Source organism: Rhinolophus ferrumequinum, chromosome 13 (genome assembly GCF_004115265.2).
Source record: "Rhinolophus ferrumequinum isolate MPI-CBG mRhiFer1 chromosome 13, mRhiFer1_v1.p, whole genome shotgun sequence".
Lineage (NCBI taxonomy): Eukaryota > Metazoa > Chordata > Mammalia > Chiroptera > Rhinolophidae > Rhinolophus > Rhinolophus ferrumequinum.
The window spans coordinates 56230374-56302243 of record NC_046296.1 but is presented as its reverse complement, the minus strand read 5'-3'; the positions used below and the strand labels follow the sequence as shown (position 1 = coordinate 56302243).

At 46.7% G+C, this 71870-nt stretch overlaps 2 protein-coding genes across 2 annotated transcripts; both read left to right on the top strand.

Moving 5' to 3' along the window:
• Positions 1–65357: 65357 nt before the first annotated feature.
• Positions 65358–66820, top strand: LOC117032817 (basic proline-rich protein-like). Its single transcript, XM_033124442.1, has 3 exons — positions 65358–65486; positions 65637–66302; positions 66482–66820. The coding sequence occupies exons 1-3, from the start codon at positions 65358–65360 to the stop codon at positions 66818–66820; spliced, it is 1134 nt and encodes a 377-aa protein (XP_032980333.1).
• Positions 66631–68701, top strand: LOC117033019 (uncharacterized). Its single transcript, XM_033124874.1, has 2 exons — positions 66631–67806; positions 67922–68701. Exon 1 carries the CDS (start codon positions 66844–66846, stop codon positions 67801–67803), a length of 960 nt encoding a protein of 319 aa, XP_032980765.1. The 5' UTR covers positions 66631–66843; the 3' UTR covers positions 67804–67806; positions 67922–68701.
• The last annotated feature ends 3169 nt before the right edge of the window (positions 68702–71870 follow it).

The following is a 71870-nucleotide window of genomic DNA, read 5'->3' as shown; positions in this document are numbered from 1 at the left end:
GCTCCAGAACTGTGAGAAAATAAAGTTCGGTTGTTTAAGCCACCCAGTCTGTGGTACTTTGTAATGGCAGCCTTAGCACACTAATACGGTCAGCTTCTCTTGAAAAGAGCACTCTGGAGGCAGCTGGAGGCTGTTGCAAGAGTTCAGACATAAGGTCATCTTGGTCTGATGCAAGGCAGAGGCTGTAAGAATGGATGTAAGGGAATTAGAAGGTAATATAGACCAGCCTTGGCCACTGGTTGCACGCAGGGATGAAGAAGATAGAGCTTGGGTGCCTTGAATCTGAGGAAAAAGGACCCCAGGGAAGCAGGCTACCATTTTAGTTCCTAGGGGTGACCTACTCCGCAGACACCTGGTGCCCTCTACCTGCCCTTTCGCAACCCCCAGTCTCTATGCAGCAGGAGACTCGTCCTGGGGGAACCAGTCATTAAGGGATTCTCGAAAGCAAAGTGTCTGTCTCGTCATTCAGTCACTGGGGATTCTGGACTCTGCAATCGCTCAATTCTGAGAATATCAGCTGCAATCATTGATGACTTCAAAGCCCAGACACCACAGCTTGTGCTGGAAGAGGGGAGTCAGGAAAATACTGTGACCCCTTGAGAGGAGGTGGCACCCAGGGACATCCCACCACTCCTGAGACACCTAAGGAACTTGGGCTAACAGCAGCATGTGCTCACTCTGCGCAAGCACTAAGGGCCTTTCATACATCAACGTGTTTTGTTCTCCAAACAACCCCATGGTGTGCAAATTGTACCACCAACACAAGACCACTATGCACCCACCAGAAGGGCTACAATGAAAACGAAAATCTCAAGTGTTGATGCAGACATGGGGCAGCTGAAAGTCTCCTTCACTGTTGGCTGTACAACCACTGTGGAGAACTGTCCAGCATATCCACTAAAGCTGGACATATATATACATGATGACCCAGCCATTCCACCCCTCAGTATATGCCCAACAGTGCTATGTGCATATGTGCTCTGAAAGACTCGTGCCATAGCAGCATGGTGCACCAGAACTTGTTCAAATTAAATGGGAAGGAATAACTAGAATTACACACAACGGTGTGGAAGAATTTCACAAACATGAGGCTAGGGAACAGGAACTCAACACAAAAGGCCACCTATTGTGGGATTCTGTGGAAAACTCACAAATAGGCACAACTAATTAAGCTGCAGGGTTAGAAGTGAGGATACTGGTCACCCTTGGGGTGGGGGTGGAGATTGTGTACCCTCTCCTGCACCAACGTGGCGGAGGTTTGTGTGGTGCTGGTGACATTCTTGGTGCTGGTTTTATGGGGTTCCCACTGTGAAAATTCAATCTGCTATACACTTATATTTTACACTTTTCTGTATGTATATTTCAGGTAAGAGTTTTTAAGAATTATAACCCCATATGCTAGGAAAGTGACTCTTTGCATTGAGGAAAGCAAGGCACACAGGACTTAAGTAACTTTCCCAAAGTCAGATGGCCAGCACAAGTCACAGCCAGGACTTGAACCCAAGTGGTCTGGCTCTTAAGTCCAGCCCCTCAGCCACTATTCTTTGCCACCTCTTAGGAGAAGAGGGGGTATTAGCACATGTCCTGCATTGAGTGTCTTGTGCTAACCCTGTAGAACCCTAAGCACAGTGCTTGGTACTTAACAGATGTCCAGTATATATCTAATGTCGAATAACAGAAAGTGGTTTCTAGTGATCACATGATTTCCACAAGCCACAGCATGGCCATGCTATAAGAACCACACCAGAAGGGCAGATGGCTAAAGATAACTTTATATCACGGATGTTAGAAATGATTCTTTAGACCTAGAAGCCATTTCTCACCCCACCCCTCCTAAAGACCTCATAGAACAGACGAGCCCAGCCTCTGGGTGGAGCACTTTTGTCAACAATTGATGATGGACTCTCCTTCCCGGGGCCTTTTGGAAAACCTGTTTCATCCTGGCATTTAAAAAGATATCTTCATGCCTTAGGAACCAACTCACAGGTCAGGAGGCTGCTGGAAGGATGTAGAACGTAAGATATGAGATATGAAACCAGTGGAGATCAAATTGGACAATATTTTTTCATGAGAAGGGCTGGCACCTGACTTCAGTCCATTCATTCACACACCCATTCATTCAATGAGCTAGTGACATCATGGCCCCGTATGTAAACGGCAACAGAGACAGTCCCTGTAGACAATGAGCTCCCCGTGTGGTAGAGGATCAGGACCGAAAAACAGCAAACTTAACCTCCATAAGCCTCAGAAAGTTCCAACCTCACAACATTGCTGAGAGCTACATGAGATCATGCAGGAAGAGAGAGATTGTCATATGATAAGCACTTTATCGTTGCTAGCTGTGGTTATTATTTGAAGTTACACACTGCAGAAGTATTGGTGGGTTTCAGTGAGGATTCAAAGGAGAAAGTGGTCAACTGAATTGGAGCAGGGTGATCAGGGAAAACTTTGTAGACGTGCTGCTCCAGCAGGCTACTTCTCAGTGAGCATTTCAAAGGCATCAGGGGGCTTTCGTGCCCGAAGACTTTCCCCTCCCCTATTCCCACCTGCTCCAGGCCTCACACTTGCTCATTCCACAGAAAACATGGGAAACTGGGCCCAAGCATCTTCAGGACCTCTCTGTGCAGAGGGCAGAGGTTCCAGCCTCAACACACTGTTCTTCAGTGAGCTCAGTACCCCCTGACCTCACTGCTCTCTGCCAACTTGTTCATCTCAGCTCTCCAAGCAGAGCCTGCCTCTGCCATTTCCCACTCAGCTCACAAATTTCCTCTCCTTCCATGACTAGTGTGACTTTGCAGAATCAGACTTGGATTTTCTCTGAGAGGCTGATGCTGACCACCCCACGGCCCCTGAGAACCCAGCTCTGCCTCCACTCACTCCCTTCTCAGCCCCCACAGGAGCACAGTCTTTATTCCTGGGGTTGCCCAAGGTCTGGGGACGGCTTCTCAGAAGCTTCCCATGGCCCAGCAAGGCTTTGCACATGGACACAGACTCAAGCATAAGCAGAGCATCTGGGGAGCCCATCTCCCCACTCCCGATATCCCAGCGTGGAAAAAAATAGTGCCTGTCAGAAATGTGATAGAACTGTCAAAAGTACATCGAAACAGCTACATAAATTGTGATCTTTATGTCATAGTTCCATTTGTTCTGTGACAGTGTAAAAAGAACAAAATTTCCATCAAGATGGAAAATAAAACAAGAAACCACTTCAATGGTATTTGAAAACAATGTCTAATCAGAAGTCCCCTTTTTTCCACCCTAGCCATCTCTCAGTGGTCGCCACCATTCCTTTACATCTCTCTTCCTCCCATTCTCCATCGCAGCACACTTTTTCATCTCATTCCCTTCTTTCTTTTCGACCTGGAACTTTTTCCTACACCTGGCTCAGACAGGGGTCAAGAGATGGCAATCAACCAAGTCTGGGGACAGGTCCAGACAGCACCCCAGAGTTGCCCTCAGCTCAGCTCTGCCAGTAAAATTCATAACACACCAAACCACGAAGACACCTAGACCCTCCAACCATAGGATTTTCATGTTTAAATTGCTCTGAATGAAGACCAGGGATAGGGCTACTCTTCTAAAACCCGCGAAGAGAAAATTCCCCAGAGCTGGTTGCTCCATTCACTGTGCTCGTACCTGTTACAGCATTGATCATCCCAGATTGTCTGTTCTCCCATTAAGCCTCAAACTATATAAAGGCAAGGGACCGTGATCTTTCACCTCTGCATCCCCACATTCAGCTCGATTTCTGCCCCCGAGGAGGAAGGAGCTGAAGAAATCGTTATCAAATGACAGAACAAATGAATAAAGGCTGGCATGAATGCACGAATAAATGACTACCTAGATCACATGGAAACAGCAATAATAATATTTTTAACTAATGCTTATTTGTATCAAAGGAATACATGCACATGGTCGACATAAAACTCACACAGAACTAACACTTAAAAGAGAGACAGCAACCTCCTCTGCACCTCCCTCCATCCACCAGTCCTGCTCTCATGAGACCACACTCCCATCTCTTTCACCTGTTTCTTCTGAGATGTATTTTCATATAACAGTCTGGTAGAGTGGAGGGTAAAAACACCATGGCATGTTTACATCAAGCTCTAAGAGGAGAATCCCAGCATAGTCCCCTGGAGTTCCGGAGCGAGGCCATGCCATCTGCAGCAGCGAACTATAAACCCCTCAAAAAGTAGTTCCTGGCATGATACTAGGCTCTGGAAGAGACAGAGAATCTGCTCCTGGGGATCCAGGAGACCATGTGGGCAGAACCACCCACCGTAACTGGGTTCTGTCACACCCACCACAGCATGAGGTCAGGTGGGCCCAGCAGCAATCTCTAGTAAGATCAAAGTTGTACATCTGGGATAGGGCACAAACAGAGCCAGAGGGCACAAGTAAGCTACATGAGCAGATGGCTCAAACTGCTGGCATGCCTTGAAATTGCACTGACACCACTCCTTCAGTCCCCACCTATGGCTACAGGACGGGTCCCTTATGACCTGCTGACAGGAGCCGAACAACACTGAGCTGTTTACAGATGGGTGGTTATTAGGTGGGTGCCGACCACAGAGGGACTCCCGTGTCTCACTCAGGGTCATGTTTTCCCAGAACCCACCTCTCTCTGGTTCCACAGCTGTTTAGATGGTAAAATATAAGGGCAATATATATATGTAATATATATAATATATTATATATGTAATACATATATATGTAATACATATATATAATACATATACATATATATATTAGTTGTAGTAAAATACATAGAACATAAAATTTACAATTTTAACTATTTTCAAGTATACAGTTTCATGGCACTAAGTACATTTGTGTCTTTGTGGAATCATCATCACCATCCATCTCCAGAACATTTGTCATCTTGCCAAACTGAAACCCTGTATCCATTAAACACTGACTCCCCGTTGCCCTCCTCCCGTCACCTGGCAACCACGATTCTACTTCACGTTCCTTTTCCAGGAGAGTTTTGCTTAAGAAGGTAAAAGTACTTCAGGAACTTTCTGAAAACCAGGAACTTTCTGAAAAACTCATCAACTCTTAAATAGAAAGCACCAAATGGCAGTTTATACCCAAGACCCTTTGACCTCCTCTCCTCAAGCTCCTCACCTTGTGTGTTTTCCAATCCTAAACTACTAAGTCATGATTCTTACCTAGCTTTTTCGCTGAAAGATCCACCTTAAACCAGACTGGACAGAGTAAACATTCCAACTTTCTTCTTGCCCCAGTGAGACGCAGCCAGACTGCCCAGGTGGTGCCCTCCTCACAGTAAGCAATAAAACTCAGCTTTGCTGACCTATAGGTTGTTGTGGTGTTATTTTGGGACCTAGCATGTGGCATCCAATACATATGTACATTCTGGTCCTGCTTCTCTAAGACACCGGGTATCTTAGGGCAAGTGTCCTAACTTCTCCGATGGCTCACAGTAAATCTGGAGATGGTAAATAAACACATGCCCCTAGTTATTTGAGACAACACTAAACTGACCTACTGTCGCCTGAAGGAAAGAAAAAAAATAATAATCCATCCACAACACAGGCATTTGCATTCTTGAGCTAATCGCTAAATCCTTTGAGGATTCCTGTAAACATCATTACAAAACAGACACAGGCATTTACTCTGGGCAATTAGGAAACAACAGCCATTTAAACAGAAAAAGTCAAAATTGGGAAGAGGTTTGGAGCAAAGGAAACAAAAAATTAAGATTTATATTAGGATGAGAAATCTAGAATATTAGAACTAGAGTGAAAGAGTTTTTCCAATGGTTTTATAAACTGAGCAATCATTTTTTCTTCCCCATGGCCAATACATTGAAGTTAATGGTAAAAGCATTAATTTATCATGAGACTTTAAAGATCTCTCTTGTCAGTAATGAAATAAACACGTGATAGGTTAGCCAGACAGTTATTGTTTATAGGGAGGTTATTACAATAATTAAGATTAATAGCAAATACTTGTTGTGTTTGTGGATTTTTTTTTCCTTGGGAAATAACTGTAGCCATATTAAATAACTAATTAACCCACCTCCACATCGGGCTATGAACACACGGATTCACAAGGCACCCCCTTATTCTCCAGTGCCTCATAACCAAATAAATAAACAAGCACTGCACAAAACTAGCTCACATTTTGAAAGGAAACTTAAAGTTAAACCAGTCGCTGGATTGGTGACAGGGCCTAAAATGAAAATCAAGGCTTTCTCCTATTCACATTCTTTAGGACATTGTCGAGCCCTCTGATGGCCAATGAACTGGAGATTCTGGAGCTCCCTGTCTCCTTATGTCTGTGTCGGTACATAAATAAATACATATCTTAAGTATTATATATTTTACATAATAACTTGAATAATTTTATTGTCATGCATAATGGGATTTTTCACTCTTCGGTCACAGCACTTATAAGAGAAACCTTAAAGCCTTAAGTAGTAAAGCCTTAAAGCTATTTTTATTGAACGTCTTCCAGAGCAGCATGAAAATGGACAGGAATGTTTCCACACATTAGACCGGTGTTTTTTAAGGGAGGAAGGAGCGACAAAGCACTCACTTCTCCTCACCCAGAAATGCAGGTGGTCACTGCCAGGAAACACGTGAGGTCGTGTACTGTGTGTCTCCATGCAGGACACAAGGAGAGGGCAGGGCCACGCATGAGACGGTCACCCGCCTAGAGCCTGGCACTGAACAGAAGCAAAACATGTTTGGAAATGAAGAAGTATTTGGCAGAAATGGGGAGAGGAAGCGCCCGCTCCCTCCCCACTTAACCCTTCTTCCCAACTGAAGCCCCACAGCCCAACTGAAGGATCACAGGCCAGAAAAGCAGACCCTGGCCAAGTGCTGGACCATGTCTGAAGGACGGAGATGGTGAAGGTCGTTATTGTCCCGAATGGGCTCTGCCCCTCCACACCTGCTCATTAAACTCTGCCCAAGGCACCTCCTTTCTACTCTCCCTCCTCTTCACACACCAACACACACACACACACACAGCCGTCAACTGAAAAAGTAATAGACTTCCATTTTTTCCTGAACACTCATTTTCAAACTGGCACATTATATGCTTTCCACAATAAATGTGTGTTTATGTAGATGGGAGAAGGAGCGGAGGGAGGAAAATGAAAGGTATTTATGGAGCCTGCTCTGAGAGAAGCCCATGCTCGAGCTCCAGCCCATCAGTGGGCAAAGACACAGCTCCTGATCTTCAAGAAGCCCAGACCACTTCTTCTGTAAGGAAAGCGCCTTCTTAGTAAAAGAACACCTCACACTTTGTAAGTTCTGCTCTAAGAAAGGGATCTTGGGAGAGGGCTGGTGTAAGAGGCCTGGACTGCCTGCCGACTCTGCCTTCCTCTGGGATCCCTCCCTCGGGACACACACCATACAGCCCCCAGAAGCTCCTGGTGTCCCCAGAGCAGCAAGGGCTCCCCATGGCTTCTGTGAGCCCCACTGAAAAAGGCTGAGTTCACAGAGTCTCTGCTGCATGCTGACAGTACAAAGAAGGAAAAATACAGAGGGAGAGAATGGCAAGTCTAAGACCCTGAAGTTCACACACCCCAGGAATTGGACCCACCCTGGTCACCTCCCTTCCAAGGCACGGAAACTCTGAGCCACTCCAGCTGTCTATCCTCCAGCCAACACACCTAAATGCAAGGCTCCGTCTCAGTTCCTCACTTCCCAGGTCGTGGCCAGCCCCCTCGTGGCAAGGACCATCTTCCTTTGTACCCTCTTAACTTTCTTGGGTCTATCGACCCCAAGGCTAGAGCAACCGTCACTCTGTGAGCCACCTGGGGTCCCATTTGCTTCGAGGGTCTTGCCTCATAGAATCATGATGGGCAGGAGATCTGACCTCCACTTAGGATGAAGCTCACCCCTGTGAATATTCAGAGTGTGTCCTGGTCTCTTGAAGGGCCACAGTCGTAGAGCCTTAACAAACATCCTCCTGGAGAAATGAGATAGGCAGGGAGGCAGAGTTCATTTACAGTCACGTCCCTGGCCCCCCAACTGAAACAAAGCAAACGAAAGGCCACGCAGATCACGGAAGGAATCACTTTTGGGAGGAGCTGACATCTGAACCTGTTTGGGGCCCACAAAGGATTTCTATCTACAGGCAGAGATGGAATAGAAGGATGGCACATAAGGGAGAGACGGAGAGTATGAACAGAGGGATGGTGATAGAAATTCAAGAGACGTTAACAAGATTCAGGATCAAAACAAGGTGGGGGGAAATTCAAGCATGCTGGATAGAACATAGGAGGAACAAAGATGGGGCATCTTCTAAAACCAGAGTAAGATTGCCATAAAGTTAAGTTCTGAGCCCTCCAGGCTGTTCACCTCCAGGGCTGTTCGCATGGATACTGTACCCTGTCGGCCAGGATCCACAGGCGGTGGGCCAGGTAGGTACGCAGTTGGGTACCGAGAACTGGTGCGCTCATGCAGAGTCTGGGCAGGAGATGGGGTGTGGCCTGTCAACAGCACAGAGATGGTTGTGGTGGCTGTGACAGGGCGGAGCTGCCAGGGAGCGTGCGCACAGCAGGCTTGATATTAGCCTGAGGACAGAACCATGGGGAACAGTAATTTCTAAGGGGCAGGCTGAGCAGCTGCAGGACAAGGAGTCTGCGTGATAGAGGTGGGAGGAAAACCAGCAGATGGAGGGGCTCAGCGACTAAGGAAGGAGAGAGCTCCAGACCAGAATCTCACCTGCACATAGCTAGTGCCCGTGTCACCCTTCCATCCATTCTCCAGTCCACTGTCACATTAATCCTCGGAAAGTGCAATAGTGACCATGACATCTGCTTGCTCAGAATGCCTCAAAAGACTTTACACCATCTTCAACAGGCACAAAGGTTCTCTGTGAACTGGGTCTCACAGAACTTTCCACCCTCCCCCTGTAATTGCTCCCACAGAGACACCTTGCTCTAGCTAAATCTCTCCCCTCCTTCCTTCTCACCATTCTTTTATTCATGCTGTTTCACCTTCTAGAATGCCTTTCCTGCCTTGACTACCTTGCCTACTAGAGAAGTCAGTGAGCATGCTCCCTAAGGCTGTCTTGTAACTCCATCACTTTGAAGTCACCCAGAAGCTAACATGTGTATACATTGAACCATGCTGCGTGAGGCACAGCTGGATGACCTAGTCTCCTCTCTGACCCCCGTGGGAGATACTGGCCAGACAATGGTCAACAGCCACCGTGAGCAATCGCACAGCCACCTGGACACACAGGAATGTGTGGGTGTGAGCTCATGGCCCACGACCACGGGAACCGTGGGCTCCCTATGGCCCCCGAACAATGGTGCTCAAGCCGCTATCAACAAGGCTGTTGGCTTCTCTCTGGGTCTCCGTTGTCCTTCTGAGTAGGAAAAAAAAACGATTTGCCATTTTCCGTAGCTGGCTCCTGGCTCCTCTGCTCTCGCCTGGAGAAATCAGAGCGTTCCTACAGAACGCTTGGAGATCTCCCAAGGCGAGGCCCAGTATCAAAATTAATAAAAAGCAAGTACGATGGTGCTGCTCTCGGCTCTGACACAGTTCGGGAATCCTTATCAAACACACACCAGCGTGGGAGGAGAGGTCACTGTGGATATTCCAGCGCTAACATTCAAACGTTAATAACTTGACTGCGTAGATTAATTTTAAATGTCAGACCACATTGCTGTGTAAAGCGAAGGGGGTGGGGGTGGGGAAACGTACTTTTTTAGGCTTCCTGACAGCACCAGCACATTCCGTGTTTGATCCCTAGTGGGGGTGGGCAGGATCAGAGAAAAAGGTATTTCTTTAACAGTCGCTGCCCCTGCCATGCAAACATGACGAAAAAACAGCATCTGAACGCATCGGCCGCCTGGCTTCTCCACCAGCAAAATGACCAAACTGACAGTAATGAGATTTTACATGGAACCACAAGGCTGTGCGAGGGCCGAGACCTAGTCCAGGATGTCAGGTTCCAAGTCCAAACAAATGTGTGTAACTTGGTTAAGAGCCCCTGGAAAATAGCATTTGTAATGGAAACAGTGGTAATGCAGCCGCTGACCTGGCCCTGGGGCAACAGGCAGAGCTGGGAGGCTGCCTGGGAAGCTCTGCTTTGCATGAGGAGGACAAGGGGGCGCAGCCCCAGCCCGGAAAAAGGCTTGAAAGGAAAAGGGATGCCAGGCAGAGACTGCAGGAGGCGCATGGAGGAAGGAACAGCTGCTGCACACAAAACCCACCCAGCGCTGCCAGGATTGCAATTAAAAATTCACATATTTTGGACGGAAATTCTCATATTTTAAGAGAACTTGGGCAAACCCCTCCTCCCACCAATATTAGCAATGCAAAACCAGCAGTCAAGACAGACCCAAATTATCATTCATTTTGCAAAAAGGATGAAAATTGTATATCACGAAGTCCAAAATTCGGAGGAGCGAAAACAATCATTAGTGTGCACCTGGCAGGCCTTGGTCCTGCCCCCCCAGGCTCTGGGGACCCAGGACAAAGTGCCTGTCCTCTCCCCGCAAAGCCCTGGGCTGTCACGGTGCTTACCAGTTGCCGGGGGCTCACGGGATTCTCTTTCAATTAAAGAGGCCACCCTTATTGGATAAATGTGCAGGCTGAATTCAAGAGGCACTAAACCTATAGTAGGATAAAGCGAAAGGGCAAACAGCTTGCCAGGAATCCCAACACAAACATGGCCCCAGGCCTGATGCACCTGGATTGGACTCTGCTGTTTAAGCTGACAAATGGGGTGGGAAAGGGAAAGAGAGGGCCAGGACTGAAAACGGCAGGCTCCTCAAATCCAAAGGAAAGTGAAATCCTCAATGAGCGGGGTTCGGCATGGAGCTGAGCACATGACAGCCAATAAGTCTCTGGCTAAAATCTTTGAGGTTCTACCTCCAAAATGAATCTCAAATACATCTCCCCACCTTCTTCCCCACCCTCACTCTCCCTATTCTACCCTGCTTCCCCACTGCCTGCAGAGTGATCTTCTATAAATACCCATCTTACTATGTCCAGTGGCCACCACTGCAGACAGGACCCATTTTCAGCTCCAGCGAGGCTCTCTGGGGGCTGCTGCAAGGTGGTAGCCCCCACTGGACAGGCTAGTCACAAAAGGTAGGAAGGCAAGAAGCATGATGAGGGGGAACTAGTCCTATCAAATCATAAAAACATGTTTATACATATAAAAATGCTATGGATGAATAGACTACAAATATAAATACAATATAAATGTAAATGGATTCTGAATTCCAGCAGCACACTGCCAGGGCGAGCTGGAGTCTTTTCATTACAAGCCCCAAGACGAATGGACCTTGGCAATTGTTCGTAGACCTGGTGCACAGAGCAGGAGCTGCTGGGATAGCACCAAGATTAGCAGCCAGCGCAGTCCCTCTTACCAGCTTAGCAGACTCCCCTAGAGCGGCTAACGAGGAAGGAGAATGGAAGAATGGCTCTAAACTCAGACATATTCGATTCAAACCTGCCTATGGGTTCCCAGCAGTAAGAACTCAGGTCAGTTGCATAACGTCTCTGAGCCTCAGTTTCCTCACCTTGCCATACTAATAGTAAGTACCTACTTCATAGGTTTGTGGGGGAGATTTCAATGAGATAAATTCACATACTGCAATTATCCCACTGCCCCACAGTTCACTAAATGTTCTTTATTGTTTTTAGAATTAGGAGACCAAGACCAAAAAGGAGGAAAATCTCTCCCAAGGTCACAAGCAGAGCTAGAACCACAGCTCTGGTCTCCAGATTCCCCATTCTGGCTCCTTCCCCGCAGCCTCCTTTGCTAGAGTCTGCGGCAGAAACATTACATCAGGAGCCAGAAGGTAATAAACCTAATTGGGCCATTAGGACCAGTCACTTCCCTCTACATCGAGCCTTTGGGGGATGTTACGGGTGATCAATATAATAAATAACGTTGCATAGTCTGGAGCACATCTCAAGGGAGCATCTTGGAAACCAAGGAGAGAACAGGACTGAGATCATAACAAGAGATTCAGAGACAAAGCAAGATCTCTGAGCATGACTGAGTTTCGACCTTACCTACCTCACTTTGCTCTGTGTCAGACACGGGGGTGGAGGGGGAGGGCACGGACAGGTAGCCCAGGTGCTTCAGGTTGGGTGGTTCGGGGTTTTTGGTTACCCCAAGCATTCCTCCCAGTCATGTGACCAGTGCACAGGGTCACAGGGAATAGTGGTAAGGCTTCGGTGATCTAGGCCATGAGCAAAGGCTTCCTTCTCTCTAAGCGAACCTTAAACGCATGAGAAAACCTCACAGAGACAAGGCACGGCTATAGTGGTGGCCTTGACCCCAAGAACATTCACTGGCTCACTGACATTCGAATCATGTAGAAACATCTGTCCTGAATAAATGCTTCTCTAGTTCCCTAGAATAGCTCTGGGTTCAAAGGGCATTATTGGGATTTACAGAACCCGTTTGGAGGGAGAAAAGTGTCCTCTGGGAATCTCTAGGCAAATCAAGGAGCTGACCAATGTACCAGTAAATCAGACATCTCCACACGTTTGCCGGGATTTCACTACAAGTCACGGCCATGACCTACGGGCATAAAATGGAGCTTCTGAGAAGCTGGCACCACAGATCCACAGGTAACCCCAGTGGATGCGCAGCCCAGGTGATACTGGAAGTGGAATGATTGAACCAGAAATCTTTGAGCGCTTCATGCTAATGAAGATATTCAGTGGTGTACACAGGAATGACTACAATGGCCGCGTCTGCCAGCGGATGAATACGCTGTGAGCTTGGACTTCAGTCAATAGCTCATTCAAGCAGAGACATTCATCCAGTAAACACAGAGCCTGCAGGTGTGAAACGCTGTGATATCAAGCCAAGAGGCAGAGAAGCCATTGTCCCGTACCAAAGAAGGCTAGCGCAGTCATGTGCAGAGGGGACGCAAGGATATACAGCTCCTCAGCAATAAAACGACCAAGATTTAGTCCATAAAGGACCTCTAAGCAAGCGCAGAATCAGGAACACAAAATTTTCTCCAGGTCAAAATTCTAAAGCCCAGAGCTGATAAGATCAGAATAGCACAAGATACCCAGGAGAAATGAAGAATTGCAACTGGAACAGAGCAGAGATTATTATCTAAGTGAGAAGGAATTAGAAATTACTAACAACACCCATTATGTCATCACTTAACGCATTAAGCATGCTTTTATTCCCTGTCTGGTAACCATTTCTAGAACTTTCTCATTACAGTCTCCTCAATTACCCTCTACTAACATCCTCACTGGAAGTCCTCCTCCACACACTGCTGTTGACAAACATGTGGCTTGGGTGAGTCCTCACATCACTTCAGGACATTGCTGCCAAACCTGGCAAAGCCAGGCATGGGGTCTCCTTGGAGAAAGCCACTTGAGCACAGTGGCTTCCGCCTGACAGCTCTCCACCATCCACTCACCAGGAGCCTGCTCACACACGTAGAATCACGCTCCACAGCAATGATACCCACAGATGCAAATCCTGCCCCCGGCTCATCTTGGCCCCTGCCACTCCCAGAGAATGCCTGCCACCTTGGGTCTCTGAAATCTCCATGCCATACCTATTGGAGTAAACATGTTGGCCTCCTGGGAGAAAGTGAAGCCAGGGAGTAAGGAACAAGCGGTGGACCTTCACGCACTGGTTTGGGTTTCCATTGTTATTCCCCAGAATACAAAAAGGCCATCCCTCGGAAATACCATCTCCCGAAAGCATCAGGCCGGGAGGGTCTAGAGCAGTTTGGTTTCTGTGTCTGAGACCGTGCCTGTGTGTGTCCGCGTTTGAGGCTTTGTGTGCGTTGTTCTGCCATGACTGTGGGTGGGACCTGTCTATGTGTATGTGCCCTATCTGCGTCTCTCTGCTTCACGTCTCTGAGTCTGAGCCTGTGCCTCTGAGCTAGCATTGTCCAAGACTCACCATGTCTGTGATTCTTCCCATGACTTCCCACGTCCAGAGCTATACAATTATGTCTGTGCATAATGATTGCCTGTTATATGATTGTTTGTTTAGACCTGTGGTTGTTTCTGACTGTAACTGTCTTGGCGAAAGTTTCCTGCCATTGTGATTATATCTGACTATGAGGGTGACATTCACAACATTTAACTACTGGTCCAGCACCAACCAATCAGAACAGATGCCCACCATGAACAACTGGTACGGCTATCCCGAGGCATTCAGCTGGTCCATACAGTTTATTGAACAGTCTCAATTCGGTGATGTCTAATCAGAAAGTGCTTTATTTTTTCCATCACTGCCTTCAAACATGCTCTGTCAAAACCCTTCCCTGTCATGTAATGACATCTTGAAGAGATCCCACTGGTCTCCAGTCATGCCTGTTACTGGAAGTCTGGTCCAGCCCACAGAGTCTATCTGATTTGAACCCAGAGCAGAGGGGCTTCTAGACTGAGAGAGGATGGAGCAACTGGCTTCTCCCTCACTCTTCCTCTCACCTCTCTTCTAGAAACAGAAGTCGGGGTGGGGGAGATGGCTGGTGTCCTCTCTCATGATTGGTCACCCGTGGCAGTGGGCAGATGTCTCTGATTTTGCCCTGGCTCCATCTGGTTCATAAGCCACTGGTGTGGCTGTAATATGTATCCGGTAGATGGTGCCTGTGGCTCTCTCGGGGCTGTGCCCAGTGTCACCACAACTCACTCCATCCCTAAGGACACTTCCCTCTGGCCCCTTCAGCAGTCGCCAGCCTAGCTCCCCCTCAGAGGGCATCACTGTGCCTGGACAGCCCCATGGCCCCTGAGTCCTACTCTCCAGGCTCCTTCTCAGGGAGCCATAGGAGCCACTGAGGCCTCCTTTCCTATCCTCAAAAGACAACAGCCCCCTGCTCTCACTCTCTTTCTTCAAAGCCTCTCCCAGTTCCCTTCCTTACACCCCCTGGCGACATCTCCAGGGGACAAGCAGGCATGAACCCCTAAGGTCAGGTAGACTCTGAAACTCCAAGAGTCAGGGGTCAAGTTCTCCCCAGATCTCTCTTACTCCCTCTACAATCCTGACCACTGAAGTCAGGCCACTGTACGGAGACCTTTCGCACATGGCTTGGGGAGCACAGGGAAAGTCTTCTTGCCACAAAGCTCACACTGCTGTCAACTTGAACAAGGGTACCTCTCTCGCTACCTGTCTTCTTTTATAGAAAAGGAAGCTGGAGGTGTAGGGTCAGGTGAGAGCGCTGATGCTGGGGTCAGTGTTCGAGGATACGTCTGTTCCCCGTTGTCAGCAAACTCCATCTTTAGAATGTGGGGTGCTCAGCACCCCCTCCTGAGCTTTGGAGAAAGCTAACAATTCAAAAGCAACTGGGAAAACCCCATTCCCCACCCAGCTCCCAGCTGTCTTTTTCCCTGACCTGCACCACTTCTTGTTGTCTCATGTTGCCTATTGTCGGTTCCAAGCTCTCTCTGTGATCATGCTCCTGGAACTCTGTCTGTCTTTATGCCACATGTCTATGACCATGTCTGCCTGTCTGTGTGATCCTGAGGGACTCTTCTTCTGGAACAACAGCCTGCTCCCTCCCATCCCAGGAGTGGCTAGATGACCCCAGCTGGGCAGTAATAGCTTCCCATACCCCAGCCATGTAACTGGTTCAGGCATGGGCACGTGCCTCAAACTGGGCCAGGCAGAGACCTTCTCTGAGAGATTTCTCTAAGTGGATGTGGTGGAGAAAATCCATCTCTTCTCTGTGCTTGGGGGCTGGAAGGATCTAAGCCTAACGCTACCTATATCATTGGTTCCACCTCATAGAACCAGCTACCATGTTTCCCTGAAAATAAGACCTAGCCAGACAATCAGCTCTAATGTGTTGTTTGGAGCAAAAATTAATATAAGACCCGGTATTTATTATATTATATTATATTATATTATATTATATTATATTATATTATATAAAACCTGGTCTTATATTATAGTAAAATAAGACCAGGTCTTATATTAATTTTTGCTCCAAAAAATGCATTAGAGCTGATTGTCCACCTAAGTCTTATTTTGGAGGAAACATGGTATCTTAAGAGAATGAAGCTCTCACACAGAAAGAAGCAGAGAAAGGAGAGGGGGTAAAGAGTAGGGAGTTTTGAGGCTGGCTTAACTCCTGCCTACCGTCTTTCCCCAAATATAAGACTGGGTCTTATATTAATTTTTGCTCCAAAAGGCATATTATGGCTTATGTTCAGGGGATGTCATCCTGAAAAATCATGCTAGGGCTTATTTTCCGGCTAGGTCTTATTTTGAGGGAAACATAGTACTCTGATTTCATTCATTATATCCCCTCTTTTACTTAAGCAATTGATCTGGGGTTCTGTCACATACAACTAAGAATCCTGATATATTGTCTCACCCTCCTGATCCATTCTTGTCTCACTCTACCCCCGACCTACACTCTTCATACCTCTTAAGTCAACCCCAAGTTAGTGCAATTGAGCAAGTATTTACCAAGTGTCAAGTTCATATAGGACTTGAAGTACCGAAAGGAAGGGAAAACAGTCCCTGCAGACAAAGGGCACTTGACATGAGCCTTCAAGAATGGGTGAGATCTTCTGGCAGACAAAGACGAGGAAGAGCAGAGGAAACAGCGTGAGTGATTCTGAACAGGAGAGTTGTAGCTGGAGAATCCAGCTTGGTTGGAGACTGCAGCAGTGACAGGCAAGAGGCGCAGAGCCGTTGTACAGAGGCCCTGGTCTGCCCTGGGCAAATGCTTGCACTCAACTCCAGAGGTTATGGGGAGTCATTAAAGAGGTTAAGCAAATGCAAGATCCTTCAGAACGCACGCCTCAAAGAGCTGCTTGAAGGTTGATGGAAGCAGGGAGACCAGGCAAGAGATCATGATGGTCTGAACCAGAGCAGTGGCGGGAAATCTGAGGGAGAAATGAGAACCCAAATCCCAGCACAGAGCCATACCCCCTATTCTGGACGGATGGTCTGCCCTCAAGGACCAGTCTCGTTCTCACCTACCTCTGCTCTTCTCCCTTGCATGCCCCTCACCCGGAATGTCCTTTCTTCTTTCCTGCCTTCATTTAAGCCCTCCTTATCTTTAAGGCTGACTTCAGGAGCAGCATTTTCTGACTCCAGTTCTGGCCACCCTTCTTCTCAGAACCCAGACCTTTAGACTACAAAAATTTAGACCCCAAAGATGTCCTAGTTTCTCATCTCGACCCAGGATTCCATAGTTGTTCTGTGTGTGGATGTATGGACATGGATGGATGCATATGGACGTATAGAGGTACATGTCTATTGTGTGGCCTTCCCACACACTCTGGGTGGGCAGGGGTCCTGTCAGTGGTCCCTTGGCACCCACTGTGCGTGCACACCCTGAAGGTGCTCTGTCAATACTTGTGTATGTAGGATCCAAGATGACTCTGTACCAGTGGCCCTGATCAGTTCTGGCCTTTTCTCAGGAACAGGTCATGTGGACACAGAAAGGGACAGAAATAGGCTGCAGGTCACACAGCGCATCAGTGACCAGGCCAGGAAAGGGGTCAAGGCGGCCCTCTGACACCCCAGCAGAGGAGGTGCTTCTGTCCCACTTAACTGCAGTCTCTAACTGCATGGACCAAAGGAAAAGCTTTAGAAAAATCAGCTCAGTAAGGAGATGTCCTCTCCTTTTCACTGCTCTTTTATTTTTTTAAGAACAGGTAATATGGCTTTTCTCTCTTCCTTTAGTTTACAAAGATTTTATTCCTAAATGAATTATGAATAATTAAAACTCCACTCCATTTGTTCTATATTGTTGTTAATTGAAAAAATTAAAAGATGCATGTGCTACAACCTCCAGGAGGCCCTGAGAGAAGCTGGCGGACGCTGGTGGAGAAACACTGGCACCTCCCAAACCTACTGCCAACACTACCTCTGAGTCGGGCATCTGGTCAACCACTGTAAGCACCCCTCTTGCCCCATCCTCACTGCTTCCCACCAAGCATGCTGAGAGAATGATGTCATTTCTTTCCTTAATGCACCTTTCTCTTTGCCCATGCAAAAGCCAGGAGGTGAAAGGAGTATATTTATCATTTAAAAAATGGGGAAGGATGTACTCATGTCTCTCGAGTGGCTTCTCAGGGTAATTTGAGACCCAGGTGCCAGGGTGACCTGCTGGGTATGGATGTCATGTCTTCCAAGGACACCACATAAAATCTGAAGTCTGATGGTCAGACTAATCCCACTGCCCAGCCCTTACCACCCACAGCTGACAGCACAGACCTGGAGCTGAGCAAAGCAAGGTCAGTATCTTCTCCCTGGAACCTGGGCCCAGTGCATGCTCGCCCAACTTGGTGAGACTTCCCTTCCATCCTTGGGACCTTCCCCTTATCCCTGAAGTTCTTTCTGTCACTGTCTCCTTAGAGCATCAGGCTGCCCCCACTGCCTGTGTGGCACACAGTTGGTGCTCAAAAAATGTTTGCTGAATGAAGGAGTCACGTCCATGGGCTGGGCTAACACTCCATGAAGTCAGAAGCAGAGTTAAGCATGTATTAGGCAGGATACGCTAACTATTATAACAAGCAACCCCAAATCCCAGTGGCTTAATTAACACGATCATAAACATTCATTTCTCATTGACCCCTCATGCAATAGTCCATTGCTCTCTTAAGGGGGCTCTCCTCAAGCAGCAACTCGGAGTCCCAGGGCCCTTTCTTCTTGCAGCCTATCCCACTCCCTGCAAGCTCCTTGAAGAGCTCTGCACTCGGTGGTGGAGAAGGAAAGAAAATGGACGCTCCCCCTGCCATGCTTTGCCATCCCTGCTATCCTCGCCTCCTGGTGCAAAGCTCCCCGTCAAGACTCCAGAGACTCTTCCTTCCAGGTCTTCCCCACCTGGTCCCTGCAGCGTGAGCTCCTGTAATGAGAATGATCTCATTGCTTCAGGCACACTCTGAGGACAGCCTCTCCACATGTTCCATCTTAATAAGTTTCCCTAGACATGAGATGAGCTATTGGGGTTGAAACAATACCCCCGGCTACAAGGAGAAAAACTGGCTGGGGTGTCGGTCCTCTTGGCTGCTGCCCTGTACTTGGTGGGCAGAATGGGCCCCCAGCCTAATGCCACAAAGGCCAGGCTGAAGTGTCACTGCCTAGATGAGCGACTGCTTCCCGGGCAGCATGTAACCAGTGAGGCTGAAGAACATGGCTGCTCCCCCAGGACCCTGGTCCAATTTGAGTTTTGCTTCTCTTTTCCCTTTAGGCAGTCTTGTGAGAGGAGTTGAGACTTTACATCCAGGAATCCAGGGAGAGCCGCATTCTAGTGAGCTCCTTTTCTACTTGGTTTGTGAGCAGTGGTTGCTCGAAGTTGTGCCTTGCTATGACTTCTGCTTTCTGCATCTCGCTCCCCCACCTTTAATGTTCCCCTGATCCAATTTCCTTTGCAGTAAATAAATAAATAAAATGTTTTCCGTTGAATACAAACCCACTCACTGCAAGAGGCCTGGGTGACACACAAGCTCAGAAAGATCCGTTCTCTTCGTTAAAGCAGCCAGTCCTTAATCTCCACACTTTCTTCTTCCCCACAGACTGCCTTGATCACATGGAAGTAAAACCACAGCCTCCTCTCCCTGGGGGAGCTCACTCTCAGAGGTTCAGATACTAATAAACCTCAGCGTCGGAGGATCACACAGGCATCGCAAGCGTTAGAGCCAGCCCAGGGCCTGGAGGAAACACAGGCGGCAGGAGACCAAAGGGACAGGAGCCGTGGTCCAGGCAGCCTCCCTCTGGAGTTTGCTTTTGGTGTGCCTATGCAGCTCAGGAAGGCACCTTTGAGATGCTCCACAGTGAGCATGGCGCTGGAAGCAGCACCCTCTAAGCATTGGACTTGATCAGGCCAAGGCGGGGGGTGCAGGTGTTCCCTGCACCTGCTTCCCACGAGAGCCATGTGACCTGGTGATTCTGCCGTGAGCAAAGCTCTATACCCACCCTGCCCGGTGTCACCGCCACGTATCTCCCGGGACCTCCCAATCCCATTCCAGGGAAGCGCTGGCTGCATCCCAAGGTCCTCACGGGCTCTCAGACTGGCAGTGCCATCACCCACGGCCAGGCTGGCTCATGTATAGATGCCACAGCTTTTCAGAAGAGCACTGGGAGTGTCCCTGCCTCACTCAGTGGACTGCGCCGCACCTTTGTATCTTTTCAAGGCCAGGAGAGAGAAGGGATGGTTTGAAGAATAATCACTGTCCCGTGTGGTACAAACCCACCAGGACTGGTTAATCAACCTTGACTCTAAACTATCGGCAAGTTGTATTTATTTCAAATATGCATGGAACAAGTGTTTTCGTATTGGTTTGAGTCAATCCACCACCCATTGGCAAGTACAGTATCTATGGGAATGAGTGCACCCATCCCTTCTAAGGAACACTGGGGTAAAGATGAAGCTATCTCCCTACTCTCCAAGAGCTCCATCTAGTTGAGTGGATCAGATACACACCTGAAAAAGGAGACAAGAGCAATTTAAGGCCAAACGAGACTTCTAAGGAAGGCAGAAAGCAAAATTATAATAAGAGCTACTATTCCCAGAACTCACGCCCACTCTGTGCCTCAAAGATCTTTAATCTTCACAGTAACCTACTGAAATAGGTATTATTATTAACATTGTCCCTCTTTTGCAATAAAAAAAACTCATGCTTAGAGAGGTTAAGTGATTTTCCTGAGGACACACAGCCAGTATGTGAGAGAGCTGAAATGTAAACTCTACTCTAATGACTCCAAGGCCTATGCTTCTACCCACTGTGCAATCCCAGAGGACACGTGCCAGTGGAGAGAAGACTCAGAAGCAGATCTCAACACACAGAAGGTAGAACTAATAGCCCAGGTTCCCAGAGATGGAATAGGTTTTATCAAGTAAATGAGCCACTCCCCACCCCGTCCCCCGACCCCTACCCAGGGAGAGGTTCAGAGGAGCCCCTAGCAAGTTAAAGAATCCAGGCCTGAAAGGAGGTCTGATAACTGCATCTCCATATGGGAGACATTAGGGAAGTCCATTTGGAAGGCCTAGAATTTGATTAAGTAGAAAGGTCAGGAAGGTGGCAAATATGTTGGCCAAGACGCAGAGGCAGGAATCACAGGTGTGTCTGGGCTTGTAAGTGAAGCTGATTTGCGGAAGCAAAGATGCAGTGTTGGCCAACTCTCCCCTTGCAATGGGCAAGGCCAAGCAAGGGGCTGGGTTGGGTGAAAGGGACTGATTATGAGAAGCAGCCAGGAAGATCTGCAGAGGTGGGAAGGCTGGGGAGAAATGAGTGCCACATTCCGGGGAGAGCCATGGTGCAAACTTAGAAAACACAGTCTCTCCCTTCAAGAGCAAGGAGCCAGCCATCTGCATCCAGAAACAAGAGGTCTGGCCCCTACGGGGACAGAAACAGGGGAGCAAGAGCCAGGCTGGGGGTCCTTGGAAGTGCTTCTGGCTACAGCGTCAGTGTCGCAAGTGTCTTTCCTGCAGCCACATGAGTTAAACACACAGGGGGCTGGGGGCAAACAGTGGTGAGAGTGGTGGGCTCAGACACCCCAGAGGCGCCCCCTTTCCACCTCTCCCTCCCCCCCCCCCCCACAGCACAGCGACGCTCTCAGAGGATGAACAGAGAATCACACCCTGAGACCAGAATGCCCAGCCCCGGCCAGAGCAGGGTAACATGGCGCCTGTCCCAGAACGTCCATCTGGCAGAGACGAGGAAATTGCAGGCCTGAATCTGCTCTTTGCCATTTTCTAGAAATGGCTTCACTGGTTCACTTGTTAAAAAGAAAGAAAGGAAGGAATATGGGCCAATTCTGAAGCCTAATTGCCTTTGCTCTCCACTAGAGCCCATGCTTTTTCCGGCAAACATGCTCTCCTGTCACTGTGCCGCCAGACACACTCTCCGCTTCCAATCAGCCCTGAAAATAGCCCTTGATAGAGATAATAGGAAGAACAAAGAGAAATTTAGAGGAGCAGAAAGAAAGAAAAGCCATGCCTAAATGGAAGCACAGTTGTTTTCATAAAGAAGCCTTCAGTTAGTCCCTGATTTGTCTCCAAATAGCAAGGTGTTAAATAAATCCCAAGAAATAGGCTTGGACTGCAACCAAGCATTCTTTGATTTTTTTGGGTCATAGACTCCTTCAAGAATCTGCACAAGCATGGACCCTCGCTCTCACCAGGAAAACGCACATAAACATATTCCATATATTAATTCAGGGGCTCATAGACTTCCCCAAAAGCCCTGAACACAGAACCTAGTTAAGAACCCATGATACAGGCAATCTCTCTTAAAGGCTTTCCTGCTTGTTTCTCTCTCTCTCTCTCTTTCTCTCTCTCTCTCTCTCTCTCTCTCTCTCTCTCTCTCTCTCTCTCTCTCTCAGTGTGTTTACAAGGGAAAGGTTGAGCTGCATTTCTTAAGACGTAATCAAAGGGATTTTTTTTTTAAATTGTTCAACTTGAAATCTTGGAAGCCTTTCTGCAAATAAATAAGCATGAGGGTTTGTAATGCAGGGACTCAGCTCCCGCTCCCCGCACAAGAACACAGGATATGGTGAGGCCAAAAAGGAACAACAACGGCCGTAGATAGGAGAGTCATATCACTATATTCTCGCTGGTGGCTGGTCAAGACACAAACGCAAACATCCTCCAGTACCCCAGCGAGGAGTCTTCCTGCACCCCAGTCTCACGACTCAGTGAGACACAGGAAGTAGGATAAACACAATCCACAATCCACTTGCTAACCATACTTGCTGGCTGCAATCCACAGTTCACTTTTCTACCAACCCACCAACCGCCTAGCGTAGCCACGGCAGTTATATTAGTGGCTAATGGCTAACCGGTAACAGCTGATGGCCACCCAGCCACAGCGGATGGCCATCTGATTACAGCTGATGGCTATCTAACAACCGAGCCAGCACCTTTCCACGTGAGGCCAAGAGCCTGGAAACTGCTCTCTGGGACTCTGTCCCAGGGTTCAAAAAGGGGGTTAGTTCCATGTGAGCCATTCTCAGCAAAACAAACACCAAGAGAGTCAACACTCAGCCCTGGTAGTCTCAGAAGAGCTGGAGCAGTGAGTCCCTCACATGCAGGTCTCAGAAGAAAAACCATACCACCTAAAAGGCCAATTAATTGCCACGGGCTATGGAGGCGCTGTGGGAGTCCTGAGACTCACACCTGGGAGGACAGTCTCTGACAGAACTTCCCAGACTTTACTGCAGATCCAAATCACCTGGGGTTTGTTAAAATGCAGATTCTGACTCAGTATGCCTGGGATAAGAACAGAGTTCCTGCATTTTTAACAGTATCAAGTGACACTGATGCCACTTTGAGTACAAGAGTCTGTGCAATTACCTGTTCCTGGCTGAAGCCCTAGCAAATCCCTGATGTGTGCTCTCCAAGATGAAGCACTGTCAACAGAAAGCCCCGCGATATAAACCTCTGAACTGAGTGTGATGCCACCAAAGTCTCAATGACAAGAGTGCCCACATTACCAAGGGCTGGACCTTCCTCCCAGGCCAGCCAGGGATGGCAGGTTGGGGGGATGGCGCCTCTTCCATCTCTACATCCTCACCCCAACAAGCCCAGAGCCATGTACACAGTAGGCACCCTTTAAGTGAGTGAGTGATTGAGGGCCCCATAAACTGGCACAATCAGCTCTCTAGCAGGATGGGAGGTGTTCTCTACAGCCCTGGATCTCTGGGAGGCGGAAGGTAAGGCTGAGGGACCATCTGTGCTCAGAGGGCTGGGTTGTAGCACATAATGCCAGCCAGCGGGCACTTCTCAAGCGTGAACTGTGTGATGGATTCCATGCTGGGTTCTGGGAGGAGGGGCAGGAGAGGGAACAGACTATCAAAGAGAGGAGACCTCTTGTTAACCTTAGAGCCAAATCCTCCCATTTTACAGCTGGAGGTGTTGAGGCCCAGAAAGACTTGATCAAGACCAAACAGCTGGTTGACAGCAGGGCCAGGAACAGAATGCAGGTCTTCTGACCCCCTGCCCAGCTCCCTCTTGTCCTGGGATCTGGGGATGGTGTACACAGTGGTACTTAATGGAAGCTGACAGACAGCTTGAGCAGAGCGAGTCTAAGGTACCTAGGAACCCGCAGTCCAATGCTCAAGGTCGAACACGCTCCGCCCAGCCCCACGCAGGTGGGGCTGCAGCTGAAAGAGCTCAGCTGCCGCCTGATACAGCAGAAGTACTTCCACTTACCAGAGAGGCCCCTGCTTGGGATCAGTCAGCCGTGGCCAGGCAGGCTTCCTCCAGAGAGGATTCGCGGTCATTGAGGGCAATCCTGTGCCTCGTCCTGCCCTCCAGGCAGCCCCCACGCAGCATGGCACAGGCCCCAGCACTTGCAGGTGTCAGGGAGCATCTGTGATACGGCCCAGGAGGGCAGAGACAGGCCTGCCTGGGAGCAGCGCTAAGTCAGGACCTCTCCCAACACACTACAGAGTGTCAGCCTAATACACCCGCTCTGAGTGCCTGGGGGAAAGTCAGTTCCAATCAGGCCGCGATGTGTGGCCGGCAGACAAACCCAGGGCGAAGGCAGATCTGGCCTCTGAAGGAAGCCAGCCTGGCCCTCCTGCTCTCTCAAACAAGCTCACTCCTTGAGAAGGGGGAAAATGAAGACTGGGTTTTCCCCATGGCCAGCAAAGGGGCCCCTCTTTCTTGGTTTTGCTCAAAAACACCATTAAGACACTGCAAGTCTGGTTTCCTGAAGACCCTGAGCTGCAGACACTCAGAGCACCAGCAAAACTTTACCCAGTGTGGCCCAGCCTCAAACTCCTGGTCTGTCCCCAGGGCCCAGGGCCCTCAGATCTATGGTCACAGCCCCTGAGTAAATCACACAGGTCCCTTCTGAAGACAGAATCCATTCCCCTACCGATCACAGATCCCAGACACCCATTTCAAAGAATATTCTAAGGTACCCTGAATGCCACTCCGTGACTGAGACCATCAGAGCGGCTGCCTCCCTCAGGAACATACGCATGGGAGCAGGCGTCCATCTCTAAGCCGTGACTCAAATTAATTCCCCAAATAACTAAGCACCTACTATACGCTGCTCTGCGTTCTTCGCAGTTTCAGGGCTGAGGCAGCTTGCCTGAGCTGGTCTTCTCTCACATTGACTGAAACCAAAGGTCCTTGGTCCCACTTTCTACACCCAAAACACACTGCACGGACGGGGGATGATGTGGCTAGATTTAAAAGCAAGTGCTAGATGGGGGGGGTGGGGGGGAGGGTGAGGGGATTGGAGGGCAGTCGGTGACCACAGGATGGCCACGGGGTATGAAAATTAATCTGGGGAACGTAATTTAGTGGTTACCAGAGGGTAAGGGGGTTGGGGGGTGGGAGATGAGGGTGAGGGGGATCAAATGTATGGTGATGGAAGGAGAACTGTCTCTGGGTGGTGAACACACAATGTAATTTATAGATGATGTGATACAGAATTGCACACCTGAAATCTATGTAATTTTACTAACAATTGTCACCCCAATAAATTTAAATAAAAAAAAAGAATAACTACACGTTAAAAAAATAAATAAATAAATAAATATAATAATAAAAGCAAGTGCCTTCATCAGCCTTTCAAAAACTACGCAAGAACCATATGGAACCCTTCAGTGTGCCTTCCTCCCCCTGGAAACCATCCTTACTATCTCCACTCACTCCCAACTCTGTGACCATGAAAGAAATCAGCATCCAGCCCAAAGTTCACAGAATCGGACCTCTCTGCTCCCTCCCCTGATATGCACAAGGAGTGACCAATCCCACTCCAAGTCCTCAGGAAGCCTCACTTTCCTCTGATGTTACTGCCTAGGATTGGTGTGAAAACCACAGGAGATCATTCGGATAAAGTACTCAGCTCAGGGCTGGCACATAGTAGGCCCTCAATAAATGGCAGCTGTCATGGCCATGGTCCTGACGCAAGGAGTACGAGGTAGACTCAGGTGCCCTATTTCGCCTACCTGAGTCCTCTCTGCTCCTAGCCTCACCAGGCACGGGAGATGGTTTTAGTCAACCTGGAATTGGAGACCCACGGTTCCCTCTGTTCTGTGCTGAACCAACCGCCACCTCTGTGCCTGGACTATACCATCCTAAAAACGGCCCACTGAGACAGGATATATCAATGGACCACCCCAGGGTAGAGGCCTTGAGACAGTCTGAGTGATGTCATCGGGCTGCAAAGGCTGCTGGTGTATATGATGTGCTCCAACTGAGTAAAGCACAACAGAAAGGTACCCTGTCAATCACCTCCAAGGGAAGAGCACCTGGTCAAACCTTAAGACCTTCCTTGGTGCTGCCATGGAGCCTTGTGTTATGTACAGACTATTTTTAGCTCATATGTTATACACTCTGTTATATTGTCAAAACTGATAGCTGAGTATCCTCATGGCACCTACAGACCACTCATTCAACTGAGAAAATGTTGGAAAATGTTAAAGGAGTTTCTTCCAACATGGCCTGAAAAGCGGCTACGTACGATATGTCATGGCCTCTGATTTTCATGACAGGTGCCTCTGTCCTCTGACCTCCATCAAGGATGTCCTAGCCTCTGAACTCTGCTGCTGGGATTCAAACTCTGAATTCCGCGGCAGCTGACAGCTTAGTCAAAGACTCAGCCGGAGGCAGCTGAGTCCAGGGAGTCCAGTTTGGCAAAGCATTTGCAAAAACATGTACTACAGGGTAAGAGGTGACGGGATGAGAACTCCATACGCATTGGGGGCCTGGAAAACCAATTGTGACTTCCCATTATCCAATCCCACGACTATGGCGCCCTCCTTGGTCTCACCCCTTGGGAGCCACTGCTTGGGGCCAGCGAGGGGACAAGACACCGAGGGTGTCTATCAAACTTGAGGACCCAGATCAGCCCATTTCTCGGATTTTCCTGAGATTAAGGTGTTCTTAGTTTGCTTAGTTGGTTTCACATTTTTGTTTGGTATCCTCCTTCACCCACTATGTTCCTCTAACTATACACCTGCGTTCTAGCGCCCAGCATGCTCTATTCCGCCCAGAAGGCTTCTTCCCCTCTCTCTCATCACCCAGCTTCTTCTACTCACTCCTTAGAGCTGCTGTGCAGGAATGGCACTGGCACAGCCAGGCTGTCTCAGGCCACTCAGCTTAGGATAGGCCTTTCTCTTCTTCGCTCTCAGAGCGCCCTGCACTTTCCCTACGCATCATGATAACAGTTTGCATTTATTGCTTGTTTGTCTCCCTCATTAGCTTGCAAATTCCCTGAGATCTGGACATGCCTGTTCTGTTCACCACTGTTTACCAGCACCTGACAAGGCCAGGCACAGAGTCCAGACAGAGCAGGAATTCATTAAGTGATACTCTCTGAGTCAAGTGAATGAATGAGTGAATACTAAGAGGGGCCCAAGAAGAGTCTAGGCTGAAAGCCTCCATAATTCTTTGCATTCCTTAATCCTATCCATTAAAGAGGAGGACCTTTTAGGAAGACCCTAAAACAGGTGTATCGCAAGCCTCTATGCAAAAATAAAAATGAAAAAAACTGAGCAAATGCAAATGTCTGCCCTTTGAGATGACTGAGGAAGAACCAGGGTAGGGGACAACCCAAAAATGTCTTTTCAGACACTGAGAGGAATCCAAGCAGATCCACGCAAGGCCACTTTAAGTCTTGCCACCCCAAAGAAGCAGATATATAATCAAATTCCAGGACTTCCGGTCTGCTACTGACAAATGCTGAAAGCTTGGTGGGCCCGGCACAAGCCTCCCCGCCCTCGCAAGCCTCTCCTAACTGACCTCTCTCTTCTGCACTCCGTTCACCCCTCATTGTGTCACCGTGGGGTCCTGTGTCATCACGGTTCACCCTAAGAGGTGAGCTCTGAGCTCTACCCAGCGTGACCATAACCAGAGCCACAGTTGGGCACGCTCTGTCAAGGCTAGTTGCTTTATTGCTTGATTGTGATTATAGGAATAGTGTTTTTCAGCAGGAAGGGAAGATTAAGAAAGGTGCTATAACATGACACAGTTAGCAGAATAAAATGTAGGGTAAAAATAGAGAAGATAGTAGTGAGGCCAGTGCCAGCTGCCTACTACAAGAATGGCTTTGAATCTGGTCCCATTTCATTTGTTCTCCTGAGCCACTGTGCACTCCCAGTGGGTGCCTGGCACAGTGGGGGGTTCTGGGTGGTGAAGGGGGAGAACTCAGTGGGGGGTGCACAGAATAAGCAGGCAGAGGCTCCCAGTCTGGTCGACACTAAAGGCAGGCACTCATGTTACTGCAACCGGGGGCCAGTCGTGAAGAGACCAGGGAGGGCTGTGAACCGGCCTCACACTTGACAAGCTTCTCCAGCGAGTCTGCCCTCAGTGCCAGCATTCTGAAATCTTCTTCTCTCCCTGAGGTTAGGAAAATTACAAACGAGAGGTGTAGCCAGGCATGCAGGCAAGGGGACCATCAAGGACAGGGTTAGAAGAAAGAGACAAGGCACCGGGCCACACCTACAGGAGAAAGGAGAGGAAAGCAACACAGTAGGAGGGGAGGAGTCAGGCCCAGAAGCCTTAACAGGAACTGCTTCTTATAGAGCTGAGGACATCAGAGCCATAAGAGTCATCCTCAGGCAAAGGAGGGAGAGAAGAACCCCAGGTAGCTCCCAAGGCCCAGAGGTGCAGGGAAAGGAGGGAGGGAAGGAGAGAGGGAGAGAGGGAGAGGGAGAGGGGGAGAGAGAGAGAGAGAGAGAGAGAGATCTCACTGAGAGAAAGTTGCTGCCCAGATTGTCATCAGGCACGACACTGACCTCCTACAAGTGGACACAGCCTTGCCCCAGCCCTGGACAGTCACTAGTCTCCTTCTGTGAGGAGCTCACTATCAGGATCTGTGGAGGATCCCAGATTTATCCGACTTGGAAGCTAACAAGTTGCCACAGTATTATGGATGCAGGTACCCGTAGAAGAGAAGATACTCCTGGGTCAGAAACAAAGCTATTATTCCTCAAGGTCCAGCAAGCAGCATGCGTATGGCATCTGTATTCCTCTTGCCCACCCAAGGCCCATGAGGGCAACATGGAGGGGCCCAGGCGAATGCTGCACACACAGTAGGTTTGCTGCACAGCTGAGGGACTCCAAGCTTAGGAAACCCCAACCTTTGAAAATGGGCATGAGCCGGCCTGACTTTTGTCCTGCAGGGAGACATTAGCCTTACTACACTATACAGTGAAAATACCTGCTAACTGCTCTTACCCTCAAAGGGAGACACTGCATCTTCCCAGGCTGTTGGCTAAACAAATATCCGAGAAGACGATTCTAGAACAAAGGCTGTCAGTGCCTCTGCTCACCAGCCGTGCAGAAATGCAAGAGACCCACGGAGAATTGTCTTGCAGCACTCACAAACTATGACAGAGAGCCCTCTCTTCCCCTGCCTTATCCCTGGGAGAGCACAGGATGGAGTAGGCATGGGCGCATCGTGAGGAGAAATCCACATGCCTGATCTTGGCAAAGACTACCTCCCATTCTGGGGAGGCTCATTCTGAGGAATGCCTCCTCTAAAACGTGGGTGGACCAGGGTACAGAGAAGCAAGGAACCACGCTGAGCAAACAAAACTCCCCCTGCCCTCAAGGAAAAGCTACTCCAGGAATTTTTTAGGATTGCCTAGAATCTGAATCACGTTCGAGGCGCCTCTTTACAGACCCCAAGCTCTTTGTACTCTGTCTGTGCCACACCCCATGCCTAGCCCCCAGGAATGGCATTCCTCAAAGTGATCCAAACAAAGCCTCAAGGATCCTACGTCCCAGGTTCATGCTCTAAATAACCAGATGGGGAAAGGTGCCTGCAAAGGTGGCCCTCTCGTCACAGCAAGCAAGCAGTGAGAAGGTGGGAAATGGGGCGTCTGGCTTATCTTCTATGTTCATTAAGGAGATTATTAATTCACAAAACTTGCACTTAGAAGACAAGTCAGAAGGCCATTTCAGTGGCTCCTCCAATCATTTTGCCTTTTCTTATAGGAGGAAAGCAGCAGCCAGGATCACTTGGGTCACTCTTCAGACTTATTAAATTCCCAACGATTACTCACAGCCCAACACTCCACCCTGTCCTTTCTCACAGGATTTACAGCAAGGGTGCACATGCCATGTCACAGGATTCCCCATCTGCACAGCCCCCTCCTGGAATCTCTCTAGAGGCTTCCATAAGCTCCTAATCTCCTCCCTCTCTCCTCGGGATCTGTTAAATAAATGTTACGTGATCAATTACTGCATTGCCCTATTTAATTGATTTATATGCACTTTACAAAGCTTTACACTGCACTGGAAACACATCTATCATAATATTTGACTGAATTGGAGAAAGGAGAAGGGAGAAAGGGAATTAAAATTTATTGAGCACTTATTATGTGCCAGGTAATGCATAAGGTACTTTACATACATTATTGAGTTTAATGCTCACAACTGCTCTGTGAGGTGGGTGTTTTACCTATTTTGTAGATCAGGAAACTGAGACTTACAAAGCTTAAGGGACTTGCCTATGGTTGTGAAGCTATTCGCTGGAAGAAGCAGGAGTCAGCTGTAGTCTGATTCCAAGCTACCATATACTTCAGGATTTAAAAGTCAAGTGTTTCTATAAAAAGTTATGAATGAGAAATATACCCTCACTGTAGCATTGTATCACTGAGGAAATAAGATTCGATTTGCATTGTTTCCCTGTATCACATCTTTTGCTATAACTGAATGTGCCCATGTGCACCATTTCACACTAAAGGGGAATGGGGGGGTGGGAGGGGAGGGGCGAGGAAGGGGGTGCTGAGAGATAAGGTAAGGATGTTTGCAAAACCTAAGAGATTTCTCTCTAACATGAACACTTTCTAGAAAATTTCAGCAATTAAAAAGCTCAGGAGGGAGGATGTAGAAGAGGGTAAAGGGGGTCGGCTGTACGGTGTTGGGAGGAGAACATACAATGTGATATATAGATGATGTATTACAGAATTATACACTTGAAACCTATGTAATTTCACCAACCATTGCACCCCAATAAATTTAATTTAAAAAAACAACTCAAACTATTTCTATGTAAGACCATTGTGAAAGGGTATAAAGAACATTCATTCATTCAACTGATGGGGAAACTGACCTTAAAATGGTTCCCTGCCACGTGGAACCGACCTAAAATGGTGGCCAGAGCGCAGCAAGAAGTCCCCAGCCTAAGGCCCAGCCCACTTCCGCATAACCCCCTCCAAGCCACACCTTGAGCCAATCACCAGACGACACCTACCCCTTCCCCAACTCAAGGAAGTCCCCAACCCATAAAAACCTGCTCAAAACCTTGCTGGGGGCTCAGTCTTTTGGGAAGGATCCCACTGAGCCCGCCGGGAATATAAAGCTGACTCTCCTAACTCTCTGAGTGCCAGTTGGGTTTTTTCCGGTCTTGGATTCTACAACACAAGTGTTTATGGGAGGTAACTCACTTTGTGTGGACACAGGGAGACAGCAAAGAACGTGCTGCTCAAGGTCTTTTGGAGCTCGTATTCGGCAAGCTGAAGTGATACTCAAAATCTGCTACAGCCACATAGGCACAGCCCGGAGCAGGCAGACAGACACATAGACCAGTGTTGGACAGAGTCCAGGGGAAGGGACAGCTGATGGAGAACCTGAGTGACAGGAGGAAAAGCCCTGAGCCTTCCCTCATGACACAGGGTGAGCATTTTCAATTCAGTCACGTGAAGCCCCAAGACTGAAGTAAGTCTTGCTGTATTAGTCTGGGTTCTCCACAGAAACAGAAACAATAACCCTATTATAGTTAGGTAGGTAGGTAGGTAGGTATTATAAGGAAAGAAGTTGGCAAATGAAGTTATAGAGGAGAAATCCCAAGATCTGTAGGTCAACAAACTGGGACCCAGAAGAGCTGATGGCATAGATCCACTCCAAGTCCAAAGGCCTGAGAACCAGAACAGCCAATGGTGTAAGCTCCAGTCTGAGTCCAAGTCCAAAAGTAGGAGGCCAATATCCCAGTTCAAAGATAATCAGAAAGAAAATAGTTCCTTCTTATTCATGAGAGGGTCGGCCTTTTTCTTCTATTCAGGCCTTGAACTGATTAGATGAGTCCCACCCACATTGAGGAGGGCAATCTGCTTTACTCAGTCTACCAATTCAAATGTTAATCTCACCCATAAACACCCTCCCAAACCTAGAGCACACCCAGAATAGTGTTTAACCATCAAGTTGACACAAAATCAGCCATCACACTTGAGAAAGTATTTACCCTTTTACTAAATTAAGCCAAAATGCTGAGCTCAATAATTTGTGTTTGTTCTGTAGTTTTTCTGTCTCTTCTGACCATACTGCCCGCTGTCACTTCTGGTGGTCACTGTCCCTGCCTATAGAAGGACCACTCTTCACTTTTAATTCACTCTGGGTTTTAAAACAATAACGCTGTCATTGGAATTTAAGAATCTTGAATGAGTCTATAGACACGTAAACAAAATGCCTGAGATGTAGAGCTAACATTCTAGGACATCTCTTTTATCTTCTCAGGGGAAATTTTTGCTTCTATTCTGATTCTTAGAGCCGTGATCTAGCTAGGGGGGACGTTACCAGATAATATGAAGACTTTCTGTATCAGCATGAATCAAACAAACTTGAAATAATAATGTGAGGGCAAATCAGGAGTAGAGAAGTTTTCATAACTTTGGGGGTGGGGCAATTAGGTATTCAGGAATTACAAAACACAACAAATGCAAAAACAGGTAATTAAACAGAACTGATTCTCCCAGGTTTTGCATCTATTTAAATTATCCTAGAAGGAAATAATTTCCTCCAAACCCAACAGAACCAGTCTTCACTGTGAATTCCCATATAATAAGCTAGTTAGATACCACCTAAGAGTTTCCAAAAACAATGGTGTTTTACTTTTTAAAATGATCAGAACATTCAGTACTTAACACAAAAAGTAGCAACCATTCTGTTTGGCACCATTTATCAAGTGTGACTGTCAAAATTTTTATAGCTTCAAATTAACAGCAAGGAGCTGTAATTTTTGTGTTTGTTTGTTTAAAAGACCAGCAGAGATTTTTCTTTTTGCTTGTTTAAGCTTCATTTAATTCAAGCTCCAATCTGCCCCTCTTTGATTGCATTTCCAAATCCTAAATAAAAGTGGTAACTCTTTCTGCCAATTGTAACAAACTGCTAGTGCCAGTTATTGCTTTTTGGAAAAAAAAAAAATGGGGGGGTTGGAAGCAAGCAAAAGTAAATATACATAGTATATATATATATATATATATATATATATATATACACATATATATATAATATAATTATATATACATATATAATTATATATATAATTAACATATATAATTATATATACATATATTATATATGTATATATATATTTTTTTTTTTAATATGACAGTTTTATCCAAAAGAGGAGAGAAAACCCTGGCCTTTCAAATCCACCGCTATATTTGTAACAACCTATTTACTGAGTTCATGTATCTTCTTTATTGTTCTTCATAAACAGGCTATGTGAAAAATGAAAGAACTTCCTCCCATCCATGTCTCTCTTATCTCATAATTGTTTTGTTCAGAGAGGTAGGGGAGACCCGTATAAATGTCTCTGCTGTTTTATCTGTCATCTCGAAGCCCATTCATGCTTTTCTCCAGGGCTTTTGACTCCTGTTCTGTTTATGCCTGAACCTCTATCTGCTTACTGTTTTCTGTATCAAACCCTGCTAAAGTGTTTGAGATTTCATTTCAGAGGTGGTGTAAGAGAGATAAGAGTCAAAGGCATTTTAGAAACCACTTTTCAGCATATCTGTGCTGGGTAAGTTGAGGTAGAGGTGCTTAGAAAACTGCTCACCTGTCATCGCAGAGAACATCCTGGCTTGGGTCTGCAGTGTCCCTGCTATCCGTGAGCATTCAGCCACTTCCCTTCTTCGTTCTTTCCAGAGGGCCCTGTCGGCAGTGCCTCCTCCTCCTGCTGGTGCAGCATCAGAGGCCCTTCAGTCTCCTGAGCTCCAACCTCATAACCCTCCCTGTAAAGCTGAGGTCCTCCCATGACAGGAACAGCCCTTGTCAGGGACACGGACAGGTCTGAGAGCCTGTAAAAATGGCTTGCTGAGGATTTGATGGAATTTGGTAAATGTGGTTAATTTAATTGTCCTGTAAATGTAGGAGATACAAACTCCAGGAAGAGGCCATGGAAAGAAGTTTGGAGAGGGAAAAAAAGGGTCAAAAAAATTTCTCTGTCACCAATCTAATGACAAGTGTCTCCAATCTGGGGTGTCAGAAAAGGAGAAACCTTATTCAGGTGAACAGTTTGCAAACTGGAGAAACACCACCTACGGTGGAAATGGAAAGTGTGCTCTGCAAGAGGAAGGGAAGGCCACCATTTATAACGTTCCCATCCTGTCTCCTGATTGGTCCATTTTTATGCAAATCAGGAATCCAAATTCACACAGTTTGATTGATCCAAATAGCACTGTCTTGGTTGGTTGGCTTTCCATGTTCTGGTTGGTCAGTATAAATGCAAATGAGGATATAGCTGCACAATTCTATTGGACAGGGCACGTCTCAGCCCATTGGTGGAAAAATGATACTGGGAGTTCCTTTATAAGGGTCGGTTCAGACAAGAAGAACGCAGTGTAGGAGGCTAGCAGTTCAGTCCGGCTTTTCCCTGAAATGCAGTGTGCATAAGAGGCCTCTGTAGACAATGGCTGCTAGACTCTGCTTATGATTTGGGGCCCAATTAACCACAAGGAGTCCTTCTTGGCAGATATATTCCTTCTCCGTGTTCACAACTGTTAACTAAATCCTGATTCCTCAATGATATTCAGAAGAGTAAGCATCTCTGTGAAGAAAAAGAACAGGTAATATGAGGAAGGAAAAGGAAAAGCTACTCCAAATAAAATGGCCAGGGAAGGCCTCTCCAAAGAGGTGGAGACCTGAAGCACAGGAAGAAGGCCAGCCACCAAGGCGAGTGTGGGCGGCAGCACTGAGGAAGCTGGCTGGGTGAGGTCAGTCATGAGGCTTAGAAGGGCCTAAGACGTGAAGGGAGCTGAAAGCAAGCCAGGGTGTCAGGAGCATGGTGAGCAGGGAGGGGCCTGCACAAAAAGAGGATGGAGGGTCAGCAGATCTGGTTGGCCATCGAAGGAGCATGGAGTTACTCTGCGTGCAGTAGGAAGCCGTTGCTGCACTTTAAGCAGGAAAGGGCATGATGTAACTTGGATCTCGAGCAGCATCTATCATTCCCTGCACATGTACCCGTGCCGTCCTTTGTGGAGGGAAGCCTAACTGGAGAACTTTGTTTGTCCCAACTGAGTTTCTCTTCGTTCAGTCCCCTTTATCCAGCCTGTCAGCCAGTAAGCCAGCTTCCTCTCCCAGCTGTGTGCTACCAATATGGGGGCAGCATTTGGTCCATGGCTTTATCCAGGCCAGGAAATGTGACAAAATGGGGTGAACGGCAGAACCCTCAGTCATATCACCTGAGAGTTTTTTGACAAAAGAATTCACAAAGCAGATCCTTCAGGAGCCATGATTTGCAGGACCAAATTAGTTCATCTTCCTAAACAGCAAAGAGGAAATAATTCTTTTTAGGATAGCGGAAATACTCTGTGATACCATAATGATGGATACATGTCATTATCCATTTGTCCAAACCCACAGAATGTGCAACAGCAAGAGGGAATCCTAATGTAAACCATGGACTTTGGGTGATAATGACGTGTCAGAATAGGTTCATCAATTATAACAAATGGACCACTATGATGAGGGGTACAGATGGTGAGAACAGGGGAGAGGGAAGGTGTGGGGGCAGGATGTCTATGGAAAATCTCCATACCTTCCTCTCAATTTTGCTATGAACATAAAACATCTCTAAAAAAAATTAAATCATTATTTTTAAAAAGTCTGGAAGCTGTTTGTCAGACAGTTCACAGTCTTCTGAATTCATTCATTGCCTTAGGTACTTATAGGGACATTCTATGTATCAGAACCAAGTACCAGAACCAAGCATCAGAATTTAATCCATTTAATATATGTGATTTAATTTCCTTTCTTCATTCTTTCTCTCTCTCTTTTCGCATATCTGTATTTTGCCGTTTTTAAAGTGAACATATAACGATAATGAACCAAAGGAAAAGGCAGCTTCAAAAGCAGGCCTCCTTTAACACCTGCTCCTGCTTCCTTTTCCCAGATCTCACACCCCAGGCTAGGCACCTTGTTTGAGAACCTTTACATTTCTGCTGTAGAGCTTGGACCTGAAGTTCCTGCTCTGCTCTTGGTCCTGGTATCCCCTCTGAACTCAGATGAAGCCCCACCTGGCCTCCCAGGCCCCCAGGAATCCCCAGGGCTAGGACCTGGGTGGCTATGCAAAGTCCCCTCATCTCACCAAGATAATATGGTTCTCAATTCATGCAACACTGGAGAGGCAGCAAAGAAGATAAATGGAATTTCTGCTCAATGAGTTGATAATAATAAATAAGGCCTTTTCTCCAAAGACTTGAAACTTGTTGGCTCATTTCAATACACAAAATTATTCATTTACAAAAATCCTCCTCGCAGACTTGAAGTAGGTGGGGGATTCATAATCATTAATCCCATTTGGCAGATGAGGAATCCAGGACCCAGCTGAAGCTCGAGCTCCTAACCACCAGCAAAGCAGGTGTCCTGACTCCCAGGCCAGTGCCCTGTTGAGAGGGTTACAATCACAGCCCCAAGCCAGCAGTGGAGGCACAGGCCTGGAAAGTCACCCCGCGATCCTCACGCGTCTGTGCTGATTTCTCCATCTTCCCCTCAAACTGCTTCCCTCCTCTGACTCTGAGCTCCCTGAGGACTCATCCAGTGTCTCTTCCTCCTCTGTCCTCCCAAGACTGAGCAAACTAAGGGCAGGGCCCAGATGCCCCACTCTGCCTCCCTCACACTGAATATACCCACAACAGAGTCCCCCAAAAGCCTGCCAACATTTTGCGATTGATGATGCATGGATCAGCTGAACCTGGCAGAATAACTTCTCTGGTCCAGGCTCTTGTATTACCCAGGAGAAATCTGCCTGGAGAGGAAGAAGCAGCCATGTGGCTCCAAGCAGGGAGAGGACATCCTTCTCCTGCTCTGCCTCTGTCAGCGCTTCCGGCCTCAGGTAACCATGGTAATCACCAACATTAACCACAGCAGTGACAGGAGCCTCAGCAGGCTGGCCCTGACCTGCTCCCGCTGCAGATTGTACACTGGCTTCCTGCAGCACACAGGTCCCCGGTTTGCACCCCTGTACCCCTGCTGCCTGTGCCCAGGGACTGTGAAGGATAGTTTATCTACCAGACCCAGGAGTCAATGCGGGAGGGAGAAAAAGGGCTGGAGCCTCCTGTGCACCCTTAGCAGGGCCTGCAGCAGAAAATGTCTGGGATGTGTCTCGAGACCTTAGCGGCCATGTTAGTGGTGGCCACAGACCAGTCTTATTCTCTGTATACCCTGTCCAGTTCTAGCCCTGCCTCTAACTGTGGCAGCCATCAGCCAGTCACTACAGGAGGTGAGCCCAACTTGAACCTGTGGGAGCCTCTCAAGCCAGGAACTAGGGGCATCTACAAGTAATCTTTCACTGCCCATTACATAAGGGCTATGCCAAGAAAGCCACAGTAGAACCATGAGAGCCAAATTAGAGTATTTCCACTCTGACCTACCCCACCATACCCAATAGCTCCAATGGCCCCATATCTGAGGTAACAGGAGTCAGCTTTCCCTGTCTCCATGTCTCTAACACCAGCTACAGGTCCTGCCAACCTGGTCGCACCTCGTTCCTGAGTTCTGTCACTCATCTTCTCCCTTCCTCGAACTACTTTTCCCAGTGGCACAGAGCTGAGGCCCTGCCCAGAGCCTAGGGGCCTGCCCTCTGCAATTCTGAGGGTCAGACCACACTCCCCACAGAGGAACAAAGCTGAGACTGCTGCTTTTCTCCAATCTTCAAGTGCTAGGAGAAGGAACAGCTTCTCTGGGCTACCAGACTCCCTGCCTAGGACATCCCAGGGTTTGTAACAGGCCTAAAACTGCATCTGGAATTCAAGGGCTCTGCAAATTCCTGACAAACAATGCTAAGGATTCTGGAGTCCAGATGCTTCTGAGAAAGCTTTAAATGGAAAAGAGCAAAGGAGTGAGTTTCCCAGGAACCCCCAAGCCCTGGCTGCCGCCCAGCCCCGCTTGCAGCCCTGGGATCCCAGTGTTGGTGACTGAGAACGACATGGCACTCCCTCTAGTGGCGAACATCCAGCACAGAGCCCGGCGTCTCCCAGGCCAGCCTGCCCTGCAGTGCAGACTCTGGACAGGACCAGACAGCCGGCCCACCGCGCCCAAGTGGAAGTGATGCCCTGCTCAGCTCTGGGGAGGGGGTACCTCACCTGTGCCAGAGAAAAGACCGTGCCGCAGAAAGGGAGCCCTTCCAGCCTCAAAGCCATTCCCTGCCAGCTCACAGCAGGATCGCCTGGCCCAGAAGACACCACCAAACTGCCCTCTGCCTTGGTGAGGCCAGTAGCAGGTCAGGAAAGCTATGTGGCCTCCCTGAAACAAACTATCTGCAAAACACCAGCCCCTGAGCTGTGTTGCCAAGCTGAGCAGTCTCATCTTTCCAACCCTAACCGAGCAGGAAGCTTCGCAGTTCCCTCTGAGCTGGCCCTCCAGACCGCCCTCAGTCTCCGGCCCCTACCCTGCCGGGTCACCACCCGAGATGGCTCATGTGTCCCACCCACCCCCTGGGGACAAGGCACTTATTCATGTCCGTATCCCCAGCATCTCGCACTGTGACTGTCTGTTGAATTCACATAAGAATGAAGAAATCAAACAGTATTTGCAGGGACAAAACACGTTCCTCCACACAGACACCACCTTGTTTGCCGGAATCCCCACAAAACTCTCTGTGCCCAGGGAGTTACTGGTCTGTCTTAACTGCACTCATCCTTTCCACATCTCCTTTCCACGCTGCTCTGCCTCCCACGAAACCTAGTTCCTTGAGGATAACGGCCAGGTCTAACTCATTTTTGGGTCAGGGTCTCCAGCAGAATGCTGAAAAAATATTTAAGCGAAGGAGAGAGGGATGAAGAAAGGAGGGAGGGACAGAGGGAGAACGTATTACCCAGGTCCAACCAACGCTGGCATTTGATACAAACCCACTCTGATTGGCCTGTTCAGTCTTGCTATCATCAGAGGGCCAGGGGCGCCCTTCCTTTAATTTAATTAATCAATTTTAACAGCTTTATGGAGATATAATTCACATACCATACAATTCACCCATTTAAATTGCAATTGGATGGTTTTTACTATATTCAAATAGCTGTACATCCATCATCACCATCAATTTTAGAACATTTTCATTACCCCAAACAGAAACTCCACACCCTTTAGCAATCACTCCCCATTTCCTCCAGACCCCCGACCCTAAGCAAGCACTAATCTACTTTCTGTCTCCATGGATTTGTCCATCCTGGACATTTCATATTAATGGAATCATACAATATATGGCATTTAGTAACTTCTTAAGCTTAGCATAATGTTTTCAAGGTTAATCTATGTTGCAGTACGTATCAGTATTTCATGTTTTTAATGCCTAATAACAGTCCATTATATAGATATATTCATTTTATTTATTCACTTATCAGCTGATGGACATTCAGATTGTTTCCACTTTGGGCTTTTACTAATACTTTTCTTTTATAGTAAGAAGTAATAAAACTGATGCTTTTCCTGCTTCCAAAGAGGATATGAGGTAATTTACCATAAATATGCCAAAGATACAATACAATCTAAGACTTTTTACATGGACTTTATTGAATTTCCTCTGTGGGTCAGGCGGCATGCTAGGTACTTTCACCAAACGTTATCTGTTTTAACAGAAAATTTTGAACAAATTTTTGCATGATAATTGAGTCCCAAGTTTAGCATTCAGCATCCAAGGCAAAAAAAAAAAAAAAAAAAGTAAGGAAATATACATTACAAAGTTGTCCCACTGCCATCACTGCTGGGTTGGAAACAGCTCTCTAATTTACTCTCTTTCTAGAATTAGGAGAGCCAGTGCTGCTTTTGGTTTTCAATCAATCTTGGAGTCTTTTTGTTCCCATACTCGTTTCTCCCCCTGTACTTAGTAAACCACTGATGTCATTGATACTATTCTGTGGTTTACACAGCACTTTCATACCCGTCGTCTCTGTTAACCCAGGGAGGTAAAGAAACTAAGCGGGTATTACTAGCTCCATGTGTAGGGCTTTGGCGTTTCTTCAATGAATATTTGTTACCAGTTGAACACTATGGGTCCAGTACTGTACTAGGACTTGTGGATACAAGATGAACAATAGAGATATGGCACTGACCTCTCAGAACCAGACAATAAACAAGTGGATAACTAAGTAGTTCCAAAATGTAAAGTGCTGGGAATACAACTAAGAGAGAATTGTGATGGAAAACATCAAAGTGGATGGAGAATGTGCTCATGTGGAGTGGTCAGGAGAGTCCCCACTAGACCGGTGGCTTTTCAGCTATGACCTTAGGAGTCAGCCATGTGGTCACAGATGGCTCCTAGATTTTGGTTTTGGAAACACGGTAAATAATAGTGCCATCTAGAGATATCCAAGGTATCAGAGTATATAAACACTGTGCCTGCTTTCTTCCATGAAGACATTAAAATTACAACTAAATTATAGAACAATCGACCTGGAGAACCACCTGAAGACTGGCTGAACATAAGTTTTATAACTAAGGATATAAAGAAGAAGCCACGTCGAGAGTGGTAGGAGAGGCAGACACGAAAAGGGCCGACCCGAAACCTCTGTGTGGTGGTTCAGAACGGGGAGGGTTGCACTGGCCATGGAGGTTCCTCCCAGAGGAGCGAGAAACCCAGCCCCACAACGGCCTCCTCAGCCCAGAGCCCTGGTGCCAGGAAGAGGAGCCCCCTCAACACGTGGCTGTGAAAAGCAGTGGGGATTCCAACCATCCTCGTGGGACAGAAGGCTGTGGGAGACCCAAACATCCTCTTAAATGGACAACACATGGACTCTCTCACTCGCAGGCACTCACCTTGAGTTCGGACGGAGGGACAGCCACGCAGGAGGTGTTAGAGACATACAGGGGGCAGACTGGCATATGTGGCTTCAGAGCAGGTCTGGAGGACAGTTGCCACTTTCCCTGGGAGAGGGCCTCCTCCCACTCAGCCGGCAGGCAGCATCGTTCCTGTGTTGAGCCCACCCCCACAGGCCAAATCTGAATCTGATTGGCCTGGTGAGCTCTGCTGCTCCACTATGCTGACTCATTGGGACCTCGCCCCATCCAACTCACCCACACCTGAGGCACTTTCTCCGCGAGCATCCAACCCAGCTTGTATTGCACTCTTTCGGCTGGAAACTGGGGGAAAAACAAGAGGGACCAGAGTGGCAGAGATAACAGGGGCAGATCAGGAAAGACCTTACAAATCAAGAGAAGGAGCTTGGATTTTAATCTCGGTGCAAAAGGATCCAGTGAAAAGTTTTGGAAAGGAGTGATGGGATCCAATTTAAACTTTGAAAAGTGCCATCTACTGAGGTAGAAGAGAGTGGAGAAGGAATGGGTTTGAGGAAACATCAAGAGCTCTGTTAGAGACAAAGTTGGTTTAAGATGCTTGTATAACACCCACCTGGAGATGCCAAGCAGGTGATTGGCTGTGGGAAATGAGCCTTCCTGGGGATGCAAATTAGGGACCATCAGAATAGAGGCGACATTAAAGGCATGGGTATGGATAAGATCACCTGGGGAAATCTTTGGAGCTTTTGGAACGTTTCAATATACCTGTGCCTCCCAGCTGCCGAAACAATAAGCCAATTCCGTCTTTTTAGAGGGGAAAAAAATTCACAGATGATTCTGGCCATTTGGTGTAAACAAAACACTTGGATTGAGCAGCTTTTCTTACAGTCAATCATGGCCTTGTTTCCATGTGTACACATACAGGTACACAAACCACTCATATCCCCCTGACCAGATGAGGGCAGCAAGTAGGCTGGCCCCCAACGTGGGAAAACATGTTGCTTTCAAGCAGTTAGATTGCATGGACCCCCACTGCTGCAGAAATATTGTTACAGTACAACCATGATGGACCAACACACGGACTGGGATGACATTCGTGGGACTTTCAGAAAACAAGAGATTGACTCTCCAGGTGTCCACACTCAGTTACAAAAAGGAAGGAAGAAACTCAGCCAGTTTGAGCATCCATATATCCCCACACGTCATCATCATCATCATCATCCTAACAGAAGAGACGTGTTTTGTCCAACAAAAATCTGCAGAAAAATTCCCTGCTTTTATTTTTCTGAAAAATTGGCATTTACTAAAAACTTTGCTCTGGCTACATTGAGGAGAGATGGTATATCCCTGTATTTCTGATCCAGTCACGTTGTTTTCATGATTTTACTAGAAAACCAAGAATCCCATGCCCGAGGTAAAGGAACGTCCAACTTTCATTGTTGATGAACAGGGTGATACAGCCTGTTCTCTGAGCCACAGAGTCCCTGCCTGGGAGGTAGGTGGTAGAGGGATGCACAGGCCAGCTAGGGGAGTTATTAGCAAGGTTTCATTCAGATGCAGCTTTGTCCGATCATTTCTGAATGATGAGGGTGATTCAGATGTAAAGAAACTAGTGTCCGTTGCATTTTATTTTATGAAGGAAAAGAAAGATGTCATCAGTCACCCAGTCGTCAGTTATTATCACAATTAGCCAAGACTAAAGGTGGACAATGCAAAAATGAAAGAAAGGAATCCCATCTTAGTCTCAGGAAAACCAAAGAGCCAAGGAGGCTAAGGCAAGGACACATACAAAGTAAGCAGCAGAGCCAGCCTGTGGACTCGAAAGGCCACATAATTCAGAACCCGACATTGCAGGAGCTCACGGAGAGATGGCCTGTCCAGGGGTGGTGAGAGCAAGCCACAGCGGGAGAAGACCTTGACCTGAGAGGATCCTGGCAGATTCAGAGAGGCGACAGAAGATGCAGCACCAGCAGGAAAGGGCCTGAGTAAAACTCCAAAGCTGGAAGGTAGGGGTGTGTTTGGGGGAAAGCTGGAGACCGGTGTAAACATGCACAAGGAAAGGCAGGGACCCAGCAGGTAGATTGATGAGTGAGCACCAAGAGAAGGGCCAGAGAGGAATAAAGGCTTCTTTCCTCAGGCAGGATCTAATCTGACCTGAAGCCATATATGTACATCTTTCCACCTTGTGATGCCACCAGGAGCCCCTAAATTAGCCCGACTGAACCCCGTCCTGATTCCACATTCACTCTGCAAACACATGGATGAGCTGGCTTAAAACTGTAACGTAATTTATTGGAACTCATACGAGCCCTCCTTTGCCAAGTCTCAAACCATGTAGATATTTGGAGGGAAAGAGAGATCAGGTTAACAAACTGTGCGGTTCAATGCCAAAATAAAGCGCAAGCCCCCTTCTGCCCACTCCAATTCCCCAGGATAACCGATTCTCGTAAAGCCATGGCATTTACTGCCCACTGCTCATCTTTATTTTAAAAGATCATAAGGGAGCACAAATTACAGTGTGCAAACCACCTCTGGCTCTAGCTGTTTCGTGAAAGGTTGGCCCCTGAATCAGCAAAAATGTGTTATTTTATTTAATAATGTATCCAAAGGGTAAACTTTCTGGATTCCTGGTCTAAGTGCACGTAAAGAAAAATTCAGGAATTAAGATAGTGAATGTGAAAGCTTATACACTTGCCAAAAGTCTATTCAGAGTACTCACCAGCCCTTTTTTTTGGCAAATACTTCTGTTTTAAGTGGGCTTAACGCTTGAAAAGCTTGAAGCTTAGCGTAAGGAAAGCTGAGCCTGGGAAAGTGTCCCAAGGCCTGCAGGTCACACATGTGGCTTGGCTGCTGTGGCCACATGGAGAAGGTGGAGCAGGGCAGGGCTGGGGCTGTGGGGACCTGACCCAAAGAAGGTGAATTGCTAAGTCCAAGGGGCTTGTCATTCCCTGCCGACACTGAGCTTAAAAAGTGCCATGATTTTGGAAATGATTCGTGTGTAATTTCAGAAATCCAGGGTTTTTTTTCTTTTCCATGCGTCCCTTCAACCAGGCTAGATGATGACGCCTCGTGCCCAATGACGGAGGAGGAAGGCTTCAAAGAAGGTCACAGAGAAGGGAAACAGGGTGTGATGAAAAGATGCTTCTAAATACCTGAAAAATGAAGCAGAACATAATTCCATTGTTAGTAGTGGAGCCGGAAAAGAGGGGGAAAGGAAGGTGAAGAGGTCAGATGTGAATGTCTGGCTCCTTCTGATGGTTGAAACCTCTGGGGTAGAAGAGAAATGGGTGGGTTTGCAGGAAAAGCCCCGCCCACGGCAGCTGACTCCTGACTTCGCAGGGTGTATCTCAGGAAAAGCAGGGTGTCCCCAGAAAATCCACCTCTCAAGCAAGGTATCCCCCTGGATATCGAGTGGAAAATTAGGAATGGCTCAAAGAAATGCATGGGGGCCCCAGGATGACAGCCCCTCCTCTGCTGCTGTCCTAGGAGACTTGTATAAGGAACAGGGTCTCCGTGCCACCAAGCCCCCAGGGGCAGTCGCTATGCTCCGCCTGTGCCAAGAAAACAGACTACGCCCCCCAGCAGTGGGCATTTCAGCAATGGCTCTGGAGAGGCCAGAGACTGCCCCGGAACACGTGGGCAAGCCCCTCAGCCAGAGGACACTGTGTGGACCAGGCAAGCCCATCAAAGCCAGGAGACGTGAAGACGTCCTGAACACAGGCATTCCCCTAGGAAAGCAGGCAGGAGGAAGACGGGAGAAAGCCTGCATGAGCGGGAGTCGCAGACCTGAAGCAGAGGATGCATTTTAATTGATTTATTTACTGGGACATGGGGAGGGACACCCTTTAAATAACATTACCTTTCATTGTCAAGGTTAAAGACTGTTCTTGGGGGTGGGGGTGGTATTTGTGTATTTGTTATCATTGCTGTCTTTCCTGCCAACAGCAAGAAAGCAAGAGGAGACTAGTTGTGGAAAATTTTTAGAAGCCACGTTTCCTGCAGCTACTATAACAGTTGCCAGTTGAATTTCAGCCCGTCTACCACGTCCAATGTCTAACGGGGCTATTACGAATGGGCACCCAGGGCAGAGGGGATGTCAGGATTGTGCCCCTTGGCAAAGTCCAATCAGTAGCAGCCACTCTGTCCCAGTGGGGATCAGCTGTGTTAAAGGAGGTCTCCACCGGGGCCAGGGGCCCAAGAACAGGGCACTCCGCAGAGTGGCCGACAAGGGCCAGGGAGGATGTTTAGCACCAGCCACGCTTTCACCTCCAGGAGAAATGAAGTTCCAGTCAGGAAATCTAGGACAGACAACCAACTTTTGGTATCGAGAGCCTTGCTCTAGGTTCCATGGAAAACAGCAACTCAAGGGGTCATCCTCGTGTGGACCTTCACAGCGAGGATAACCTCAGCACCCACCCATTCAGATAGCGCCCGCCCACCTTACCAGGCTGGGATCCCAGAGAAACAAAAGCTGCTAATTCCCCAAAGATGCCTCCACCTCTCCCATCTCCCACAGACACACTGAGATGAGATAATGAATTCAAAAGCACGCCGTAAACAGCAAAGTGCTATACAAAAGCTGGAATAATTATTAATATTAGCAGTGGTTTTCTTTTTCTTTTCAAGAGAGAGATGCCAGCATTTGTGTGTTAGTAAATCATAAAAAGGCTTCCTGTCTGAGCCTTCTTCCCTTCTCTCTCTCTTCAGCCTGTGAACTCTCAGTCCTACCCAGTGAGTCCTTCTGATGAAGATGTTGGTTATAGCGGGTGAACAGTTCGTGGCTATCTCAGTGCTGGGACCACAGGAGGTCTTTGTCAATACCTGCCAGTGGAACCGAACAGTCCAAAGAGCTGCCACCCTTGTGCTGATATGGAAAAGACTGCGTGAGCTGTTTGACGACAAACAGGCATTTAAGGCAGGGGTGTCCAAACTTTTTTCAACGTTTTTCACCAAGGGCCATATGCAGTAAAATACACAAACAGCCGGGCCACTCACTCGAGGTGAAGTAACGTATTGCTTCACGTTTATTTAAGTAAATTAAATATATTTTTGGAATTTGCTGCGGGCCAATTAAAAATGGATTGCGGGCCGCAGTTGGCCTGCGGGCCACAGTTTGGACACCCCTGATTTAAGGAGATTGCATCTCATCCCCGCAGGCTTTTCAGTTTCCCAGAGGGCTCTCAAACCTGCCAGTGACCATGCCGAGCCTCCAGATATGGGTGAAGGAAAGCTCAGCTGATCAGCTAGTGATTGCTCAGTTGAAGATATGCTTAACCAAATCCACAAATCGATGTCTGAGCCCAAAGCCCACTCCTTATGGGGGAGGTGCTAGACTCAGGAGCAGGAGGTCTGAGTTCTGGTTCTTAATTGCCACAAGTTACATGTGTGACTTTGGAGAAGTGCCCTCCTTTCTTTGCACTTCACTTTCCTCATCTTGTAAATTCAGGAAAGTGGATAAAAAAGATTTTGAATGTATGAACCCACATTCAGTAATTCCATCTATCCTCCTGTTCCCCTGGGCAATGCAGAGAAAACAAAACCAGACAAAACAATTTAGCAAAAAGAGCAGCCTGGTTTTTAATGAGATTCCAATGAGGTTAAGACTGGTTTTTATAAGATTTTGCAATTATTTAATGCTATTAGAATATTGTTTGTAGAATGATTGACAGTTGTGAGTAAAATGTAAGTAAATCTGAATCAAAACAGCCAATAGAGCCACAGGTAGGACCCAGAATGTGGTCAAGCCAAAGGGGCTGCAGGAACTACCTGGTGAGACTTGCCATATGCAGCCTTGAGAATGAGAACAAAACAAGTGATGAATCCAGGCCCTTTGAATTCTGATTACAGCCAACACATGTGTACCTCTAATTTAAGTGGAATCCATGTTTTCAAACAATTACAACACAATTAGTGCTAAACTCACACTCAAAGTAGCTTAACTTTGAATCTCTAACAATTTGCAATGCCTCAACTTTAAATGGTTGTGGTACATACAAACACACACACACACACACACACACACACACACACACACACACACACTCCTCCCTCCCACCTCTAGGAACAATTAGAAGTTTTCATCTTAACATGTGGAGACATGGAGTGAGAAAGGCAGCCAGGACCAATCTTTAGGGACCAAGATTCTGGAGAAAAGAGAAATTCAATAAGTAAACCCTAAATTTCCCTCACATTTTCCCTTCAGGGCATTTGGCAATTCTCAGGGGGTGTTATTGAGACAGAAGAAATGTTGGTCTAGAACTGCAGTTGTCTTGCTGGTTTGAGAAGACTAAAATTGGAGTTCAAAGCAATCATAGTAGCGAGAACATAGGGAACCTTTATCATGGAGAGAGGGCCCATATAGAAATAAGCCTGGCATGTATATGACTTCCCCTTAAGGAATTTTCTCTTTCCTACGCTTTCCATGTGATGGACAATAGGCAAAGAACCTAAGCAGTAAACAGCTTCTAAAAGGCTGAGAAAAACAGTCAGAGTTTGAGCAGTCTCAAAATGCGAAGGAGAAAAATTGTTGAAGTTCAGTGCCCATCAAGGAGAAGAGGTTTTAGTAAATAATCTAGATTTTTATTGAGACAGCTAAAGGATTATACACTAAAAAAAAAAAAAAAAAGACGAGCCACACAGAGACCAGCCCTCACAAAACCTAAAACCCAGCCCCAAAATATCCCAAATCCTGACTGGGTCAAGGGGATCTGCCCTCTCTTTAATTGCCTGCTTGGGGCGGGGGGGTGCGTGGGGGGGTTGGGGGAATGCTCTCTAAAGGAAGGCAACACTATCCAGAGACTCAATAATTTTTCGTTCACGACATCTAGCATTCAATCAAACATTATTCAGCATACCAGGAGACATACAGTAAAATCAAGGTGAAATATCAGAGACTTTAGAAAAAAGACATATAGGTGACCCAGATACTGAAATTATCAAACAAAGACTTTATAAATCTAGGAATAATATGTTCAAAAAATAGATGAAAAGAGAGAAAACTGGAATCTATTTCAAAAACAAGTAGAAATTCTAGAACTGAGAAATACAAGAACTAAAATCAAGAGTTCAATAGAGAGGTTGTAGCTAGGTTTAACGGCAGATTAGAGGCAGCAAAAGAGAGGATTTGTACATTGGAAAATAGGTCAGTAGAAAAATAATCAAATTGAAGTAGAAGAAAAAAGATTAGAGGAGTGAGGGAGGGAGAGAGGGAAATAAAGAGAAGCATAAGAGACACAGTGAACAGAACCAACATATGTGGAATTTGAATCCCAGAAGAGGAGAAGAGAGGATATCGGGAAGAATCAGTATTTGAAAAGATAAAGACCAAGAATGGCACCAAAGTACAGTTTCAAGGAGCTCTAACAAAACTCAAACTCATAAAACAAACAAACAAATAAAAACTACACAAAGGCACATCATATTACAGTTTCAAAAAAAAAAAAGAATATGACCAAAAAAAAAATCTTAAAATAGCCAGAGGAGGAAAAAAAAGCAATAAGATCTACTCAAAACAAACAAAGCCAGAAGACAATAAAATGACAAAGCTAAAATGCTGGGGGTGAGGGAGAATAATAACTGCTAGTCTAGAATTCTGTATCCAGTGGAAATACCCTTAAAAATGAAGACAAACAAAAATTTCAAGCAAATAGAAATTAAGAAAATGTATTATCAACAAATACTCATTAAAAGAAATACTAAAGGAAGTTATTCAGACAAAATGATCCCAGTTGGAAGAATAGTAATACAAAAAGTAATAGAAAGTACCAGAAATGGTAAATGTAAGACTATATCAAAATAAGTATTAACTATTTAAAAGAGTGAAAATAATAATATCTTGTGGGATTTTAAATACATAGAGAAGTAAAATACATGACCAAAATAACATAAAAGGAAGAATATATTTGGGTAAATGGAGGTAGTAAACTTATTAATTAAAAGGGTAGATTCTGTTAAGACATATGGTAAATCCCTAGCAGAGTTTGGCAAGCTATCACCCATGCCCCAATCCAGCCCACAGCCTATTTTGTATAGCTTGGGAGCTAAGAATGGTTTTGCATTTTTAAAGAATAGCTGAAGAAGAAAAAGGAAAAGAAAGAGGGAGTCAGGGACTGTATTTGGCTCTCAACACCTAAAATATTTACTATCTGTCCCTTCATAGAAAAAGTATGCCAACCCCTGCCCTAGGGCAACACTAAACAAATAATAAAAGAATATACAACTAACAAGCTCATAGAGGGAGGAAAGATTTAATAATCTGAAGTTTGCATGCACCTAAAAACAAAAACTAAAACACGCAAAGCAAAAACTGACAGAACTAAAAGGAAAAACAATGGATTTATCATAGTAGAAGATTTCAAATACATCTTTCACCTACTGATTGAATAATCAGACAATAAATCAGCAAATATAAAGAAGGCCTGAACAACATGATAAACAAACTTGACCTTGCTGGCATATATGGAACACTGAACCCAATAACAGCAGGATTACATGCTTTTGAAGCATGCATGGGATATTAAGTAAAATAAACCATATTCTGAGCCCTAAGGCAGATTTCAATAAATTGCAAAGGATTGAAATTAAACAGAGTATGTCCACTTACTGGAGTGGAAAAATCCTAGAAATCAATATGAAACATTTTTAAAATCCACAAATATTTGGAAATTACTAAATAACACTTCTAAACAGTGACAGCCAAAAAACATATCAGAAATTAGAAGTTTCCATGGAAATCAGAAAATATTCTCAACTGAATAATAATGAAGAACCAACCACAAGTTAAAAACCTGTGACATCAACCTAAAAGTAGGCTTAAGGGGAAAATTTATACCCATAAATGTATATTTTAGAAAAAAGAATGGCAGAACATCTGTGATCTAATGACTATCTCAAGGAGTTAGAAAAGAACATCAAATTTAAAGCAAATAAATTAGAAGGAAAAATAATAAAGATACAAGCAAGAAAAAAAATGAAATAGAAAAAAATATAGACTAGAGATAAATCAACTAAGCCAAAAATTGGTTCTTTGAAAAGACTAATAAAATTTGCAAATTCCTAGAAAGACTGGTCCAAAAAAAGAAAGAGACAAATGAATAATATCTGTAATAAAAAAAGATGCCATCGCTAAAAATTCACACAAATATTAAAGATGCAAGAGATGTTATGAATAACTTTGTGCCAATAAATTTGACAATTTAGATGAAATGGACAAATTCTTTTGTGAAAATCACAACCTGAAAATACTGACACAAAAAGAATTAGGAAGACTTAATTATCCTAGCTACTAAAGCTGAACATTGCATTCCCGTGATCCAACAACTCAACAAAAAAACGTGACTTCACTCATATGTGGGATATAACACTGGAATAAAAAGCAACAAAGGAACAAGACAAACAAACAAACAAAAACTCATAGACACAGACAACAATTTAGTGGCTACCAGAAGGTAAGGGGGGAAGAGGAAGAAGGCAAAGGGGGTCAAACATATGGTGATGGAAGGAGAACTGACTCTGGGTGGTGAGCACACAGATGATGTATTATAAAAACGTACACTTGAAACTTATTTAATTTTACTAACCATTGTCACCCCCACAAATTTAATGAAAAAATTAAAAAAAAAAAAAGATGTGTAAGGAATGTTCCCAGGGACAATATTTCTAATAGATAAAAACTAAAACCTACTCAAATACCTATCAATAATAGAAAGGTTAACGATATCATGGTATTCTCACCCAATAGGATACTTACTATATGCAACAATGTAATGATTGAATTACTGCCATAGGCAACATCATGGATGAATTTCACACACATTAATGAGGAGCCAGAAAAAGTCAGATACAAAAAATAAATACATACTGTGTGATTCCATTTACATAGTAACACTAATCCACTTTGATAGAAGCCAGATGTTGGTTACTTTGTGGCACTAAGGACTAGGAGGGGCAGAGGCAGGCCTTGGGAGTGTGGATCCTGTTCTCTGTCTTGATCAGAGTTTGTTCACTATCTAAAAATGTATCAGGATGTATCTGTGAGATCCTGCATTTCTCTGAATGTATGTATGACGACTTAATTTTTTTAACTTACAAATAAATACTAAATAAGTCTCTGACGCAAATTTGTGTCTGGGCATCTGTGTCGTTCTCATAAGTCGTAGACAGCAGTACTAGATTTCACCCCTTTATACTCTTACAAATAGAACGTGAGTGCATTTTAAGAGCTTCCAACCTCGCATCATGCTTTTCCTACACCTTTATTAGAAGAATGATTCTCTTTCTGGTTAGGAATAAACAGTTCACTGTATCTGATGGGTCTACATCAGAAGGAGGAAAGAATGTGACGTTAGAAGGAAGGGGGTTTGACCCTTGCCCATTAAGGCCTATTAGAAAGACCAGCTCATGCAAGCAATGGCAGCATACCTGATAGAGGAGCCAACAACAGATTCTGAACTTTCTGACCATTGGGTTTTCTAAAATGGATATTTACAATGGACAAAATTTGAGCATCCAATATTCAGTGCACTTTTCATTCCCAAAGGGTTAGATGACTGAATGGTGTCTTTCATGCCAGAAGGGTGGTGACTTGCTAAGGGCTGAGATTCACCAGACAAGTCCATCCACACAACAGCTGGTTCTTGAGAGGAAAGAAAATCTGATTGGAAACAAATTAAAAAGGCAAAAAGGTAAAGCTATTTTTGCCATGGTAACTAAGATTTGCCCATACCTAGATTTATTTTGTTGACTGAAGTGGTTTTGTGGGTGTAAGTGATTTTTGAAGAGCAAATTAAAAAGATTTTTTTATAAGTCCCAGTAGACAACCACAAACTATTAGCTAATGGCACTTGCCATCTCCAAAATAATTACTTTTGTTATAATCTGTTTATTAATGAAGTGATCTGCAAAATGGATAATGGTTTCTTAAGATTTCAGGCACAGGGCTCTTCCTTCTACTTCATTTTGCTTTTTTCACAGAAGTATACTGTGAAGTAACTCGAAATTTGCTGACAGATTTTAAGTAGAATAATTTCAGAAATGCATGTGCAAGTAGGTTGAATAAACCCATATTTCTTGTATTGTGCCCTTAAATTATTCCCTCTGGTGATGGAAATGTTCTAAAATTGGTTGTGGCGATGGTTACACATCTCTGTAAAATTACTTAAATTGATTGAGTTGCACACTTAAAATGGGTAAATTTTATGGTCTGTAAAGTATAACTCAATAATGCTGTTTTTGGAAAAAAAAAGGAAAAAATCAGTTGAACATTTAAAAAATCATTTCTTCTGTTTTCCCTATCTTGTCACAGGAATGCTGAGTGTTGGGAGCATTCCAGGGAAAGATGGCAACTACACAAAAGCTAGATGCAAGCACAGGAAAAGAAGATCCAAGACGCCTAGTGGACCACAAGCTGAACATTAAACCCATCAGCAGCAGAATGTTATTTTTAAGAAATCAAGCCCCCTATTGGGAAATTTTCTAAAAGCAGCACCTCTTATGCCCTAACACCAGAGTTCTGGCCAAAAATCAAGTCCTGGTTATTCCTAAACTCAGCATTCCTCACTTACTACTGCTGCTACTTCCTTTTATCATTGATTACCACCTTGTTTAGTCCTTATGTTGTCTAGTAAAGGCTAGTAGCCACAGAAATGTGAACTTTGACCTCTCCGAAGGCAGGAGTTGTATTGTATTCCTCCCTGTACTCAGGGTCCCAAATAGTAAACTGCACTTAGTAAGGGCAGTTTCTGTCCTTTCTAGCCCGGTGGCTGGCACAAACAAGTTGTTCACAATGTTAGTTTCCTTCCCTTCTAGACTCGCAGGGGCTCAGTCAGTACCACCTTTATAACACAGGCTTGATGAACGCTGCCATGGCACAGCTGTGTGAAGCATCTAGAAACCACCTGCCAGGAGGGTCAGCTGAGTCCTAGCAGGTGAATAGCAGCTGAAGTCAGTGGATTTGAGTCCCCTTCCTCCTCTCCAGATATCCAGCCCCGGCTCAGCACAGTCCACTCATGGCCTCTCCCTCCAACCAAGTCCTTCCTGCACCCTATGGACTCTCTTGCTGGCAAATACTTTCTGGTGTCATCAAGGACCCTTCTCCACATGCCCCCGAGGCCTCTCTTCAAACAGGCTGTGCTCAGCTCACATGCAGCTTAGCTCTGACCTCTGACCCAGCCTAGCACAGCTGAGCCCTGTGCAGGAGGGCAGACAATGCTGACGTACCATGGTTACGAATGGTCAAGGTGGAACATGCTGGAAGGGTCACCAGAGAAAAGAGATGACACGCTCATTGTCACGTGCAATATCTCAGAGCAGCAGCTAGTGGCAGAGCCAGGACTAGAACCCGGAATCCTAGACTGTCGGCCCAGTCTCTGCCATGAGTTGGTCCTATGACTTTGAGCATGGCTCTGAGCCTCAGGGTCTCCATCTGTAAAATGGGGCACTGGCTTGTCTCTCCCTCAGCTTTGCAGTGGGATAGACGAGGCTGTGGATGTTCAAATGCTGGAGGAAATGTTCCAGCACAATGGGCCTGAACAGGAGACCTCTCCGCTGCCTACCTCAGCTGGGCCTGAGCTTTAGTTTGGGGGGAGCAGGCTTCAGACATGACTATTCTACGTCTTCTCTGGGGCCTAAATGCCATGTCATAATGCTGTTCCTGCTGCCTCGTTGAATTACTAGGTTTTTAAACCTGCATTTCTGGAATTCTTTCTACACTCTCCCTGACAACTCTGTTACTTTTCATGAAAAGCAAACTTTTGCAGCTGTGTAACTTTTTTCAGACTACAAAGATTGTCAGATATGAATTCAGAAAATAACGCTGTTCCAAACTCCTATAGCTGAAAAGGCCCAAGGTGACAAAATCCAGGAAGGGAAAAAGCTGAGGACGCTGATGGGATGGCAGGGGAAGCCAGTTAAATTTCACAGTAGCAGCCAGAAATGTCTGACCTACGTGATATTTTAGAAAAACAAGATGCAATACTGTCACCACTAAGTTAACACCATAAAGAAAAGTGTTTATTAGTGCTCAGAATTATGGGCTCTAAGAATCATATTAACACGTGTAGTACAGTGTCAGAGGGCTTTTAGAGTCAGAACCCGGTTCTAATTCCTGCCCCACTGTTTCATGGTGGTACAGTGTGTAACTTAACCTTTCTGTGGCTCTGATTCTCCATTTGTTAAATGGAAATGATTTCCAACTCTTCAAGATAGTAAGGGATTAAATTAAATGAGGCAATATGTAAAGGGCTTGTGGTTGACAGAGTAACAAACCCCCCCAAAGATAACGTCATAATGTTATCTCGAAACCTACGAATATGATGCCTTACATGGTAAAAGGAACCTAACAGATGTGATTAAGCTCAGGATCTTGACATGAGGAGATGAATCCAGATTATCTGGGTGAACCCAATATAATCGCAGGGTCCTTCTGAGAGGGAGGTAAGAGGACCAGGGTCAGAGGAGATACGATAACAGAAGCAGAGAGATAGACAGACAAAAGATGCTACACTGCTGACTTTGAAGATGGAGGAAGGGACCAAAAGCCAAGGAATGTAGGCAACCTCTTGAAACTGGAAAAGGCAAGGAAGAGTCTCCAGAAGGAACTTGACCTTGCAGACAACTCGATTTTGGACTCCCACTCCCAGAACTGTAAGATAATAAATTTGTATTGCTTTAAGCCACTAATTTTGTAGCAATTTGTTACAGCAGCCAAAGGGAACCAATACAGGGCTTCAGTGCCCACTTTAGCACTGTGCCTGGCACATCTGAAGTTCTCACAAAATGGTAGGAGTAATAGTAGCTTGTTCTCTGTCCACCAGGTCATGTCCAACGACAGGTGCTCCTATCTCCCGTACAACGTGTCTGTCTTGGACAGCTGTGAGATGGCAGTAGAGAGTTCATTCTCACCTGGACATGGAATCGGCCCATCGGGCCCTTTGAAATCAGCCTGGGTCTCTCTGCTCCACACATGCTTTCAGATACCCACATACAGCTAACCCAGAGGCTTCCCAGCTAACCTCTGAGTCTGTACTGGGCTTTGGGCAGCTACCCACGCCGCTGACCAGGGCCACATTCCTGCATTTTTCTCTCAGACTGCAGCTACTGCCTCTGAGCCCGGGATTTGAGCAGAGGACTGTTTGCACCCAAGAGCACAGTCCTACCTTTTGTCTGTCTCACCACCTATCATTACTCTTAGCTGAGTACTGAAGCCTATTCTTTGGGCCTTGTTGTGCCAACCAATAGATTCTCTACACATCATCTCAAAATTTGTGAAGTATTAGCGACGTCATCTACATCTGCATCATTAATAAAGACTGTGGCCTTTCCCTAGAAATTTACTTTCACACTGACATTGATCAGCATCTCGGGGGATGGCCACACAACAATACCAAAATCGCCTACGATGCATACCCATCGCAGTTGGAAGTTCTTCACCCTGTGCACAGATTTGTCCTGAGATTCTTTGACAAATACCAAACTAAGGTATGATCTGCCTCAACCATAGCTAACACAATTCCCTGACATAATAATCTATGAAGACTACCACAAAATCGGGAATATGGTTACCACACTGTGGCTTGCTCTTCAGGAACCCACATAGGCTTCTAGAGAATCTCCATTTTCACGTGCTCACAAATCAGCCTTCAATAATCAAGTGTTGAACCCAAGAAGGAATATACCTAACCTTGTGGTTAATTGGGCTCAAATTCATACTCAGAGCCTAGCAACCATTATTGACAGGGGCCTCTCACACACAACCTGCACACCAGGAAAAAAAAAATGGCACACTGACGTGCCAGCCTCCTGCACCGTGCTCCTGCTCTATGAGCTGACCCTTATAAGGGAGTTCGTTCCTGCAATTATCTTTCAACCAATGGACTGAGACCTGTCCTGTCTAATCTGAGCTGTACAGCTATAACCTCATTTGCATCTTTAATGACCAATCAGGGCAGTTTCATAATGACCAACCAGTATGTGAGATTCCAACCAATCAGGGCAGTGCTATTTGGACCAATTATACTGTGCAAATTTGGATTTCTCATTTGTATAGAAATGGACCAATCAGGGACTGGGGCAGGAACTTTCACTATAAGCATGCGTTTTCCCTTTGTCTCAGAGAGCACTTTCGGTTTCCTCCTGAGGCTGCATCTCCCCAGTTTGCAAACTTTTCACTTAAATAAAGTTTCCCCTTTTAATGCACCCCAGACTGGGGACTCTTGTTGGCAGTGGATTGGTGGCAGCAAACTTTGGTCACAGCTTAATGAAGGTGAAAGGATATTTCCACTTTTATAGTTTGCAGAATTTTTTCCACTCTTTGTTAGTGAAAGCTATATTTTCCCTTTTCTGGTGTTTCATTTTCCTTTCCAGGCTCCATGTTCCTTAAAGATTATCAGCAGAGGTTCTACAGCTTCAGTGGTGAGTTCTCTCTATTCCCTGGAGTGTAATTTGTCCTGGTCAAGACATTTCAGCTCATTTGGTGCTTGTTATAATATCTTTCCTCATCTTGAACTTCAATTTTGTCTTGCCACAGTTTTCTTTTTCTTTTTAGTCAGTAGATTGTCCTATGAGGCAAAGAAGAAGGCGGTAAAATTCTGTTTTCTCGCTGCTATTCTATAAAATGCAAACAGCACCATGGCACTTGGTCTGCCCTAACCCATGAGCTGCTTGTTCCCCTTTGCCTCCAGCAGTGATTCTCAAACTCCTCCGGGGCACTTGTTAAAAACACAGATTCTCCAGAGAATTCTCCTCAGAGCCCAAGTCAATTGCTGGGGTAACACTAGCTGTGAAAACAAACAAACCCAAAAGTGTACAACAGCTCAAACACAATCAAATTTTATTTCTCATTCTCTTGAAGGCCAAAAATGGTGTTCCAGATCAATGGGTCATTCTCTCCAAACAATAATGCAGGGACCCGGGTCTGCCTGCATTATTATTTTCTGCCATCTTTAACATGCAGCTTCCAAGATCCCTGTGCTTGTCTGCAACATGGAGAAAGGAAAAGAGTATGGAGAACATGCAGGGCAGATTTTAATGGGTCAGGTCTAGAAATGGCACTTACTATTTCCATTCATAGTCCATTGACATGAGTGCACCTAGTTGTAAAGGAGGCTGAGAAACAATACAGTCTAACAGCAAAGGAGACTGGGAAATACAATTTAACCGCAAAGGAGGCTGGGAAATTGAGACTAGCCTAGAGAGAAGAGGAAACAATTATGGTGAAAAAAATCTGTGGATGTGGACAAAGGGTTAGGCTTAGGAACCTGCATTTTCACAAGCCTCACACATAACCCTGATGTAGGACCCCAGTTTGAGCAATACTACCCCGTGCACCCCCAGTGCAGAGCCTCCAAGGACCTTTGTGAAGTGGCCTCTTTCCTCTCTCTCCCTTTCTGCACTCTCCACCCGGCTCTAATCACACGAAACAATTGCAGCTTCCCGGCCTGCCCTGCTCTCACACCTGTGGGCTTGGCGACTCCTGCTTCTGTTGTTCATTTGGCGAATTCCTGTTCATCCTTCAGGACTCAAGTGTCATCTCTTTTGTACAGCCTTCCCTGACCTGCCTGCCCCCAAGTAGCACTGGCAGTGCCTTTTCTAATGTCCCTGTTCTGCCCGTACTGACTCTCATTCTGGTATTGATCATTCTGAATGACGTTTGTTTACATGTATGTCTTCCCATTAGACTGGGGGATCCTGGAGGGCAGAGACCTTTCCTTAATTACCTTTGTATCCTCAGCACCTGGCACTTTGCCTGGTACCTAGTGGTACTCAGTCAGGGTTTTCTCCACAGAAATCCTTAGCATCACACAACTTACCACAATCACCAATCAGGTCCTTGCTTGATTTCGTGCTCATGTCAAATAAGAAAAATCTTTTCGGTTATCCTTACAATTTTGCTGCCTTAATTAATTAGATCTAATAATCAAATGAGGTTTGTGTGACTCTACTACATTTATGCCCCTTCTCTCCTTTTGCCAGTTGCATTCAAACAGCCAACTTTCCAATAGCCATTTTAGTTTGATCAACACCCATCCCCACCGTACTACTTCTCTTCAGGAGCATTGGCAATTACACATATAAGAATTCTATCAAGAAGAGTTGTTGAGCCATCTTCCCTTTTGGAGTCTCGTGTCATGTCCTCTGATTTGGTGGGGACCTTCAGAATCCTGAATTCCTGAATTCCATTAAATACACCCTACCATGCCCACTCTTCCTTCCCCTCGCTGGAAGTCATGAAATCCATGATGACTGATGTGATAATCTGCCTCCAAGATGACTCCCAATGATTTTACCTCCTGGTATTGACGTGGTATTCACAGCCTTGTGTCCCTTCTCACATTAAGCCTCTGTTGGGCTATGTTGTTCATCTGAGATTAAGTTATAAAAGACATTGCAGCTCGTGTCTCTCTCTTTCTCTCTCTCTCTCTCTCTCTCTCTCTCTCTCTCTCTCTCTTCCTCTCCCATCCCCCACCCCTTCTCCCTCCCTCTCATCATTTGCTGAGGCAGCCCTGTAAAGAGACCCATGTGGCAAGGAACTGAGGCCTCCATCTAAGAGCCATGTGAGTGGGCTTAGAAGAAACTCCTCCAGCCCCACTGGAGCCTCGAGATGACTGTAGCCCCAGCTGATGTCTGATGGCAACCTCAATGAGAAATCCTGAACCAGAACCACCCAGCTGTACTGACCCTTGGACACTGGATGAGATAATGAATGTTGTTTAAGAGATACGTTTGGGGGAAATGTGTTATACAGCCATGGATAACTAATACAGTTGGGCTTCTCTCTCTCATTCTAATCCCACCTTCCAGACTCCTTTACGTCACACTTCAGTTGCATGAGAATGTACAACCATCAGTACATTCAGTAAATTGATGTACGGGGATGCCTAGAGCTTACCAGCGCCCCTGGTATGTGCTAAGGTAGGAAAAAGGCACAACACGATACCCAGCTTCCATTCTGGTTTGGAGACATGTGTCCAGAATAAGCCAGCCATGTCCCCCATCCAGTCAATGAGTCATGTCAGACTCCCTACAGATCACAGAGCATCTGCCCCTGTCTATGTGCGTCTGCACTGACATTTTCAGACTCAGGATTCATCAATTCCCACATTTTATTTTTGCTGTGAGGAATATAAGAAACAATTTTAAAAAGGAAGTTAAAGGGTTAGAACAGTGTCTGGCACATAGTAAGTGCTAAACTACTATCGGCTATTGTTGATATTTTCATCAGCAGGACATCATTATTTTATATACTGTTGCCGCAATAAAACAACTCTGTTGCTTTTGAACAGTACATACACATCTACTGCTACATACTGATTTTGATTCCCAGGAAGAACAGCCTTGATGATAATGATGAGGTCCTATCTGCAATCCTTTTAAAATCTTAAATTCGGTTTAATAAGATCTATCTGCAGATTGGTATATAAATATCCCAGATTCCAAATATTGTTCTGACTCTTTCCAAGGCCCCTTAGATTTTTCTAAACCCACCTATTCTAATGTTTAAGTTCTGGTTGTTTCTAGTTTTTTTTAGAAATTTTACATTAATCAGAACTCTCTGGCTAATTTTGAAATTGACCTGAAGCTCTATTGACATTATTAAGGGTTTAGGCTGTAGCTAGGAGATACATGATGCTTTCTAAGAAAATTCACAGGCACTTTAAGAAAATGTGTCCATTTTGCAACCCTTTTCCTGAATCGGCAATAAATAAATCTACAAAGGATAGAAATATTTGTTTTTTTAATGAAATCACCTGGTAAATATTTTTCAAAGGTTTAGAAGGAGGGGAAAATGTTAACATAACAGGCCTGTCGTGTTACACTTTTCCACGTTTAGCATTTGTCTTCAAAAGTCTAGGATGGAAACCTTTTATCTCGACAATACATTTTTTCCACTTATAACAGTCTCTGATTTTTTAAGCAATTTCTATTCAAAACATCTTTTATTACCTGATACAAATGTGCCTTCCTTTATACAATCAGGTAACCTGGCACGTTTGCCCTTTTTTCCCTTAGAGAGCCTCATTCATCTCTTGTGCTTCATGTTGCAAACCCCAAGACCCCCTTTGGGTGGGGTGTGCTCTATTTCACTCCTAAATGTCTCCTTTCATCATCCCATGCTTTAACTTGTAAGTTGCTCAAGACCTCTTGAAAGTAGGTAGGTGACAAGTCTTAAATAAATAAAAATAAATTAATGTGTTTTGGACTATGAATGGAATCTCTAATAAATCAGCCACAGATTAAATATCAAAGAGGAAACCTTCACGTACAGGAAACCCATGAATCCTTTTGTAATGCAAACTAGGAATCCTCCTGTTTTATCATTTTAGATTTTCACATATTATATGTTCTTACGGGAAGATGCACCTGGCCCAGATGGTGACTTTTATCACAGACTCTGGCTATTTTTAAGACCCTTAGGAAATATTCGGTAGTTACTCTGACTTCAGGCCCTGTTGCTTTTTATTTCCTTGTCTCCTCCGGTTCCCTGAGGACAGAGCCCCTGGGCCCCATGTGTTTCCACTGGGCAGGGCCTCACAAATTCTTCCTCCCAGACCCACTGCACAGAAAGTGTATGCAGCTTCACAAATTCTAGGACAAATAAACATGAAGATGAAATACAGGGTCACATATTCCGAAGGATCCAAAATAGCTAAAACCATTAGATGCTTTCTGCTGCAAAATGAGATTCATTTCAGACCCTGAGAGTGCGTCAAGCTTGATTCTTAACACCTCCTTCTTCTGGGAAAAAAGTGAAGTTGTTCCCGGGGAGTGCGGGGGGGTGGCGGTTGGAGGGGGCTGCCTTTTGCCTGTGAACGTGGCAGGCAGCCTCAGTTTGGGGGTATGGAAATAAACAATAACTCCTGAGACAGAGTCCTGGGCCTGCCCATGTTCATTAAATAGCTGATGAAAATCGAGATTTGTTGCCAAACGCTCTGCTTCGTGGTCCCTTTGCCTCCTGCTGCCAGGGACCGTGACACTCTCTCGGGGCAGCCTGAGTCCAGGCACAGGGCGGAAAACATGAGAATCTCTCTCCTAGAGACAGTCACCTGCCCTGAATGGATGGCCATTGTTCTGCCTCTGGCCCAATTCAAGGCTTCAAAATGACCACATTAATGACATGGTCCCAGCCCTAAGTTCGGCTGACAGCTCAGAGGGAGCTGAAAGAGTGGCACCAATGGATTCTGGAATCAAATGGGGAACAAGCAGGCCCTTTAGCTCTTTATTCTTAAAATCTCTCAAAAATATGTTTAGGCAAAGGACTAGAAGTATTCAATCTTCTGTCAAAGTCTCCTGAATTTTCCCTTTAGTGAACCTGCTTCAATGAGTGAAAGAACCCTCTAACACTGAAACAACATTTTTCCTACAACCTCTCACAAGACCCTATCCTTTGGGTCTTCTTTTTGCATGCTCTCACAGAGAAACACTGGCCCTTTCTTAAACATCGAAAAATGAAGGTGAACAATTCAACACCCAATAAATATGTATGGAGCAACCATTAAATCCATCTCTTCAACCAGGGTGGATAAAGAATCACCTTATCGACGGGGAGAGTAGAGGCTGCTCTTTTAAAACACCCAAGCAGTGTTTCCTGTCAGTTTAGGAGTCAGAACCACCCCAGGAAAATTGTTACTGGCTCTGTCTTATTAGCAGTCCCACCAGCAAACAAGAGGTAGTGGAGGGAAAAAAAGAGAAGGTGTTGAATTCCTACCATTGAGAATGCCAAAAAAGACAACATTGGTTGTATTCTGAATCTTAGAATCTAACAGTTCACTGGTTTGGGCAAAGGATGTAAATACAATTTTGTCTTCACCCTAAGGAAATGACTGTTAATTACTTGTGTTTCAGAAAGTGTGATACAATGAAGCGTCCCCCAATCCAGGGACTTACCTCCCTCGCCCTCCTAGGAGGCCCCTGCCTTCCCCTCTGGCTGGTCTGAGCTCCTCTGCCTCCCATGGAAACCTCCTCCCTCTTCAGGTCCAGTCTGAGACCTGCCTCCTCCAGGAAGGCATCCTGACCAGCCCAGCTTTTACAGATCAGCCCCTGGCCCCCCTACAATTCAGCACAATGTCATTTCCTGACAACAACCTCTGTTACCTTAACCTCTATCAAGAACGAGAACCAAGTATTGCATTCAGCTGCCTCGATCCCTTTTGGTGGCCAGGCAGGTGAAAATGAGCCCGGTGTAAGCCACCTGGTATTCCTGAGCGCGCCCAGCGCAGAGCTGAGCACGCAGGAGGTTCTCAGCAAATGGCTAATTGAATGATTAGGATGTGTCTTTGTGACACATCACAGAGCAGGGTGGCCACTGTGAAAATTCAGCAGCTGTGACTTCTGCCTGCTTTAATCAACACTGTGGGGTTGAAAGGCTGGGCACACAGTAGGTGCTAAATAGATTTTTTTTCGTATTGATTAACCACTGGAGGGACAATGACTTATGTAGGATTTATTAATGCTTTTGATGCCAAATGGGGGTGGTTTTAGTGGAGCATAATGTTAGAAAGGCAAAGCAGCAAACACAAAACCCCAACCTGTGGAGAGGCTGGCTCCTCTCTGTTTATGCCCACTGTGCTCCTGGAAACAGATGTCCTCTCAGCCCTGAGGGTTTCTGATGAGATGTCCACGCTTCCAAGTGACCTGTACGATCAGTAATCAGAGATGCTTTTCCCTCCTCTACATCAGTCCTCCATCCTAAGACTGATTTCCAGTTCTGGGTCTAGGCCTAGCTGCTGATAAAAGGCAAAATTAGCAATGCCTGTGTCTACTTGAAGGAAAAAAGCATTGGGTTAATGACAAAAGAAGTTGCATCCATGCATTGAGTGTGGTGAAAAGAATAGAGGCCTTGGAACGAACCAGGTTCAAATTCCAGCTCTGCCACTTACGGCTGTGTGATTGCAGGAGATCACTTACCCTCTCTGTGACTCTCTGGGGCTGATAATACTAATTCCACGGGTTGCTGTGATGATTAACAAGATGTCATGAGTAGAATACCTGGTACAATGCTTGGCATGTAGTAACCACTGAATAAATTATTGTTTTGTTCTGGTTATTATTACAAATACAAATAAGGAGAGAAGTCCATCTGTGCCACAGTGGGCCTATGTAGCACTTGCAGGCAGTCCTTCTGTGGCTGCCATTGGTGCCTTGCTAGGTGACAGTAGCCTGTCCAGCACAAAGCCCTTGTCTGATTGACTGTCTGACTGACACATAATGGTGTATGCTCTGAGTAGGGATGGGATGTTCTGGAGCATTCCAGCCTACTGCCCTGTGCATCGCAAGTCCACTGCTTCACAGCCCGTCTGCTTGGAACATACACATTAGTCCTGATCCAGAGCCCATGTCAGGACGTGGGGGGCTGGCTTTCTAAGCACACTCCACAGAGCTGATCCTGTTCTTTGTGGGGAAATCTTAAACCAGGGCCAAAGAAGTTCCCATGTGCAACACCCAACAAATCCCATGTACCATGCAGAGAGATCCATGCCAAGCATGAACCAGATCTCACGCACCACGGAGAAGGACAGTGAATAGAACAGATCCCAGACCCCAGCAAGGTCTATGCAGAAAGAGAGGAGATCCCTTCCACAACACAGCAGTATGTCGCCAAGACCCTGGGGGAACTGGGGCAGATGACACGAATGACAGCACCCGAGATGAAACATTGCTCTTGTCTAGACCAGAGCAACCCTTCCTAAGCAGCAGTGTCCACACCCAACAGTCCCCAGCTAGGCAGAGCCTCACTGCAGAGGAAGGAAGATCTTGGCGTCAGACTCTGGAAATTCTTATTTGCATTCAGTCTCTGGGATGAAAGAAGGGTGGGGTGGGGAGAGGGTAGAAATGCCCATTGTGAGTCTAATTCACACAGCTTTTCTCATTCTCCGATGAGCCCTCACCCTTGGTGAGCTGTTATCATCAAGCTCTAACCCTAGAGGCGTTGCAGCACTCCTGGACTGGCACCCGTGGCATCACCGAGTCCAAAGGAGGACCCCCTCTGTGTGAATGCAGGTCCAGCTCAGCCTCCCTTCTCTGGTAACAGGCACCGGGGAAACTGGGAGAATCCTTACACCTGCACCTAGAGATGCCACTAAGGAACCATTCTTGGATGCGTATTGTCTTCTTTCACTTGAGGATCATTCAAAATGATCTGCAAGACACCGTGAGTGATATAAATTGCCCCATGGTAACCAAGCCCAGACCCTGCAGACTGTAGCCGCTTTTCCATAATGCCTACAGCGGTTCAACGTGGTGGCCCAGGACGCAGCCGGTGAGTTCCTGCTTGCTCACAGTCGGTGGATTCACGCTGATCATTTCAGGGGACATAAATGAACACTGACTCACCTGTGCCTTTGTTCTCCTTCTCTCTACCTTGAGTTACTTGAGATTTTACCTGTGTAATTTTGAAAATCCCAAGTAATCCCTCTTTCTCCATTCTCCTATCTACATTACTCTTCAATCACTTTCCATGCATCATTTTACGAATTTAGCATTCAAACCACATCTGTTGTTCCCCTTCAGGTGTCCAGGACACTTATGCACTGCCCCCCAACCCTGCACCCCCTACGAGGTAGCCTCTGTCACCCTCTCTTAATGACACACCACTTTTGCAGGCTGACTCCATCATCAAGAGTGGATTCCTCTCTGCAGAGCTTTGCTCTGCCCTCTCCCCGTCCCCAGGCTTCACACACCAAAAACTTCATTCGATTTTTTTTTCTGTTTTTCAGGAAATGCAGTTACTCTTTAACACCAATGGGCCATTTCCCTGGAGTCTTCCTTCCCTTTCACAGTCCTCCTGCCACCCTCAGTAGATTATTATTATTTATTATTTATCAGCCGCTACACTGTACTCTGCTGCCTACAAGATATTAAAAAAAGACACAATCCCTGCACTGAGCTTACAGCCAAGGAGAGCAGAGGCCTGGATTCAGACATCACAGGAGTGAGCAAGGAGAAAGGGACTTACCGACGAAGTCCTGGGGCTTGCCCTGGCAGATGGGGGCGGGGCGTGCAGAGCCCGCCCCAGGCTGACTCCTCCCAGTTAGAGCCACAGAGCCCCGCCGCTCCCTACCTCACCACACCCCGGTTCCCAACTTCCACCCGGCCTCAGGCCTCAGCCGCAGTGCCCGGGAGGAGGTGTGTTGGGGGTGGGGATTGAAGCCCACAAGCCTTTACATTTAGGTTGGGGGTGATGGGAGGGGGGTGTGGGGGTAACATATTTCCAATGAAATTCAAAACCAGATGAGGGAGATGTGGGGAAGGAGGGAGAGGTCGGTGAATAAAAACCAGATCTAGAGAGTTACCAGGGAAGGGAAGCCTGGTGCTGAAATGAAAAGTTCTGGCGTAAAGGAGAAGCCCTCATTAGGGGCCGTCACGGGCCTCCAGCCAAACCTTTCCTATTAGGGGTGAAGTTAGGGTCTGTGTAGACAGAAAGGTGATAAAACTAAGAAAGTAAGTGTAGACAGCGTGAGGGAGAGACGGGGGGCGGGCAGGGGTGGTCAGTGTAGACATGCAGGGCTGGTGTGGCCTCAGTAGGCGCCATCTAAATAGACAGAGGTCCTGTGCATTCAAGAGGCTTCGTGTAAACCGGAAAGTGCGCGTACACTGCAGAGAGGAGAGTCCCGACGGACTAAAGAGGGTGGGTGGACGGGATGGGCAGGGCTAGCCGTGGTTCTTCAGAGATTTGGATAATGCCTGCTCCTTTCCGTGGCTGGAGTGTCAGAGGGAGGGCGGAAGCTGAAAGACGATTGGACTTTTCGTTCTCAAACTTTTCTGTCCGTTTCCTCAGGTGTTGGGAGCAGACAGGGAGATCGCCTCCACGCAGTCCCTCAACCCGGGGCCCGCGAGGCGGGAGGCAGGGCCAGCAGCCGACCCACGCGCCGTGCAGCCGCCGGGCGCTGCCGCGGAGCCGGGTGAGCGGGAAAGCACCGCAGGGGGGGCGGGGGCGGCGGGCCGATGGATGGACACACCCGCCAGCGCTCCGCCCGGGCCGCGCGCGCGGCTGCGGGGTATCCCTGAGGCCCCCGGGAGCAGCGCCGGGTGCCCGGCCGGGGGCGCCCCGCCTCCCCCACCCGCCACCCCCGCCCACTCGGGCGCCGGTGATTGGCTCCGCCCGCCCCTGGCTGCGCGCCGAAGCCCGCCTCCCTCACAGCTAAAGCAGACGGTACCCGGAGCGGAGCGAGCCAGAAGGGAGCATGGTCCCCGCGCCGCGGCCGCGCCAGCCCCCGCGCCGCCGCCGCCGCCGTCCCCGCCGCCGCGGACCCAGCTGCAGCTCCAGCCCCGGCCCCGGCCCCGCAGCGCCCGCCAGCAGCCCCGGCGGCCGCCTTGCCTGAGTGCAGCCCCCGCCCGGAGCCCGAGCCCGGAGCCCGGAGCCAGCCCAGCCCCGCGGCCGCCGCGGCTGCGGGGAGAGGGCGGGGGCGATGCTGCCGGAGCCGCCGCCGCCGCCGCCGCCTCGGTGAGAGCCGCGCCGCGCGTAGCCGCACCGGCTGACAGACTGAAGGACTGACTTCCCTCTCCGGGCATCCTCCCTGGGCTGCCGGGAGGCGGCGGCGGCGGAGGAGGAGGAGGAAAAGGGGGTGAAGGCGGAGAGCAGGAACGCAAGGAGGTGGACCTGGATCCGTTTCTCCCGGCCAGGACCCGAGCGGCCCCAGCTACCGCTACCCGCCGGCGCCGTCCGCTATCCATCAGCCCTCCTGCGCCCACCAGAGACCCCCGGCTCTCTGCGCGTTGGGTCGGGGCCGGAGCCCCGCGGCTGGAGGTAAGAGCCAGTCTAGAGCGCCACGGATGCGGCTCCGGAGACCCAGTGTCCTGGCGGCAGCGCGGGGCCGTGCCGGGCTTGGGAGCGGGGCCCGAGAACCCGGAACGCTGGGCTCGGCTCCCGCGGTGGCGGCGGCGCAGGAGCCTCCCGCGTCTGGACTCGCCAGGCTGCAGGAGCCCCTGCGCCTGCGCTGCTCCAGGGGGGAAACGGGGTAAAAACTTCCTGCCCCCGGGTGTGTATGCACAGGGGTGGCCCGGGACCAATGTCACGGTGGTCGGGGATGCTGGAAGCCAGTGTGACCCCGGGCCCCTGGCTGGGCCCGGCAGCGCGAGTCCCTCTGCAGGCCACCTCCCCTGAGCCGCCCAGGGCCCGGGCGGGGCCGGGGGCCAGGAAGACGCACCCGAGGGCTCGACCCGGGGGGCGGCCGCGCGCCCTGCCCTTTGGGGAGGTGCGCGCCTCTGTGCAGCAAGAAGCCGGGTTGGGGTTTCTGCCCCCTCCTGTCTTCAGACCCCGTAGGTGGGAACCGGGTCTCTTCACTCAATCTCAAGTAACTTTCGAGGTAGAGGAGCTTGAAAACCATCGGAAGGGGACCTGCACAGACCTTGTTGTGACCCCCCCCCCTTCCCTTAACACCTTATGGGTGCCACCGTGTTTCGGGACGCAGAAAGGCGAGCTTACGCGGATGGTGAAGAAGCAAAGATGTGGTGTCAGGCGGGGAGGGGTTGTTTATGTGTGGGATAGTGTGAACCAGAGATGTGTAATGAGGGAGTGTGGACGCGCGCCCCGACTACCGCGGGGGGAGCTGGGTGGCCGAGGGTTCACACCCGGGTCTCCCCGGCCTGGAGCGGGCCAGGAGCGCGAGGGTTATTTGCGGTCGTGCCGTGGGTGCGGGCTCCCGGCAGCGCTGATCCCGGCCCGCCGGGAGGAGTGCGCTCGCCGGGAGCCCGGAGTGCGGAGCCGAGAGCCGAGGCAGGTCCGAGGTAGCTTCCGGGGCAGGTCGGGTCTGCGCTGGCTGGGGAAGGCGGGGACGCGCTGCCTGCCTGCTACCAACCGTCACCGAGGAGAGGGGATGGAGGCAAAGCGCAAGTCTCGGATGCCTGAGTCGCCGGCTGATAAACCCGTTGAGATTACTGGGCTCTGGAACCCAAGGCAGACGAGGTCAATTGGCCGGTCCTCCTGCGGGTCCCCAGGATGCTGATGGGTGAGGAGTCGCCGTCGCTGCCCTCCCTGCCGCTCAGCAAACGCTCTCCTCCCTCCCTACGGTGCTTGCGCCACGCCGCGCCCCAGGCGAATCGTGGACGCAGGTATTTATGTAGCATTAGGCGAGACCTCGACGCTGGAGGGACCGCACCACTGAGGACTTGGAGCTGCTGGGGCCGCGAAACTTCCACTTCTTCCACTTCGCCAGCTCAGGGACATTCAGGCTCCACAGCTGCAGGCTCGTCTCTCGTCAGCTGAGCTACGCTAGCATTCGGACTCCTCTTGCAGTGACAGATTTGTCCTGGTTACAGCTGTCTTTACCCTAATTTCAGTCTCTTTAAAGTCATTTGTCTAGCCACTACAGAGTTCCTTCCCTTGCCCTGTGGTCTCATCTCTAACTCAGCGCTGGGAAGGCAGATTTAAGGAATTATTTCCGTTTAGGACGGATGACAGCAGATTTAATTAGCCCACCTCATTTCTGATGTTTAAAAAAATATATACTGGGGGATTGATTGTAGAGCTAACTTTTACACTCTCTTTTTTTTTTTCGGGGGAATGGGTAGTGGTGGAGTGGTGAACAATTGTACAGATTGTTTATCCTGACGTTGGGCCAAAACATCTGATAACACACAGGTGAATACTTTACAGGCTGGTGGGTATGGATTTGAGTAAGTCACATACAGCCACGGAGCTGTATGCCACCGATGAATATAATCTCCCACCTATACATTGTTCTGAGTGTACTTGATATATCACCCTGCTATAAGTCAGAGAAACACTAGTATATGTTCCCTTAAACTCTATGGATTTAATGGCATTTAAATTGGTTTATGAGCTGATACATTTAACCAATTTTAATAACTTTTGTGCACAAGCATCTAATAAACCATATTTGTCCGTGATTAAGAAAAGCGTTTTCTTCTATGCAGTCTCTCCATTTCTGCACAGTTAACGGAAATTTATAGGTCTCCAACTTTCATTTGCAAGCAACAATCCAAACAAAATACCTAGAGTTGTACTGAAATAAAATATCCTATGGTAGCCATGGTAACAAATAGATTAAGGGTTATTGGTTTTTATCTGTATGTGATGGGAGAAAGGAATCTAGTGTTGTGTCTTTTTGATTATGTTTCTAATGAGTGGTGGTCATATTTCAAGTACTCAGTGTGGAAGATAAGCAAGACCGAGAATTCAGTTTTGTGAGAGGTTTATTGGAACAAGAACTAGTAGAGCCTGAGAATGACTTCTGCCAGCTCCTCATGTGCAGAAAGCAAATGGATAAAACCTTTCTTGTTTTTCAAGTAGATGAGAATTAAGTCAGTTCATTTAAGATTTAAAAAGAAAAAGTATTTTACTTTTAAACTTTTAGTAAAGGAGCGTTTTAAATCCAGCTCCTGTTTCCTAGGGGTAAACAGGTTAGAAGTATGGATGTTGCTGTGGGTTGAGTGTTACAGTTGTTATCCACCTGTCAGTCTAAGTGAGGTGGATCGTGAGTCTGTTCAAATCTCGCCTATTTCAATATTCATGTATTTCCATGGTGATCCATTCCATCTTTGTTTACTTAGCCAACCTTATAAATCTTTGGCATCAATTTCAATTGTGCCATCTTTTTTTCTTTCATTTATCATTTGATTTGGCTGCAAATCATTCCCATTTAAAGCATTTCTTCTTTCCCCCCCGTCTAGTTCCCAAAAGTTTACACTATTCTCCGTTAACCACAGTTATAAAGGGGTTAAATTTTTTAATAGACTAAAATAACACCACTGGTGCTAATGTAATTTTTTAGCATCTCATTTGATATGTGTGTGTGCATGGGTATTTTGTTTTACTTCCTGAAGGTTTATGGTAAATCTGTCTCGCCTTATGGCCTGGAGATGTCAATCTAATCCAGCAGAATTGACTAAAGGTTTTTCTTCCTTCCTTTCCTCCTCCCTTCTTTCCTTCCTTCCATCTTTCTTTCCTTCCTTCTTTTTTCCCCTTACCCCATTATGATTCAAGGATTCTTTGTTTTCAGTTACATCTGGCTCAAACAGACTTTGGGACTTTGTGTATTGGAATGGGGTCTGTTCTTCTAGGATCTTTTCTCTTCCAGTAGGATCCAAAGACAGAAGGCTCTGGAGCATCAGAGGGTTTTGCAAATGCAGTATACATTTAGTCACAGCATATAGTATTCCTAGGATCATAGTAACTTGTCAATTCACTGAACAGGCAGTTTTGCTGAAAGTGAGTGATGATTTTGCTCACCCACTTTCAACTTTGCTTTCTAATGATGCAGGCCCATGCTAATCATACTCTATATACTTCAGAAATATCAAGGCAAGCATTAGCACGCTAGTGACTTATTAGGATCAGGCGAAGTAATTAGAACACTTAAGTTCAAAGTCAGACAGAGAAATGGAATTATTACCAACCTTGTGATTTTATAATCAGTCAACTAAGTGCCTTCTTGGGGGTAGGAGGAGGAAGAAGCACTGCAAATAAGAAAATCCAGCCATTGGTTTTGGTGGCTGAGGATAAACCAACGCAGAAACCACGTGGCACGTCTAGAGAACAAGAAATCTCTTTGCAGACAGAAAAGTCACATGTAGACCCAAATGTTTAGAGACTGGAAGAATATTTGTAGGTTGTGCAGAAGATGTCATTTGTTATTATGCAGGAAATCGGGGGTCATTTCTTATATGCTAAAAAAAAAAAAAAGTAACATAATCTCTGGCAAGTACTTTTCACGTGAAGAAATTTTACCATAGAAATGGTCTTAATAATTTTGGTTAAGAAGGAAAAGTGTGTCAGAATTCTTTATCTGCTCGTTGGATCAAAAATGCTGAGATTAGGAGCACTTTGCAAGCAAGCTCTGTGGTTCTGCCTATGACAGCTACAAGCTTACTTTCCCAAAGTCCTAGGTCACAGAGGTAGTCTGTCCCTTCTCCAAGGAAATCACTTAAAAACAGGGAAATTGAAGCTGCAAATTAAGATGAGGCAAGTTGATCACTGGAAGTAGTAACACTGCTCTTTATGAAATGAACTTGATTATCTTGCGGCATTTCCACCTTTCGGGGGATGAGGGGAAGATTTCTTATTTCCCATGAGAGTGCATATCTGCATGAAATTCAAATGGTCCAGAGACTTGGACTCTGCAGGAGCCAATGATGATTCAGAAACTAGAACAGGAACAGTCCAGGAATTTTATGATAGGGGATCGGGTTTGAGCCAAAGAGTCAGCTCCCCAAGCATGTAAAGGCTGCCATTGGCCCCGTAAGTGTCAATTTTTATAATTATAGTTGAAATGTTTAAATCATTGAGTCTTTTAAGGATACACACACACGCACACACACACATACATATATATAATATACAAATATATATTTGTATATAATACAAAATAATAAAAAAGTGGCAGAATGTATATTCTGCCACTTTTATTTCCATGTTTAAATTGTGGTTGAAAAAAAACCACGTAACAGACTTTACCATCTTGATCACGTTTAAGTGTTCAGTTCAATAGCGTTAGCATCCACTGCTGTGCAGTGGGTCCCCAGAACTTTTCATCACGTGAAACTGAACCTCTCTACCCATTAAAAATCAACTGCCCATCTCCCCCTTCGTCAACCCCTGGCAACCACCATTCTACTTTCTGTTTCTGTGAATTTGATGACCTCAGATACCTCACAAAAGTAGAACCTTACAGGACATGTCTGTGGACATGGGTGTGCAAATATCTCTTTGAGGGCCTGCTTCCACTTCTTTTGGATAAATACCCAGAAGTGGGATTGCTATAGTTTAACACTTTTTACACTAATGGGTTATACTGATGTCCTGTTTAAGAGATTTGGTGAAAATGCAGTCAACAGAACACAATCAGATAAAGAATGCAGTAGGCGTGACTGACATTTGTTCTTCTTTTTCCGTGTGTACGTTTCCTTGCAAGTCTCAGCAATCTCTTACGTGTTGAGTCTAGGGCTTGCCTGAGTTGCTGTGCTATTGCTGAGTGGGTAAAGGCACGGGCTTAGTGTCAAAGCTGAAGTCCAGTCTCTGGTGCCTGCTGCTCTGTGACCTTGCAAAGATCCT

Coding starts and splice junctions, on each gene's coding strand:
- LOC117033019 (XM_033124874.1), top strand. CDS start 66,844: ATGCACAGGGGTGGCCCGGGACCAATGTCACGGTGGTCGGGGATGCTG.
- LOC117032817 (XM_033124442.1), top strand. CDS start 65,358: ATGCAGGGCTGGTGTGGCCTCAGTAGGCGCCATCTAAATAGACAGAGG. Junction 65,487..65,636: donor GTCCCGACGGACTAAAGAGG/GTGGGTGGACGG, acceptor CCGTTTCCTCAG/GTGTTGGGAGCAGACAGGGA. Junction 66,303..66,481: donor CCGCCGCCGCCGCCGCCTCG/GTGAGAGCCGCG, acceptor TCTCCCGGCCAG/GACCCGAGCGGCCCCAGCTA.